This window comes from Gymnogyps californianus, unplaced genomic scaffold, assembly GCF_018139145.2.
Source record: "Gymnogyps californianus isolate 813 unplaced genomic scaffold, ASM1813914v2 HiC_scaffold_128, whole genome shotgun sequence".
Classification (NCBI taxonomy): domain Eukaryota; kingdom Metazoa; phylum Chordata; class Aves; order Accipitriformes; family Cathartidae; genus Gymnogyps; species Gymnogyps californianus.
The window spans coordinates 1-72,089 of record NW_026114009.1 but is presented as its reverse complement, the minus strand read 5'-3'; the positions used below and the strand labels follow the sequence as shown (position 1 = coordinate 72,089).

Sequence of the window (72,089 nt, the reverse complement as noted above, 5' to 3'; positions counted from 1 at the left end):
TGAAATAGGAACCACTGTAAGAAGCATAGTTTACACAATTGTAACATATATTCAGCTCATTTTACAGTACAGTGCTTGGAGAGCACTTGCTCATTAGAACCAACTATTTCATTGTAGGAATACAAATGCAAATATTTTACTTATGTTATTAGGCCTGTTCCTGATATCTGGAAAAAGCAATTACATGTTTATTGAATTCTTCTCAAAGTAGAGGGGCATATTTCCTTGGGGAACAATGGGGAGAAATAGCCTAGGGGCAGAAGTAGCAGGATGTCATCATCTATACTCTAAGATATTTCAACATATGTTGCCCCCCTATTGCACAAAGGCTGCTGATACAGGTTCACACGCACAAAGATTTATTAATGGGGTCCATAGCTGACAGCAGGTGTTGACTGTAATGGTGAAAGTTACTTTTGGGGAAAACAAAAGAGAAGAGAGAGAGGGAAAGGGCAAACTCTCCCCAGAGGGCAGCCAGGAAGAAAAGTGATGGCGGATCCCCAGACAATCATCCTCCCCTGGGCTCCTCTTCAGTGCAACAAGTGGTTCCCTCCATAATACTTTTCCCCTAGTAACTATGTACTTTTCATCAGGAGCCCCTTCAAGCTCCCTATTGGTTGTTCATGCTTATGATGCTCTTAGTGCTGATTGGAGCACGCTTTGATCAGGGGCTGGTGCTGCATGTTGGTTGGTTGTTAAGCTTTCTGCATGCATATCACTGGATCCTCTAATGCAAATCAAAAGCTAAAGCCAAAGGGTACGAAACAGGGGTAAAGAAGGGGTGATTCTCATTCTGGTGGCAGTCACTTCCACTGACAATCTGTCATAACACTATTGGGGCTTGCAGGTGCACAGCCATGAGAACAATAGCATGAGAACAACAAGAGGAAACACTGCTCCAGGAGCTTGTGTGAAAGGGTACAGAGCTGTGAGGTATGGAAGTAAGAGTTAACACTTCATAGGCCTTTGCAGGCCTCACTAGATAAAAAATACTTGTCAGCATGATCTAACGGCCTCACCAAGTCAGCGTGATGTAATTAACAAAGGAGTGAATTATTTGTAAAAAAGAGGTACTGTCTAGAGCTTCCTTATCTGACTGTCCAGAGCCTCCCTATATGAAGTAATCCACATGTTACCACTCTTTGTTGCAATTACTATAGTCCTGCTTATCTGACATGGTTTGGTGAAGAACAAGTCACATAACCTAAAGGTATATAAACTCTGTAACTGCTCCATTTGGGCAGAGTTCATACCAGCAGAGGCTGTCACTCTGCTGTTCTGTGTTCTCTCCTATAGCTGTAGTAATAAACTGCTTCTGTTCCGACCTGATCTAAATTGTATTCTGGTTATTCTGTGACAGAATTTGGTGCCATGACTCATATTCACACTTCCTGCTTCACCTGGGAGGACCGTAGACTGCTCCCTGCCAAAACCCCTTGGCACCACTCGGAAAGGTATGGGACCTTTTGAAATCCCTATTGGAGCTTCAGCAGAGGGTTGCCTGTAGGCTCCCACGATGTACTTGGACTGCTAAATCTGAACTTTTAATACAGGTCAGTCCAGAATCTAATTGCTGGCTAAAAAAAGGTAAAGGTAATTCTGGTCTGGTAAAGGTAATTGCAGTAATTCTGGTTGGGTAAACTGTAATTATGGTATCTGGTAGAATTCTGGTCTGGTCTAGTAAAAATTTAGGAGAGTTCTGGTCTGGTCTGGTAAAGGTAATTCTGGTCATTGTAATTCTGGTATCTGGTCTGGAAAAGAAAATTGTAATTCTAGTATCTGGTCTGGTAAAGAAAACAGTAATTCTGGTTCTGGTAAAGAATCACTGTAATTATGATATTCTAGTAAAATTTAGAAGAGGTAGGAAAAGTCCGGGTTGGTTTCTGCTATTAATATAGTATGAATGTGGAATGAAAGAACTGGGTTCAGGTCAACTCTGAAGCCATACACAGCTGCCCTGAGCTGTTCACAAGTCACACTGGGGGTGACTGGCATAATTCAAATGCAAGGGCATGTGGTGGAGATATAGTCCTTGACTGCCAGTTATCCCCTTCCTTTCCCTGTCTCTGGTTCCAGTATGAGCCTCCTTGGGTCCCAATGTTAACAACCCTGACCTCAACCAACACAGTGGGCTTGGACTAGACATTGTGACCAGGAAGACCCCTTGTGTGTCTTGTCTCTTTTCCTTTAAGTCTCTGGTTATTGTCAGGCTGGAGAGTCACCTTGGTGGCGGAGACCGCGGGCTGATATCCAGGCAGCATGGGTCCCTTCTGACTTTCCTTTGTCTCCCTGAATGAGTGAAAATGGGAACCGGACAATCAGGGGAAGTCCCAATACCCCACAAAAGGGACTCCAGGATATTATATGTATACATATTACTCTCCTAAAACCTGCAGGTATTTAGACCTCCAAAAAAACCCCCCAAAACCCCACAGAAGTTTGAGATACTCTCAGGAAAAATTGAAAGATCAAGTAAAGCATCTTAAAGAACAGTTAGAAAAACACCTGCTGGTGGCCAAAACAGAATGTGGCTTACCTTTTGCCTGAGAAGGTGAAATCTTACAAATGTACACTGAAGCGGAGTATGACTCAAATGTGGAGTGCCTGTGGGACAAGTGCGTGAGTGCCTGTTTGCTAGCAAGCATCAAGCTGCACCAGCCAGCAAGTAGGAAACCCGTGAAGTCGGTAAGAGGGCCCAGGGTCCAGGCAGGGGTACTGAAAGGACAGAGGGGCTGTGCTGGTACTCGAGAGATCTGCAAATGTGCATGTGCTTGTGAATCTAGAGAGTGTCATGTGTGTGTTTTCACTAGTGAACTTCTATGTCTACCAGCCAAAGAGGAGGAAGGGGACTTGGCTGTCTATGTTTATGTTTTATGTCAGTCCTGTATGTGGGTGCTGTTGACGGCAACACCTTGTCTGTGGCAATCTGTGTGACCAGCTGTATTGTCACCGAAATTCGGGAATCATACTCTTTAACACAGACTGTCTTAAAGAGCAGGCATTACTTTATTCGGCACCGGGTGCATGGGGGATCGCTCCACCTAACATGCACACCGCATATTGTATCAGCCGCCCCTTATATGGTTCTTCAATACCCTTTGGTATGTAGGCCTGCTTGTCCTTGGTAAGCAGTTTGTCACAGCTTCTGCCTTTCTTTGTCTGTTCTCACCAGTTTCTGATATTCTTCAAGGATGCAGGTGTAGAAATGGCGTAAATTCTGCATACTTGGTTAATCTATATCTAAAATTCTTTTGCAACTATTTACAACCTACTTACAACAATTTCCCCCCTTTGAGACTTTCAAGATTCTCTTGGAAGTCTCACCCTTCTGATTTCATTCGTAATAGTACATTTTCCATCTAGGATCACACAAACTTGCTAAATTTGGGAGCCAGGAAGTAAGCCAATCCTGTCACCAAACGTGACGAAAAGAACTTATCAACACCAATGAGATGCAGATAAGCAGGCACTCCTTTAATTCAGCGCTGGGAACACAGGGGATAGCTCCGCCAAACCGTGTTCACCTTCACATCAAAATCCATCACTTTTTATACACGAGATGTTAACATATTTAATCATTCAATACATATTCATTGTTATTCTATTAAATGATTGGTTAAAATTTCTTCGCCTAACATGCAAATTACTATGCACGCCCACTATGATTTTTGAGACCTTTACTTCCTTAACCTTTTGGGTCGGTGGGTTTCTTGAGTTGGTGGTCTATGAGTCAGTGGTCGTGATCTCCCCCTGCCGGAATTACCTTTCCTTAAGTTCGCTTAAACTTGGCAACACTAAGCGGTCCTTCATGGACCGTTAACAAAGCAGACTATCATTCACTTTGGTTTCTACTCTGAGACAGCTTCACAATGCCATATGTTGGTAGGGTCACTGATGCTTCAAGTCTTGCATCGTTCCTACCTTAATAGCCTCATTGTTTCTAGTATTTCATTGTTTTAGGCACTTCACAACCCTTTCTCTGATATGTAATATGCTCACTATTAAATTTAACTTTTACTATGATTATTTTATTAGTTATATATATATACACCTTATCAATATTCTTACCCTAAAACAATCATTGGTCAATTTCATTTAACTCTACTGATTGGAATCCTTGATATTTAAATCAAGATGGGAAGGGTAAGGGGATTTCCAAACAGCATAGCTGGTCTCCATGACAATCTCCTTAGTTTCTTAAAACAAAACAAAAAGCCAATTGCTTCAAACTTAACAAACCTATGCTTTATAACTCTTCTATATAGGTAGAATCAAATTTTGATTATTTTATCATTATTTTATCAGATTAATTTGCAACAATCCCACCAAGAATTTTCTTTTGTTTTCTCCCATTCTTGCGTACATACTTTCATGTCCAACTCCATCAATGACGGAGCCTCCTCCTGGCATGGCCCAACCTAAAATACACAGTAGAGAAAACATCATTGTCTTTTTGTTAATCTTATCTGTAGATCTCCTGTTGACTCCACTTTCCACTGAGGCTCCTCCGGCGTTGGGGCTGGTTTTGTCCGGGTAAAATGTATCCACGAATCTACTTTGTCCACCTTCACTGCTGTATGCGTAGTTAGAAGAACTTGGAAGGGTCCTTTCCACCTTTCTTTAAGAGGTTCACTGCTCCAAGTCCGGATGTATACCCAGTCTCCTGGACGGTAGGGGTGTACCTGGACATCTAAAGTTGCTGGAGAAGTCAAAACAATAAATCTATGCAAAGCGGAGAGCACTTTCCCTAAAGATATTACATATTCTTTTAAATTATGATTCCCCATTACGTGGCTTTCCCCAGGAATGATAGCAGCTTGATAAGGCTTTCCATAAAGAATCTCATATGAGCTTACCCGTTCTTTTGAATTTGGTTGTATTCTTATTCTCAATAACGCTAGGGGAAGGGCTTGTGGCCACTTCAGTGAGGTTTCTTGACAAATTTTACTCATTTGCCTCTTTAGACTTTGATTCATCCTTTCGACTTTTCCACTAGATTCTGGCCTCCATGGAGTATATAGGTCCCATTTAATCCCCAATGCTTTAGATAGATTTTGTACAGTCTCTGCTATGAAATGGGGTCCTCTATCTGATGACATTCCGAGTGGAACCCCAAATCTGGGTATAATTTCCTTCAGTAATACTTTAGCAACTTCCCTAGCTTTGTTGGTGCAACAGGGAAAGGCCTCCAGCCATCCAGAAAATGTATCAACCAGAACCAATAAGTACCGATATCCTTCTTGTCCAGGCAACTCCGAAAAATCTACTTGCCAGTAGTCCCCGGGACAATTTCCCTTTTTTATAGTCCCTAAAGGGGGTTTCTTATAAGAATGCGGATTATTCTGTAAGCAGACCTCCCACTTACTAACTACACTTTCGACAATTCCTGTCATTCTCACACTAAGTACTTGATTCTTTAAATCGTTTACAATAGCATCTATACCACAGTGTGTTTCTTTGTGCTTATCTTCTACTAATTGCCTCATTACATTCTGTCGTGGTTTAACCCCAGTCAGCAACTAAGCACCACGCAGCCGCTTCCCCCTCCCCTTCCAGAGGGATGGGGAGGAGGAAAGGAAAAAAAGTAAAACTCATGGGCTGAGATAAGAACAGTTTAATAACTAAAGTAAAAATAAAAATACACTACTAACTAAGAATAATAATAATAGTAATGAAAAGGAATATAACAAAAAAAAAAGAAATAACACCCAAGAAAAGACAAGTGATGCACAATGCAATTGCTCACCACCCGCTGACCAATGCCAGAGCCGCGATCCACCCGTCCTGGCCAACTCCCCCCTGTTTATATACTGAGCATGACATTCCATGGTATGGAATACCCCTTTGGCTAGTTCAGGTCAGCTGCCCCGGCTATGCTCCCTCCCAGCTTCTTGCACACCTGCTTGCTGGCAGAGCATGGGAAACTGAAAAGTCCTTGGCTTAAGATAAGTGCTACTTAGCAACAACTAAAACATCAGAGTGTTATCAACATTATTCTCACACTAAATCCAAAACACAGCACTGTACCAGCTACTGAGAAGAGAGTTAACTCTGTCCCAGCCGAAACCAGGACACATCCTGAGGTATCCACCCCTTATTCTATACCATTTACATCATGCCCAGATCCCACACTTTCTGATGCATTTCCAATTAATCACCATCACCTTTCCTGTCTTTTAATATATAAACACAGCTATCATTCCTGTGGTCTATGGGCCATCTCTACCAAATGTCTCTTGAGATCATTCAGTCCATGACTTTGGGCTCCATCTGTCATAACAGTCTGTCTGGGCAGGAGGGATGGTGCAAAGTTCGCTCACTCGGCAGAACAGGATTGGGCTTCGGTGTGGTGCAAGTAAAGGCTTCTGTGGTGCAAGTAAAGGTGTGGAAGTAAAGGCTTCCTCAAAGGATGGAAGGTAACATTTAAGGGGTTATTCTACATACTGTTTAACAGCTTCTCACAAGATAGAAAAGTTAGGATTTTTAATTTCACTAAATTTTTTATTTTCACTTTCTCTCCTTATTTTCAGTTTTTGCAAGAGCCCTTCTCTTCAGGAAACAACAATAAAATAGACTCAGAAAACATACACACAGTAATAAATTTTACCCTTAAACTTGATACTTGGTCATAAGAATACTGTCTTTGAATATTTCAAATAGCCTAAATATTTTGATAGATGGGAGAAACTCTTACAAGACTGCTTCATGCATCATTTGCGTAAGGGTATGTGGAAGGAGAGTGTCTGCTCCTATAAGGGTATCTGGTCAAAGGAGCCATAAACAAGAACATACAGAGACAAACCTGACCAACTGTCCTGGTTTAACCCCAGCCGGCAACTAAGCACCACGCAGCCGTTCGCTCACTTCCCCCCCACCCAGTGGGATGGGGGAGAGAATCGAAAAAAAAAACCCTCGTGGGTGGAGATAAAGACAGTTTAACAGGACAGAAAGGAAGGAAAAATAATGATAATAATGATAATAGTAATATGACAATAGTAATACTAAAAGAATTAGACTATACAAAGCAAGTGGTGCACAATGCAATTGCTCACCACTCGTTGACCGATGCCCAGTTAGTTCCCGAGCAGCGATCCGCCCCTCCCAGCCAAGTCCCCCCAGTTTAAATACTGGGCATGATGTCATATGGTATGGCATTTTCCTTTGGCCAGCTTGGGTCAGCTGTCCTGGCGGTGTCCCCTCCCAACTTCTTGTGCCCCTCCAGCCTTCTTGCTGGCTGGGCATGAGAAGCTGAAAAATCCTTGACTTAGTATAAACACTACTTAGCAACAACTAAAAACATCAGTGTGTTATCAACATTATTTTCCTACTAAATCCAAAACACAGCACTATACCAGCTACTAGGAAGAAAATTAACTCTATCCTAGCTGAAACCAGGACAGTATCCACCCCTTATTCTATACCATCTACATCATGTCCAGGTCCCACACTTTCCAATGCATTTTCAATTAATCACCACCACTTTTGCTGTCTTTTGATACATATACACACAGATATCATTCCCTTAGTCTATAAGCCTTTAAAATGTCCATTTAAATGTCCATTTAAAATGTTCGTTGAGTTCATTCAGTCCATGACTTTGGACTCCATCTGTCATAACAGTCTGTCTGGGCAGGAGGGATGGCGCAAAGTCTGCTCAGTTGGCAGAGCAGGATCAGGCTTTGGTGCGGTGCAGCGGGTGGGTGACATTGGGCGCAGCAGGAAGAAGGTGTGCAGTTTTGGATTGTTGCATGCTGCAGTCAGTCCTGGTTCCATCACTACTGTGCTTTGGTCGGTTTTGTCAAAGTTCGTTCTTCATTAATCTAAGTAATTCTTACTGTAATACCATTAATATAGCATATAACAATTACAATGATGATGACATACAGTGGCAGGGTTATATAGCAATCAACATCATACAATTTAATCTATTGGCTGTTCTCACCTAAAATCAAATCCCCTTGAGGCACACATCGGACTTCCCCATCCTTCCGCATCACCCACCAAGGGCACCCAGGCCCTTGAGCAAAAGCAGTCCCACGAATGGGTTTGCCTTTGCCTGAGGCAGGAGTGACCCAGACTGTTTTCCCTAGCATATTTTTTATGAAGTGCACCACAGGGACTTTATCCCCTTCTACAGTACATAAAAGTTCTGATTGGGCAGGGCCAGCTCGATTGGCAGATCCTCTAGTGTTGCCTAACCAGGTGGCCTTTGCTAAATGTGTATCCCAATGTTTGAAGGTCCCAGCACCCATTGCTCTCAATGTAGTCTTTAACAACCCATTGTATCGCTCGATTTTCCCAGAGGCTGGTGCATGATAGGGGATGTGATACACCCACTCAATGCCATGAATTCCATGTCACCATAAGACTTGCTTTTCAAGGCCCAGGAGAGCGTTCCGGGCAGTGGCATGGGGCACGGGATATGTTTCCAGCCAGCCGGTGGTTGCTTCCACCATTGTAAGCACATGGCGCTTGCCTTGGCAGGTTTGTGGGAGTGTGATAGAGTCAATCTGCCAGGCCTCCCCATATTTATATTTCAGCCATCGTCCCCCATACCAGAGAGGCTTTAACTGCTTGGCTTGCTTAATTGCAGCGCATGTTTCACATTCATGGATAACCTGTGCGATAGTGTCCATGGTCAGGTCCACCCCTCGATCACGAGCCCATCTATATGTTGCATCTCTTCCTTGATGACCTGAGGTGTCATGGGCCCACCGAGCTAAAAATAATTCACCCTTATGCTGCCAATCCAGATCTACCTGAGCTACTTCAATCCTAGCAGCCTTGTCCACCTGCTAGTTGTTTTGATGTTCTTCAGTGGCCCGACTCTTGGGTATGTGGGCATCTACATGACGTACTTTCACAACCAGGTTCTCTAGCCGGGCAGCAATATCTTGCCACAATGCAGCAGCCCAGATGGGTTTACCTCTGCGTTGCCAGTTGCTCTGCTTCCATTGCTGCAACCACCCCCACAGGGCATTTGCCACCATCCATGAGTCAGTATAGAGATAGAGCACTGGCCATTTTTCTCGTTCAGCAATGTCTAAAGCCAGCTGGATGGCTTTCACCTCTGCAAACTGACTCGATTCACCTTCTCCTTCTGCAGTTTCTGCACCTTGTCGTATAGGACTCCATACAGCCGCCTTCCACCTCCGATGCTTTCCTACAGTGCAACAGGACCCATCAGTGAACAGGGCATATTGCCTCTCCTTTTCTGGCAGTTTATTATACAGTGGGGCCTCTTCAGCACGCATCACCTCCTCCTCTGGCGATATTCCAGAATCTTTGCCTTCTGGCCAGTCCGTGATCACTTCCAGAATTCCTGAGCAACTGGGGTTTCCTATTCAAGTTCGCTGTGTGATCAGTGCAACCCACTTACTCCATGTAGCATCGGTTGCATGATGTGTAGAAGGGACCTTCCCTTTGAACATCCAGCCCAGCACCAGCAGTCGGGGTGCCAACAGGAGCTGTGTTTCAGTACCAACCACTTCTGAAGCAGCTCGAACTCCTTCATATGCTGCTAATATCTCCTTTTCATTTGGAGTATAGCGGGCCTCAGATCCTCGATATCCCCGACTCCAAAACCCTAGAGGTCGACCTCGGGTTTCCCCTGGTGCTTTCTGCCAGAGACTCCAGGTAGGGCCATTCTCCCCGGCTGCGGTGTAGAGCACATTTTTAACATCTGGTCCTGCCCGGACTGGCCCAAGGGCTACTGCATGAACTATCTCCCGTTTAATCTGTTCAAAGGCTTGTTGGTGCTCAGGGCCCCATTTAAAATCATTCTTCTTCCGGGTCACTTGATAGAGAGGGCTTACAATCAGACTGTAATTTGGAATATGCATTCTCCAAAAACCTACAACACCTAAGAAAGCTTGTGTTTCCTGTTTACTAGTTGGTGGAGACATAGCTGCTATTTTGTTGATCACATCCATTGGGATGTGATGAAGTCCATCTTGCCATGTTATTCCTAAAAACTGAATCTCCTGTGTGGGTCCCTTCACCTTACTTTGTTTTATGGCAAAGCCAGCCTTCAGAAGGATTTGGATTATTTTCTCCCCTTTCTCAAAAACTTCTTCTGTTGTGTTGCCCCATACGATGATGTCATCAATGTATTGCAGGTGTGCTGGAGCTTCACCCTGTTCCAGTGCATTTTGGATTAGTCCATGGCAAATGGTGGGGCTGTGTTTCCACCCCTGGGGCAGTCGATTCCAGGTGTACTGGACCCCCCTCCAAGTGAAAGCAAACTGTGGCCGGCACTCTGCTGCCAAAGGGATTGAGAAAAATGCATTGGCAATATCACTTGTGGTGTACCACTTGGCTGCCTTTGACTCCAGTTCATATTGAAGTTCTAGCATGTCTGGCACAGCAGCACTCAGTGGTGGCGTGACTTCATTCAGGCCACGATAGTCTACTGTTAGTCTCCATTCTCCATTAGACTTTCGCACTGGCCAAATGGGGCTGTTAAAGGGTGAGCGAGTCCTGCTGATCACTCCTTGGCTCTCCAGTCGATGAATCAGCCTATGGATGGGAACCAGGGAGTCTCGGTTGGTGCGATATTGCCTCTGGTGCACCCTTGTGGTAGCGATCAGCACCTGTTGCTCTTCGACCCTCAGCAACCCCACAACCAAAAGGTCCTCCGAGAGACCGGGCAAGGTGGACAACTGTTCAATTCCCTCCATCTCCAAGGCAGCTATACCAAAGGCCCACCAGTACCCTTTTGGGTCCTTGAAATATCCTCTCCTGAGATAATCTATGCCAAGGATGCATGGGGCCTCTGGGCCAGTCACAATGGGGTGTTTTTGCCACTCATTCCCAGTTAGGCTCACTTCAGCCTCCAATACAGTTAGCTGTTGGGATCCCCCTGTCACCCCAGAAATACAAATGGGTTCTACCCCTTTATAGCTTGATGGCATTAGAGTACACTGTGCACCGGTGTCTACTAGAGCTTTATACTCATGTGGGTCTGATGTGCCAGGCCATCGGATCCACACAGTCCAGTAAACCCGGTTGTCCCTCTCCTCCGCCTGGCTGGAGGCAGGGCCCCTCTAGTCCTGGTCATAGGATTCTCCACTCACTCTTTGTAAAAATGGATTAGAATTCCTTCTCATAGGATCAGGAGTAAGATCTGCCCTTCCACTCTGTCTGCCACACCACTCACACTGCTCACCGGAGGCTGGAGCAGCAATTTTCCTGGAAGAACCCTCATTGTTTTTCCTCGCAATTCACGTACCCGTGCATCTAGAACCGAGGTAGGTTTTCCATCCCACTTCCTCATATCCTCTCCGTGGTCAAGCAGGTAAAACCACAGGGTACCCCGTGGTGTGTACCTTCTCTCTCCTCTCTCTTGCCCAGAGGAATACCTTCTCCTAATGGCTGAGATATTGGTCCATACAGGTGGGTGGCCAAACTTACTTATCCTCAAATCGCTGGAACTCTTGGGACAGTTTCTCGGCTATTATGTCTGGCAGTTTCTCCACAGCCAAGATGAGGGAGGAAGAGAGACTTTCTTCATATTGCTGAAGTCGGTGAGCCAATTCATCTACTGTTGGTCCCTCTTCATCTTTCCAGTCCATTACTGCCAATGCATTGGCATACGATGATGGTGCACTTCGTACAAACTTCCACCACATGGGTCGTGTGCAGTGGACTTCATCTGGATCTGTGGGTAACTGCACATCGTCCGGGTCATAATAAACCATCTCCCGCATGGCTAATTCCCTCAGGTACTGGATACCTCTCTCCATGGTGGTCCACTTGCCTGGCTGACATACAGCATCTTCCTTGAAGAGGTACCTTTCCCTCACACCCGATAGAAGTCACCTCCAGAGGCTGAGGGCTTGTGTCCCTTTTCCAATCGCCTTGTCAATGCCCCCTTCCCTAGAAAGGGATCCCAACTGCTTGGCCTCCTTACCCTCTAATTCCAAGCTACTTGCCTGTGGTAGGTTGACCCTGGCTGGGTGCCAGGTGCCCACCAAAGCAGCTCTATCACTCCCCCTCCTCAGCTGGACAGGGGAGAGAAAATAAAACGAAAGGTTCATGGGTCGAGATAAGGACAGGGGGATCACTCAGCAATTACCGTCACGGGCAAAACAGACTTGACTTGGGGAAAAATTAATTTAATTTATTACTAGTCAAATCAGAGCAGGATAATGAGAAATAAAACCAAATCTTAAAACACCTTCCCCTCACCCCTCCCTTCTTCCCGGGCTTAACTTTACTCCTGAACTTTCTACCTCCTCCCGCCCCGAGATGCACAGGGGGATGGGGAATGGGGGTTTGGGTCATTTCATCACACATTCTTTCTGCCACTCCTTCCTCCTCAGGGGGAGGACTCCTCACACTCTTCCCCTGCTCCAGCATGGGGTCCCTCCCATGGGAGACAGTCCTCCACGAACTTCTCCAACGTGAGTCCTTCCCACGGGCTACAGTTCTTCACTAAGTGCTCCAGCGTTGGTCCCCCATACGGTCACAAGTCCTGCCAGAAACCTGCTCCAGCATGGGCTCCTCTCTCCACAGGGCCACAGGTCCTGCCAGGAGCCTGCTCCAGCGCGGGCTTCCCACAGGGTCACAGCGTCCTTCGGGCATCCACCTGCTCCGGCGTGGGGTCCTCTACGGGCTGCAGGTGGATATCTGCTCCACCGTGGACCTCCATGGGCTGCAGGGGGACAGCCTGCCTCACCATGGTCTTCACCACGGGCTGCAGGTGGATATCTGCTCCACCGTGGACCTCCATGGGCTGCAGGGGGACAGCCTGCCTCACCATGGTCTTCACCAGGGGCTGCAGGGGAATCTCTGCTCCAGCGCCTGGAGCACCTCCTCCCCCTCCTTCTTCACTGACCTTGGTGTCTGCAGGGTTGTTCCTCTCACATCTTCTCGCTCCTCTCTCTCTGGCTGCAACTGCTACTCCCCTGTAACTTCTTTTCCCTTTCTTAAATATGTTATCACAGAGGCGCTACCACTGTTGCTGATTGGCTCGGCCTTGGCCAGCGGCGGGTCCGTCTTGGAACCCGCTGGCATTAACTTTATCGGACATAGGGGAAGCTTCTAGCAGCTTCTCACAGAAGCCACCCCTGTAGCCCCCCCCGCCACCAAAACCTTGCCATGCAAACCCAATACATTGCCCGATTATCCCAGCATCGGAGCAGCCAGGTGATAATGTGCTTGCCTGGATGATGGCTGAAATCTTTTTGCATATCTCGCAGCTCACTTGGGGATAGGGATCGAGTGATTATCTCCGGTTCTGCCTCTTCCTCCTGTTCTTGTGATGACCCTGGTTCACCTTCATCCTTCGCTAAGCGAACTGATTTTTTTGTATATTTCTTCTCCTGTATAGGGGCGATTGATATTGGCACCGGTTGGTTCTCTAGTTCAGCTGCATCATCCATCGCCAAGGTTTGAGTAGCCACAGTGCCTGTCTCTGGAGTCTGAGTAGCTACAGTGCTTATCGCTGGGGTTTGAGTAGCCACAGTTTGTGGGGATTGGAGCGCCTGTCATCGTGGTTTGAGTAGCCGCAGTGCTTGTTGCGGGAATTAGAGTAGCTGCAGCGCCTGTTGCCGGAGTTTGAGTAGCTGCAGTGCCTGTCGCCAGGGTTTGAGTAGCCGCAGTCGTGGGAGTTGATCTCTGGGTGGTATTTTTCAATAGTTGTTTAACCCTAAACAAGACCTGAATCACATTCAGGAACAGGCTGATTCCTAGCAATAGGACCATGCCGAGTTCAACATCCCAAGGATATTCAAAATTTACAAACTCCTCCAATGCTATTGCAATTAACCTGGCAGAGAAAGGGAAGATGTGGGAAGATGTCTCCCCAGTAGGTTGGCTCCCCGAGGAGAAAAGGTAGAAAGTGCAATTATTAATATTCTCTAGGAGATAGCACCCGAAGTATGGAGATGTCTCCTCCATAGATTGGCTCCCAGAGGAGAAAAGGTAAAAGGTACAATTATTAATAGTCTCCCATAGGTGGCTCCCAAAGTACAGAGGTGACAACAATGCCAAATACAAACACCCGATTAGTTTCACGACCTGCACTTCTATCATATCATAAGCCAGTGTTACAAACAACAACATGATAACTCTAGTCCGGTTCCCGCAGGTGATAAACAGCACAACAGGGAGCATATACTGCAAGTAAGGCATTACATAATGCAACTTCAAGAACCACAACACCAACCCTGAGAGCAAAAGAATCCACATTGTAACCAGTAACTATCAAACCAATACAATGAATACTTATAACAAGTTTGTTTTAACGCACTCTGATCAGATCTATCCCTCCCAGCTTCTTGCACACCTGCTTGCTGGCAGAGCATGGGAAACTGAAAAGTCCTTGGCTTAAGATAAGCGCTACTTAGCAACAACTAAAACATCAGAGTGTTATCAACATCATTCTCACACTAAATCCAAAACACAGCACTGTACCAGCTACTGAGAAGAGAGTTAACTCTGTCCCAGCCGAAACCAGGACACATTCTGAGGTACTATTACCTGACTGTTTGCTGTAACCCACCACCCTTCTGGGTTTAGATGAGCTTTCAACATTTCGGCCAATTGGTTATCTTGACTCTGATACTCTGGAGCCTTTGTTGGAAGGTTCACATATTTTGGCGGTACAACAATTAGGATGCTTTCCTCTGCTACCTCCTTTGCTGTTTTATCTGCTAATCGTTTCCCTACATTAACTGATGTTTGTCCAAATTGATGAGCTTTGCAATGCATTATAGCCACCTCTGCTGGTAGCTGAACACTTTCTAATAGTTGTTTGATGACATTCCCATACTTGATAGGGGATCCTTGTGTGGACAGTAGTCCTCTTTCTTTCCATATGCCTCTGTGAGCATGTACTACCCCAAATGCATATTTCGAATCTGTCCGTATGTTGACTGTTTTTTCTTTGGATAATTCTAAGGCTCGTTGAAGTGCAATTAACTCTGCCTTCTGGGCTGATGTGTTCACAGGTAACGGGCGGGCCTTTATGATTTTAGTCTGGGTTACAACTGCATAGCCGGCCCTTTGTTTTCCCTCCCGTACAAAGCTGCTTCCGTCTGTGAACAAATCCCATTCAGGGTTTTCTATTGGAATGTCTTTCAAGTCTCCCCTACTTGAATAAACTTGTTCAATAGTCTGAAGGCAATCATGCTGCAACTCCTCCTCTCCTTTTACAGAAGGTTCAAGGAACATGGCAGGATTAAGGGCAGTCGTCGTTTTCAATTCCACATCCTCTTGTTCCAAGAGTACCACCTGGTATTTTAACATTCTGCTTGGAGACAGCCAATGGCCTCCTTTTTGCTCCAAAACCAACATGACCATATGGGGCACGTAAACCGTCACTTTCTGTCCCATGGTCAATTTTCGGGCTTCTTGAATTAACAAGACTGCGGCAGCGACTGCTCAGAGATACGCCAGCCATCCCCTGCTTACATTGTCCAGTTGTTTGGAAAAATATCCCACGGCTCTCTTCCAAGAGCCTAGTTTTTGAGTTAGTACTCCTAACGCCAGGCGAAGGCGTTCATGTAGAAAAAGTTCAAAAGGTTTGGTCAGGTCTGGTAAACCCAGGGCAGGGGCCATCATCAAAGCCTGCTTAAGAGTCCGTAAGGCTGCCCTGCATTCAGGAGTCCAATGCAGCACTTCTTTGGATTCCTTCAGAGTTTCATACAAAGGCTTTACAAGCAATCCATAGTTGGGGATCCACAACCGGCACCATCCAGCCATTCCCAGGAAGGCACGCAGCTCTCGGACAGACCGTGGCGCAGGCGTCTGGCAGATTGCTTCTTTCCTTTCAGTTCCCAGGCTCCGCTGTCCCTGAGATATGGTGAATCCTAAGTATAAGACTTGAGTTTTTGCTATTTGTGCTTTCTTTTTAGACACTCAGTAGCTGGCCTGCCCTAGGAAGTTGAGCAAACTGATAGTTGAACAAATACATTCTTCCTGAGTAGATGCAGCGACTAAAATATCATCTACATATTGGAGGAGGGCCAGACCTTCATTTTCTTTTTTCCACACCTCTAGTTCTTTTGCCAATTGATTTCCAAACAAGGTAGGGCTATTTTTGAATCCTTGGGGCAGCACAGTCCACGTAAGCTGTGTCTTCCACCCAGTGCTCGGACTTTCCCATTCAAATGCAAACAATGCTTGACTGTCTGTCTCTAGGGGTATGCAAAAGAAAGCATCCTTTAGATCTAAAACTGTGAACCACTTGTCATCCTCCTTGACTGTAGTCAATAAGGTATATGGATTGGCTACGACAGGATGTATGTCCTGCACTGATTAATAGCCCTGAGGTCTTGTACCAGTCTATACTCATCTGAATGGAGTTTCTTCACCAGCAGAATGGGAGTGTTATATATTGATTGACATTCTACTAACAGTCTGTATTTCATAAAGTTATTAATCAACTTTTCTAATCCTTTCCTTACTTCCAATTTCAAAGGATATTGGTTTTGTCTTACTGGTCAGGCGTTAGGCTTTAACTGTATCTTTACGGGTTCTGCTGCTTGTGACCTTCCTGGGACTTCTGAGGCCCAAACCAGCAGAGTGACTGCATTCTCTACCTTCTCTGGAATTTCTTCCTCTGTCCTTGACGGCTGTAACATAAAAACCTGGGCTTCCAAGGCTTTATCCTCTAGGATATGCACTTGTACTTGCCCATTTTTAAAAGTTATTTGTGCATTTAACTTACTTAGAATCTCTCTCCCTAATAATGGCATTTGGCATTCAGGCATATATAAAAATTGATGCGTCAACCACCGTTTCCCTATTTTAAATTTCAAAGGTTGAAAGAATGGTCGGCTTTCCCCTTTCCCGGTGGCACCAACTACGTCTACAGTATCCTGACTGAAACTCCCTTTACAAGTATTTAGAACAGAATACGTTGCTCCGGTGTCTGTCAAGAAATCCACCTTTTCATTCCCCAGCGTTAGGGCAACCAGGGGCTCAGCTGGGGATGACTCCCCCGGTCCCCTTCATGCCTCATCTAGAGTTAGCAATCTCATAGCTTGATCAGGAGTAGTTCCGTTAGTCCTTCTTTCCTGCGGACAATCTCACTTCCAGTGTCCTTTTTCCCTACAAATAGCACATTGATCCCTGTCCAGAGGTCAGCGTTGGAATCCGTTCCTTCCAACACCTCCTCTGCCTCAGCTTCCATGCCTTGCTCCCCGTAATCCTTATCCAGTCAATGCAGCAATTAATTTCCTTTTCCGACTCCTTTCAACAACCTCTCAGTTATTATACACTTTCCAAGCCATTTCCAACAACTTATTAAGGTTCCTAGAATCTTCCCCTTCCAATCTCTGGAGTTTCTTTCGAATATCTGGTGCAGACTGTCCTACAAATAAAGTTACCAACTGCAAAGTATCTCCCTCCTTCTCAGGGTCCAAATTTGTATATCTCCTCGCTGCAGACATTAATCGCTCATAGAACTCAGAGGGAGATTCTTCCTTTCCTTGTATCACCTGATACAGTTTAGACAAATTAATAGCCTTGGGAATAGCATGCCTCATACCAAACGTCACCAATCTCTGATATCTGGTAAGCAATTCTCGTTGAGCTGGGTTATTAGGATCCCATCGGGGATCCACAGGAGGAAAGTGATCATTCACAGTTCCTGGCTGGGCGCTTTGAGTATGAATCTTTTCAGCCTCCTCCTTTGCCTTAGCCAAAACCATAGTTCTCTCATCCAAAGTTAACAAAGTATCCAATACTATATATACCTGTATATCATTCCAATCCGGATCTTGGGTCCTAACTATAGTTTCAAATATTTTTGCTACCTTCTCCGGGTCCTCCCTATATGTCCCCGCCAATTCCTTCCAGGATCTCAAATCAGTCACTGAAAATGGAACCTTAACTGTAACTGGCCTGTGATTCCCAACTGCTTGCTGGAGAGGGGCTTGGAGTGCCTCCCCCCTTTCCGCATCACAGTGTCCCATTCCCCTCCTAGTTCGTCCTGCAACAGGGCTAAAATTCCCTTCCTCCTCTGAACTTGACTCGTTCTCCCTCATTCCACCTTCTTCTTGCCACGGCAACTCTGACCTCCTTTGCCTTGGGGCCACCAATAATTCCACATCCTCCTCCTCTGGTCTCCCGTATTTGATACGTTTCCCAATGCTACAAGCCGAACAACACCTCTTAAGCTTTTTCCCTTGATCTTTTTCTAAGGCTAAAACCATAGGGTCACTCGGCACTAGAGAGCAATCTTTCTGCCATTCCGGGTGATTTTGCAATGTAAAGAACAGATCAACGTACGGCACTTCGTCCCATTTCCCTTCGCGCCGGCAAAACAACATTAATTGCAAAAGGGTATTATACTTTAAAGTTCCATTCTTTGGCCATTTTTCTTGATCTTCCAAAATATACATTGGCCACCAATGATTACAATATTCAATTAATTGCTTCCTTGTGAGGGGATCGCCCCTCACATCCTTCCAATGTTTCAATAAACATCCCAAAGGTGACTTCCTTAAAATTCCTCCCTCCAATGATTGTCCAGAACCCATGTTACAATAAAATAACTTTTCGGCTGATCGGTTAATACCACACACACACTCACACTCACACCCCTTTTGGCCGCCACTCCAGGCATCCCCGTAATAGTGTGCAAGCAGGCCCTTCCTTACCCCAGGTTGTCCTTTATGTCCCTTTATAACCTAATCCTGTGGGGTTCGACCTCCCCGACTTAAGGATAGGTATACCCTTAGTAATGCCTTTACATAACCCCAGGGGCCTTGCCCTGAACTCACCGGATCAGGGGATCGGAGGATCTCCCCAAAAAATCTTCGGTGGCGCCGGAATCCTCTCGATCCCAAGAATCCATTGAGCGTCAGATGCGGTGTCCCACCTGGGTCACCAAATTGTCACCAAAATTCGGGAATCAAACTCTTTAACACAGACTGTCTTAAAGAGCAGGCATTACTTTATTCAGCGCCGGGTGCATGGGGGATTGCTCCACCTAACATGCACACCGCATATTGTATCAGCTGCCCCTTATATGGTTCTTCAATATACATATGTATTACATTTCCCGGAATGATCATACATATTCACTATATTTCCCAGAACTAATTATAATATCTGCATAGTCTTTAAGCATGGGTCCTAGGTCTCTTAGGGGCGTCCACAGAGGTCTTGGGGGGGTCTCTAGTGGTCTCTGGTGGTTTCTCAAGTGATGAACTCTTGAGTTTTTCTCCTTATATGGCTATGAGTTGGCTCATCATGCAGTTTGTTTTGTAATTCAGTCAGCAGAGCCAGGGGGTACAATACCGATATTGAGGAACATCTTGCCCTTTTAGCACGTATTGTTTCGGTATGTAGACTTGCTAATCTTTGGTATGTAGGCCTGCTTGTCCTTGGTAAGCAGTTTGTCACAGCTTCTGCCTTTCTTTGTCTGTTCTCACCAGTTTCTGATATTCTTCAAGGATGCAGGTGTAGAAATGGCGTAAATTCTGCATACTTGGTTAATCTATATCTAAAATTCTTTTGCAACTATTTACAACCTACTTACAACTGTATCAGTGTCGGGGGGGGGGATATACGTGCTCAGCTTCGCTACTGGTTGAACCTGCAAACGGGAAAGCGGCAGCCATGTCCCTGAGCCTGGGCAGATACCCTGGGTCCCTGAGCGCACTGGGCTGCACTCCAGCAGTTGGGCAGGAGGAGTCCTGGGCAGGAGCTGCTGGAGGAGGTGGCTGCTCCTAACATCCTTTAACGGTTTCGTAGTCGGAAGGATCCAGTCAAGTTGTGAGTATTTCTGAGATTACACAGAGATTACACGTATTTAATCCTTATGTGATGGGGGACTGATCCTTTGCAGGCACCCAAAGGGGACCAGTGCTAGTAAATTCTTGGGTTAATTGGAACAATTGGACTGAAAAAAAAAAATGTTTACAGAACGTTAGAAGAACAATAAGAGGTGTAAAATGGCTCAAACTGCAGGCCTAGTGACCCAAATTGACAGTTTGGGGGATGAAAAGAGCTTACCAGAGTATGTACAAGACCTCCTGTAAGCAATAGATCACTTCCACTTATCAAATCGATAAATGATATAGGCTGTAAAGCAGAAGGAAACTTGAGAGAATCAGGCTAAGGCTGAGCTCTCTACAATTTGAATTTTCAAATTTATGAAGAATCAGGTAGAAAAGGGAAATGCACAGTTGCAAAGGAATAGTCTCAGTTTACAGAAATTTAAACCTGATGGAGCCGAGTAGTAGAACTGAGTATTGCAGAGGAAATCGATGAATTATGGGGGATCAAACATAGAATCATAGAAACATAGAGTCATAGAATCATAGAATGGTTTGGGTTGGATGAGACCTTTAAAGATCATCTAGTTCCACCCCCCCTGCCATGGGCAGGGACATCTTTCACTAGATCAGGTTGCTCAAAGACCTGACCAACCTGACCTTGAACACTTCTAATGATGGGGCATCCACAACTTCTCTGGGCAACCTGTTCCAGGGTCTCACCATCCCCATTGTAAAGAAATTCTTCCTTATATCCAATCTAAATCTACCCTCTTTCAGTTTAAAACCGTTGCCCCTTGTCCTATCATCAACAAGTAAAGTTAACATCACTTAACTCTGCAAACAATGTACCTAGTGGCAAGTAAAGTTAACATCACTTAACTCTGCAAACAATGTACCTAGTGGCAGTGGCTCCTGTCATTAGACAAATGCATACCATCCTGCTTGTAAACAAGAGGTAGCTGGACAGGACAACCCAGTGTCAGCCAGTATGATTGTCAGTGGCACAAGAGGTCCTTGTGTCCAAGGATGCTCGGACAAATCCCTGAACCAAGGAGATATATGATTATTTTTTTTTTTTTTTTACTTTTTCCTCCCCTAAGGAGCTGGAATCCTAGGGATCCTTAAAAGATTCTGCCCTTAAGAACAACAATTCGGCAAAGGGACTGGTCAGGTGACAGTTTCAGTGCCGTCCTGTGCGACACCCCACCCCTTGAATTTAAGCGCTAAAGGCGGCAGCGGCAGCAGCACTCAGTGGCGAAGGGGGGGGGGTCACCGCGGGGGAAGGGGCTGAGATAACGTTCAGACCTTCCCCCTGCCTGAGAGCCAGAGATATATCATTCACCAAAGCAGAAAAAAAATTGTTTTTGCTTTAAATGTCTCACTTCATACTGAATATGCTCTAAATTAACTACTCAACCACCACTGATTGAGATTAGATATTTAAGGATGAAGAAGGTGGGATCAACCAACAAAAACTGAGACGCCCCCCTAATCCTGTACAGCTGCTGGGGAGATGGGGTTTGCTCAGGCTCCTGCGATGTGCCCAGGGGTTTCTCCCTAGGAGATATTCCTGAGAAGATAGTAAAGGAGAAATAGGGAGATTCTCCTATTGCTTGAAAACTTCTCTCCCATCCTGGTTTCAAGCTATAGTTTACTTTACACTAATTGTACTACAGCTACCCAGGAGGCAGGAAGCACCCTGCTGTGAACCTGAACCTGTAATTTACTCAGCTCCCTGCGAATTACAGACAAAATGGCTTTGGGAGTACAGCAAGAAGAATAACCTGCCCTTGCTCATGTGGCCCATTCAGTGGCCCACACCAGCAAAGGGGGGATGATTGCAGCTATATTACAAGATTGGTTTGCTCCAAATTATTCTTGTGTGTGTATTTTTCAGTTATTTGTCTATTCTCAACATTATTTTGGAATGGGATGAGAGCAATGGAATGCTTTAGTGAAGTCACTGAGCTAATGACTACATCATTAAAATGCTGGTATATCTAAAGATACAGCTAATACTGAAAAAGGAAAGTTGAAGCACTTTAATATGTCATTTCCCTTTTTTTAATAGTCCACATAAATTTAGGGTTTGTATAATTGTCGCAGGTGAATTATTAAGAGAAGTCATCGTTATGGGGTTAACTAAAAGGGTTTTATTAATGATCAAACGATGATCAAATGGTAATTAATCAATGACTGAATGAAAATCAAATGGCAATCAAATAGTGATTAAGCAATAATTGAATGTTAGTTAAACAGTGATTTAACAGTGATTTAACAATGATTTGACAATGATTTCACAATGATTTGACAATTATTTAAATGATAATTTAGACAATAATTTAGACAATGATTTAGACAGCAGTCAAACACTCTACTACTTACTACACTTCTAATAATTAAGCTATAGTTGGATATATATAAATGTTGCTAGCATACAATATACTTTTAGGCCTAATGTAAAATGTCGCTTACCTTGTTATAGATATCAGATGCCAGGTAAGGGGCCTCTCAGCCTCGATGAGTAACTTTGAGAGGTGTCCCTGCTCAAGGGGGAGATCACCGCCGTGCAGCCTGCTGCTGTACAGGAGAGCTCAATGGGCTTGGAGGGGCTACAGATTTTTATAGTGTAAAGTGATTGACTTGTAGTCAACCCCCCCACCCCCTTTGGTGTATGTGCAGGTGTGCAGCTGTAGCAGTTTTAGTTTTGTCTAGTCCCAGCTCTGGCTGGTACTGTTAGCTCCTGATAAGTCATGGCCTAGATTCCTTAGTTCCAGAGAAGATGCGGCCTAGCACAGTTCTCACGGTTTGCACAGTAAGGCTGATTTCAGTCAGGCCTGCTTGTCAGTGATGCCTGAACCAAAGTACTGTTCACTCAGTCAGAGTGGGTGCATCCGTCACACTCCACTCCGTGACTACAGTCAATTCACTTTACTTCACAGAGTGGTGGTACGGTCACCTCTTGCCTCTGTGCTATAAATATGAGGCAGTAATGGCATCATGTTATCTACTGGAGAATTAAGCGATAAATTAATGTGCATGTGCTTGTGAATCTAGAGTGTCATGTGTATGCCTTCACTAGCAAACTACCTCTACCAGCCAAAGAGGAGGAAGGGGACTTGGCTGTCTATGTTTATGTTTTATGTCAGTCCTGTATGTGGGTGCTGTTGATGGCAGCACATTGTCTGTGGCAGTCTGTGTGACCAGCTGTATCAGTGTCCTCTGTGTGTGTGTGGGGGGTGGATACGTGCTCAGCTTCGCTACTGGTTGAACCTGCAAACAGGAAAGCAGCAGCCACATCCCTCAGCCTGGGCAGAGACCCTGGGTCCCTGCGCGCACTGGGCTGGGCTCCAGCGGCTGGGCAGGAGGGGTCCTGGGCCGGAATGGCTGGAGGAGGCAGCCCCGCTCTTAACCTCCCTTAATACTTATGATTAATTGGCCATTGGTTGTGTAAAACATAATCAAATAAAATGAAACGCCAAATTTTCCATGCACTTGTCCTTCAACAAACTGGCTTCCACCAGTTTGCATGAGCATTTCTTCCCTGGCTAGGAGTATCTGCATTAGAAAAAGCCATTATAAATATCTTGGCCTCCCTTGAGAAAATTGAAAATGCTACAACAGATGCAATCCAAACCATGCAACTAGAAATCACTTCTTTGTCCCAAGTGACATTACAAAAACATATGGCACTAGATTACTTACTAGCAACACAAGGAGGTGTATGTGCCTTAATTAACAATACCCATTGCTTTTATGTCAACCAAGATAAGAAAATAGAGACAGATATAAATCAAATGCAGACCCAACTAAAATTTTACATGAAGTAGCTGAAGAAAAACCCTTTGACTGGTGGGGTTGGCTGCCAGACATGGGAGAATGGCTAGGTGCCCTATTTAAAACTGCATTGAAATATATCTTAATAGGACTAATATGTTTAGTTATCGTATATATGTTAACTTGTCTTATGTTGTTGTAAACTGACTTGTAACAAAGTTGAATGAGGTCTGACTCATGCAGAAGCTAAAATTATGATGTTGAACTTATTAAAAGACAAAGAAAAGGAATGAGAAGAAACCATCAATTTGATGAATGTCAATTAAGTCTAGAGGCAAGAACGGATGGTGAAACAGCATGGCCTACACAATGATCAGTCCATTTCCTCTGGAGTCTGTGGTTCACCTACTGTACTCTAGACTCTCAATTGTGTGAGACTATAAGTCTCAAAGGATGGAATGTGAAAGTAAAATAGTTTACACTTCATAGGCCTTTGCAGGCCTCACTAGATAAAAAATACTTGTCAGCATGATCTAACGGCCTCACCAAGTCAGCGTGATGTAATTAACAAAGGAGTGAATTATTTGTAAAAAAGAGGTACTGTCTAGAGCTTCCTTATCTGACTGTCCAGAGCCTCCCTATATGAAGTAATCCACATGTTACCACTCTTTGTTGCAATTACTATAGTCCTGCTTATCTGACATGGTTTGGTGAAGAACAAGTCACATAACCTAAAGGTATATAAACTCTGTAACTGCTCCATTTGGGTAGAGTTCATACCAGCAGAGGCTGTCACTCTGCTGTTCTGTGTTCTCTCCTATAGCTGTAGTAATAAACTGCTTCTGTTCCAACCTGATCAAAATTGTAATTTCAGTTATTCTATGACAAAGTGGAAGGCAGGCTACAGAGCTGCAGATAGAAGGCCCTTAGGAATACAAAGGCTAAGGTACTTAAGGTGCTGCGCAGCACCCCTCTATTCCCAAGTATTTGCAGATCCTATTCTTCACTCAGACACTCCTGAATATGAACAAGATTGTAGGATGTATGTCTGTATTCATCTGAAGGAAACAAGTAAGACTATGAATAGATTCAGTAGCCAGGACTTAGAGGATGAAACTTTAATCTCTTTCCAAACCAGCATATTTTTGGATGTTATTTTATTTGTTTATTGGTTAGAATTAAAATAAAAAATAGCAACTCTAATCTTAATCATCTATTTTCACCAAAAGGAAAGCGTGCTGTGGGAGTGGTGCAGTTGTGGTGGTGTTAACTTCCTGCAAATCAAAACCTTCTTGGAAACATGAGTCTGTTTCTCAAGCTCAGTAAAATCAGCTTTTCTACCTAAATTAAATTTATTGAGCTGTATGGGAGAGTTACAGGAAGTATTTTTAGCAAGGCTAAAAACTCCGTGGCATCTTGTCACCTGACACTAAGGGGACAGACAGGTTCTTTTAGGGATCCTTGGCAGAATGATGATGGCACTAATCATAGTTACAATTAAAACTTTATTTTCTTAACAGGATTTTATGATTAGTATAGCACAGAATTTATGATTAGAATGGCACAGGATTTCTACAAGCAGAATCAATGTAGCACAATTTATAAGCAGTGTAATACAGAATTTATAATACAACTTAACTTATGATTTCTAATCACCTGGACCCTCTGCAGATCAGGTCAGATCTTAATACATGGTTTGCTGTATCAAAATAACAATCATAATCTAGACTCGAAAATCATATGAAAGAATACGAGTCACTCAGTCCTCAGAGGAAGCAGACAACAGTGGAGGCATCCCTGGCCACCGGGGGTTCATGGGTCTCACTGTCCAGCAGCAGTTCCAGTCCAAGTTCCCACTTAGGACTTGTAACTGCTTGATTTTATAGACAGTGCTCTGTGTGCTATTACGCTTCCCTGTTCTGTGACGGGGTCATCACCACCACCTAGTTGGCTGGGTGCCTGGGACCTTCAAGGCCGGAAAGGAGGGGAGTAAGTGGCCTGGCACCCAGGAATCTTGAGGTCGGTAGGGAGGGGACGAAGAAATCTGTTTGGTTTGTCTACTTGATTCACAGGACCTTCAGGGCCTGATAATGAGGGAAAGGGAACGAATACGTGACCCACTCGGTCACAGAGACTGTCTGCTTGCCTTATAAAATGGCGTTAGTTATGCTAACCACATTACCAGGAGTCGGGAGCAGGGGGTACCGGTCACACACCTCACTAAGAGCAATGCCTGGTGTCAGCCTAATTGACAACCTAATCTGTCAACCCAGATTAAAGCCTACTACATAGTCCTAAAGGGACTGGGTGAAATCCCAAATGCACTGGATTTAAAGCAGGAAGGGGGAGAAGGAACCAAAATTGACAAGAAGAAAGCCTAGAAGTAGTAACAGACTTCCAGCTAGTCAGGTATAAAGTCTGCTACACCACATCCCCACCAGTTCTAAGCACTCCTCACCCGTCTCACTAGCCCTCTTCCATTCACTAGCCTCCCTCAGTGTCCTGCCCTATCAGCATACTCCATCTCCCTGAGCCTCAGCCCAACTCTCCAACTACGTACTACCTCCTGCTTCCCACCACTCCGTGTCTCTGCAGTTACTAGCATGGAGCTGCAGTCACAGGACACTGGGATGGTCAGTCCAGGCCAAGTAGGCTTCAGCAAAGCACTGAAACAGGCCAGTCTTGTTTCCCAGAAGGAAGGAAGTGAACAAGCTAAATCTCAATGGCCACAGGAGACATTTGCAATGGTTACTTCTGGTAACACCACCATGATCATCTCACTCCATCCCAGTTGCTGTGGAGCGGTGTTTTTGATTGGAAGGGTGGAGCATTGTGACATAGCACATTTGGACTGGATGGAGACAAAGAACAAGCAACCCTAGCTGGGTGTTGGAAGGTGGGGCATGGCACATGCGTAGTAGATGAAGGTGAACAGGGCCTAAAGAAGGTACGCGTGGAGGAAGTGCCACTCTTGCCTTATCTCAGTCAGGTAGGCCAGGAGCTGCTTCTCTTGCAGGCTGTGTCCAGTTTCAGTTAATACTCCAACCTTTTTTGGAAATAAAAGTGCTTTAGACAATTTCAGATGCTCCTTTTTGCAGCCAAGCTCTTCAGCAGTGATGCTATATCCCTGCAGGCAAAAAGCTGTGCGATTTCGTTTTCCCTGTGCAGATGTAAATCACTAAGCAGGACAACTTAAAACCATGGGAGAATGGCTCAGGTTACCATAAGCCTGATGTGCTCTCTTTTTTCCACCCAGAAGTTTTGTCTAGTACAGTTTGAGGATTTCTTATGGTTATCCAAGATTTCTGGATATATGAAAACATCACCAGACCTGTTAGTTGCAACCATATCTGGAAACACTAGCCATATCCTCATCCTGCATACCAATCAACTGTGCAAGAAGGGCATGTGACTGTGCAGCACAGTCTTTTCTAGAAACACTGGACAGATGTATTAACAGAGCATGTGGATCAAACCCAAAGCATCCCCAGAAAAACTCATTTACTGAACACGTACGGGGACCCTGTACAATGTACAAGGTAAATCCATTATTTCCCAGAACTGCTGGAATATATACACATACATGCATATGTTTCTGTCTGCCAAACACCAGGCATGTTTTAGGGATAGCAGTTCTCACTCAGGAAAACACGATACCTAATACCATATTTAAAGTACAACTGGTTGCTTCAGATTCTGAATTGGGTTTAGACAAAAGCATGACATCATAATTACAAAATATTGTTATATCAGGTAAGGTCCCTCGGCACTTTTTATTTCAGGATTAATTCCTGTTGCTTTTAGCTTTACCAAAATGTTACTGTTTGGGTTGCAATTTTCTAAGCTGTGGGGTCAGAGAGAGCCTGATAGCAATGTCCTTCAGGATACAGACTGAAAATGTAAATGGAAGGGGCAAATAGCTCCCTCAACTTTTCACACCCTCCAAAGCAACAGTCACAGTTCTTTATCCTCAGTTTGTGATCTGATCTGCACAAATGTCTTTTATCTGTATTTTTGCTATTTCTGAATCATATAGTATTTTTAAAATTTATTCATTATATGCCAAATGAATAATCTTGTTTGACTTCATCCAGGTGCATGCAGTTGAAAGACATTGTGATGTGGCTCTGAAAAATAAAACAGTACTTTCTTGATGATCAAAAACCCAGTACTGAACAGGGCTTCCTCTCTGTTGCCTGTCTGCAGCCTGAAAATTAGTTTGAAACTGAATCAGTTGGAAAATGGTATTGGCTCTAGGAAACCAGACAAATTATGGGATAGCATGGAAGGACTCATAGAGATTTAAATACCATGTTCCCAAATTCCAATAGGGTTTAGCACTATAATAATTTACCAAGCACTTGACCCTACTAGCATACTAATGTACCTGCCTAAAATACTGTGTATATCTTTTAAAAAAAACCAACAAAGCACAGTAGTACACATATTCACTAATTGACAAGTTACTTCAGACAAAGTAGTGTTGCTGCACTGTTTAGGCAAGTACAGCTGTATTACTATAGCAAGACAGACAAACAAAACCATTTCTTTTCTCCCATATTAAAAAAACATATAATGTGTAAAAGGTCTTACATATTACTGTAAAGCCAAGAAATATTTCAGTCTAAATAAAGACATAATATTTTAGCAAGGTAGAAAGAAATCAAAACCATAATATTAATTGAATTTAAAATTAACTTATTTTTGTGAAAAAGATTCTGTACAGAGATTTATTTATAATGTGCAGTGCTTGAAATTCAGGAGAATAGGAGTGAAAATACAATATTTCAGTATGGTTCTGACCTCAGGAAGAGTAAGGAGCAACTGTTTCATATTCAGACAGGATATCAACTTGCCTCTCTGCAAGGTAATGTAACCCACACCTGCAGGAAATCAGTTGGAACTACTGTTTTAAACACACAAGATCCAGGTAACCAACTGCTTGTGGGGAGGAAGTGGTTCTAAGTTCATATAGGCTCTGTGAAACAGGTGTGGCAACAACAATTTACTGCTTATTAGTGGACTAGTGTCAGGTAATAGCTCTCTATTGGGTTTATGTGGCAAGGTTTTGGTAGCAGGAGCTGCAGGGGTGGCCTCTATGAGAAGAGACCAGGGGCTGCCCCATGCCAGACAGAGGCAGTTCCAGCCAGCTCTATAACAGACCCTCTGTTGACCTAAGCTGAGCCAATCAGCAACATTGGTAGTGCCTCTGTGAAAACATATTTAAGAAAGGGTAAAACACTGCACAGCAGTTGTGAGAGAGGAGTGAGAAAAAAGTGTGAGAAACAACCCTGCAAACACCAAGGTCAGTGAAGAAGGAGGGAGAGTGTAAGGGACAGGCCCGAAGTGACTATACTGTAAGCCTGGGAAACGCCCCGAGAAAGGGTTAAGTCATGGGGAGGGGCCTAGCATCACTTCTCTTGATTTGACTGACGGGTGTCTCAACCACTCCTGGAGCTGGAGTGAGAGAAGGCTCCAGAAGTCCAGGGCCTGGGGCCAATAAATTGGTCGGTCGGTGGGTTGGTCTGTCTGTCCCTCCTTCCCTCCCTCATTCTCTTGAAGTTGTTCACATAAGGCTTACCTTGATTTTGTGCAAAGCTGCATAGCTTAGGTATATGTACATCTTGTGCATGGGCCAATGTTTACAAAATATTTGTTTTATGGAAGTTTCTTAAGTTCTTCATTAAAGTTGATGTTTTTGTATGGCCCTTGAGTATTGTCTCATCTTAGTCCAAACCGAGGGGATTTGTGAATCTGAGTTGCTCCCCCCTTCCCACAGGTGGAATGTGACAGGGAGGAAGTGTTCCAGGTGCTGGAGCAGAGATTCCCCTGCAGCCCATGGAGAGGACCATGGTGAAGCAGGTTGTTCCCCTGCAGCCTGTGGAGAGGACCATGGTGGAGCAGATATCCACCTGCAGCCTGTGGAGGACCCCATGCCACAGCAGCTAGATATGCTCTGAAGGAAGCTGCAGCCTGTGGAGAGCCCATGCTGGAGCAGGCTCCTGGCGGGAACTGTGGCCTGTGGAGAGGAGCCCACACAGGAGCAGGGAAAAAATGTCAGGAGGAAGTAGTAGCAGAGATGAGCTGTTATGAACTGACTGCAACCCCCCATTCCCCATCCCCCCTGCACTGCTCTGCGGTGGTGGAGGTAGAGGAGTTGGGAATGGAGGAGTTAAATTGAGCCTGGGAAGAAGCGGGGAAGGGTGGGGGGAAGGTGTTTTTTAGCTTTGTCTTTTTTTATCACCATCCTACTCTATTTTTAATTGGCAATAAATGAAAATATTTGTCCCCAAGTCAAGTCTGTTTTGCCCGTGATGGTAATTGGTGAGTGATCTCCCTGTCCTTATCTCGACCCACGAGCTTTTCCATCTTATTTTCTCCCCTTGTCCTGCTGAGGAGGGGGAGTGAGAGTGTGACTGGGTGGGGCCTGGCAACCAGCCAAGGTCAAACCACCACAAGCTCTCTACTTGAAGCTTGTATATCTACAGATATTGTCATTCAGAATAAAACCATTTGCTGGAAAAAATGGTGATGTGATCCTACTCAAAATTTAAAAGCAATAATATAGCTTTACTTCACTGTACAGTTTATATCATAAAGACTGCTTGCAGAATATATATGTTTCCATTCCATTAGAGGCTGTACTTGAATGTTTTATTTGACTTCAGTTTTATGTTTACTTAGCAATGCATAAATGAACCTGATATTACAAACAAAATATAAGCCTCTTAAATTTCTTCAGTATTTTTTTTCTCTACTTCTTAAATTGTATTTAATATACTTTCTTTCCCTTTTCTGGAAGCAAGAATACTTTAATCAGTTTTTTTCCTTAAAGAAAATATTTTCACTTAAGGCTTACACAGGGTGCAAGGCTTCTAATTCCTGAGAAAGGTTAATTTTCAAAAAGTCAGCTTCAAAAGACTGAAAAAATGACCATGTCCTCAATAGATTTCAAAAGCATTACTTTAAAACTAAAATATAAACTTATTTAATAAGATGTGGAAGACAAATATAACTGTAGGATTAAACAGAAATTAAACAGAAATTGTGCTGAGTTGTGTCCAGCCATAACCAAGCACCCACACAACTGCTTGCTCACTACCCTCTCCCCCAGGACAGGGGGAAAACAGAAGGAAGGTGAGAAGACTCATAGGTTGAAATAAAGACAGTTTAATAGGTGAAACAAAAGCTGCATGCGCAAGGAAAGCAAAAAGAGGAATTCATTTACTACTTCCCATCAACAGGCAGATGTCCAACCACTTCCTGGAAAGCAAGGCCTCAGCACATGTAATGGTTACTTGGGAAGACAAACGCCATAACCATGAATGTCTCCCCTTCCTCCTCCTTTCCCTGAGCTTTTATTGCTGAGCACGACGTCATAGGGTATGGAGTATCCCTCTGGTAAGTCCGGGTCAGCTGTCCCAGCTGTGTCCCCTCCTAACTTCTTGTGCATCTCCAGCCTATTCGCTGGGGAGGGCAGTGTGAGATACAGAGAAGGCCTTGACACTGTGCAAGCACTGTTCAGCAATAACCAAAACACTGGTGTGTTATCAACACTGTTTTGATCACAAATCCAAAACACAGCACCATAGGGTCCCAAATGGTCAGGCATTTGTGTATAGGAGGTGAGGAAAATACAGGGGTTTTTTTTGTCCCTGTCAAATGTGTTACTGATGTTTCATTTTTTTATAAGCTCTTGTGCTTCCTTTAGGAACTTGGTATTTGTGCTAGGAATAGGAGTTTTTTTCTGCCTCCACAAAAATAAGCTTAAACTTGACCATGCCATTAGTTTTAGCTAAATATCATTATGAGAACATCACAGGAGCTAAGCACCAACAAGATTTGAGAAATTCCGGAGTCAGGATTGAGTATCACATCTCAAGTCTATCTTCACATATTTAAATTACACATATTTCAGTTTTCTCTCTCACTGATTATAAAGAACAGTATTTCAGATGATCTGTAACAATGTCATGCTCTGTGATTCCTGAGCAAGTACATCTTTTGAGAGATAGTGGAACAAACATAGGCATTCCACATTTCTGGACAAACTATGTGCAACCTTTTGAGTAACTTTCTAGCCACACACTTGAAGATCTAAGGTACAAAAATATCATAATTACATCCTGAAGCACACACAAGTAAAAAGTTGATGAAAAGGGTTGAAGACCTAAGTCATGAAACTCTGTAATTACCAGACTGCAGCTAATGAATGTAATACTAGCAGAATTAGTCACACGCAGTTCTGAAAAAATGGTATTGTATACTGCATGTGAGCCATCGCCAAAATAAAATGTTTGGATGAAAAGTAATCGCTTAACTACAGTTGGTCCTTGACTCTCTCTTGCTTTTCATTCTTTGGAAAGCTTGCAATGCAGTTTCATGTTGGTGTTCTGATTATACCCTGCTTTGAGGAGGACGTCTCTTACAAACGGCCCCAGAATCATCTGTTACTTTTTTTTCCTCAGTGCCCCAAAAGTGTACTTGCAAAGTAGAGGTGAATTGCCAACCTGAACTATCACTAGCAATAACCATTGCCCTTCGGAGGTGGCAAACAGGGAACGCAGCTTTGTGTACCTAAGGGAAGAAATGACGCAGACTCCTGAAGCCAAGATGAAGACGCCTCAGCCAGAACAAACCTTTCCCCTGCCCCCGGCAGTCCAGGATCAGTGCTTCTCAGCAGACTTTTCTCTCTGTTTCTGCACAGTTGTCGCCAGGAGCTGCTTGCGGGCTTCTGTCCATGTTGTCCCAAAAATCAGGATTCTTTCACCCGGTGTGCAAAAAAGCCGATTAACACACAGAGTCGAGATATTTGTTTATTTCATGTCTGCACAGAGATGGGTGCTAGGTGGTAACTCCACAAAGCTAGCACACCCGGTTAACACACGGTAAAGCATTTTATACCTTTCGAGCAACAGTTATCAGTATTTTTACAGTTTCGCTTAGTTACTCTCGTTCCTATTGGTTCTCGCAAGCCTCATCTCCACTTAAAGTCGCAGCGTCCTCCTTGTTTACTGCGCATGTTCTGTGAGGAAGGGGTTTCTGTTGGTAGGGGGCTCTCCCTACTCAAGGGTGGGTTTTCTAGTATGTTAATTAGGATAGTTCACTCAAAGTTCAAGTAGCTCTTTGATTGCCCTTGTGCTTATCTTGGTATTTCTTTACTCAGCTGACTTATGGTGTCATCTTGTTTCTCTTCTCAAGGTCACGCCTCGTTAACTAAGTAGCATCCTTTGTTTTTGTTTCTCGCATATGTCCAACATCCGGGGGCAGCTCCCTCCCAGGTAACTGCCTGCGCAAGCAGGTCAAACTTGCTAAGGCCAGTAACCAGTGTCTGGAATGGTGAAGTTACTAGACGAAATTTGCAGTACTTAGTACATGCTGACCGTCTCTTCCCTCCGCTTTGCCTGAACACAGCCGCCACTACCTCTTCTACGGAAGTGCTTCTCTTTCCCCTATTCCCAATTGTGACAGATACCACATCCCCCCCTCCCCCCCTCCCCAAGCAGCAGCCGCGAAAGAAGGAATGAACTATTTCATCTGCTCTATAGGGGGAGAACACAAATTAGGGTCTCTTTCCCTTCTCTAACGCAGGAAGACAATATAACTTCTTTCTTTTCCTCTTTAGCCTTCTACATGCCCACACGGGAAGGGATTAAGCTCCTTTCAGTAGGGCTTGCTTATTTTTTCTTTCTCTTTTTTTCTGTTTTTTTGTTTGTTTGTTTGTTTGTTTTTGTTTTTCTTTTCACTCCGGTTAGTATCAACAAGCTTTCTAGAGGGAGAGAGGGAGCATAGTGGTATTTTCTACCGCAGGCTGAAGTCAACTGTGCAATTGGACATGAATGTGGTAGAGACTAGACTGCAACGGTTGAAGCTATGGGGGAAGGGCAAGCAAAATTTTGTTCCTCCGCCCCTCTTCCCGTTCTGGCGCGTGCGCATACGTGTGGGGTGGGGGCAGATGGTACGGCGGGAGCACTGTTGGCCTCGGGGAAGCTTTAGTGGAGGGGTGTGTATATATATCTCGTATTTATGTATGTATATTATACAAAGTACGTATCATATGCATGTGTGTGGTGTTGATTGCGTGGGGAAGGGGAGTGAGAGAGCACGAGCAAAGGGGGGAAGTTACATGTGTGAATGTAAGCAGGTTGGGATGAGGTTGGGGGGTGCTGCGCATGGGCGGAAAGGGGTCTCTGGGGGTCAGAGATGAGGTTGGGTGGTGTCTGCGCTAGGAGGGGGTGTGTGCACGTGTGTGTAGGTGGAGATGTAGATGTATTTGGCAGTTTGGTTTCAGTATCCCTCTTCTAGCCAGAAGGTGGGCGGGGAGGGTAATGTCATGGAGTGGGGGCTACCCTTGGTGGAGCGCTCTTTTGGCATCCTCTTCCTATCCCCTGGTGTTTTTATCTCTGGCAGTGTGATCTTGAGCGGCTGGAAGCATCTCGGTGGCGGGAAAAGGAGGTGCAGATCCCTCCCCCGACCTTATTCGTCTCGTAGCAACAGGCGTCACATCGCTGTGAAAACATGAGCCGAGATTTCAAACCCGGAGACTTGATCTTTGCTAAGATGAAAGGTTATCCCCATTGGCCAGCCAGGGTAAGACAGTCCCTCCTCTGTGTGCAGGCTGCTGCTACCTCTTTACCTGTCCTTTTTTCCTCCTCATTGCCTTTTCTGCTCTTCCAGTTTTGTGTCAAGAAGAGTGTTTTCAGACACCTATAGAGAAGAAAACGGATAAATTGTGTCGTGCCTCTATCTTGCCAATGTGTGTGGGAGTGCATGTCTGTGTGTGTGGTAGCACTGCTGTTGCTGAAAGTGACTTCTAAATCACACTGCAGATCCCACACTGTGGTTTGTTCTTGACTTATGGTGCTTTATAAGTCTTTCTTTTTTGACATGTAGCACTGTCTAGTAGTCATTAGCTGTCACTAGGTTTTTTAAGTTGTGGAAGGGCTGCTTGAATTCTATATGTGAAGATATGTATTGGGTTTGTGTTGAAGTCAAGCAGTAATTTTTGAGAGTCTTAAAATCTGGAAATGAATTAATAGCATTTTTAGGAGGAAAAAGTCCTACTGAACTTCATATTTATTTATTTAAAGCTTTCTATATTTCTGCAGTGGGTTGACCCTGGCCAGCAACTAAACACCCACCAGCTGTTTGCTCACTCCCCTCACAGCAGGATGGGGGACAAATTAGAAGAGAAAAAGTGAGGAAAAACATGTGGGTTAAGAAAAAGACAGTTTATTAAGTGAAGGAAAGGGAGGGAAAAAAACTCCAGAAGTGATGGAGAAGCAATCACTCACCACCTCCCACCAGCAGACTGACACCCAGGCAGTCTCCAAGCAACAGCTACTTTGGAAAGCCCAAACCCCCATTTTTTTATTGCTGAGCATGACTTTATATGGCATGGAATATCCCTTCAGTCAGTTAGGGTCAGCTGTCCCAGCTGTGTCTCCTCCCAAATACTTGCCCATGCCTAGCCTATTCCCTGGGGGCGGGCAGAGTGGGGAAAAAGAGAAAACCTCCACGCTGTGCAAACACTGTTCAGCAACAGCCAAAATATTGGTGTGTGTCGTGGTTTAACCCCAGCCGACAGCTAAGCACCACGCAGCCGCTTGCTCACTGCCCCCCACCCCTGGGATGGGGGAGAGAATCAGGAAAAAAAAACTCGTGAGTTGAGATAAAGACAGTTTAATAGGACAGAAAGGAATGAAAAACAATGATAATGATAATAATAATAATATGACAATAGCAATACTAAAAGAATTAAACTATACAAAGTAAATGGTGCACAATGCAATTGCTCACCACTCGTTGACCGATGCCCAGTTAGTTCCCGAGCCACGATCCCCCCTCCCAGTTAACTCCCCCCAGTTTATATACTGGGCATGATGTCATATGGTATGGAATAGCTCTTTGGCCAGTTTGGGTCAGCTGTCCTGGCTGTGTCCCCTCCCAGCTTCTTGTGCCCCTCCAGCCTTCTTGCTGGCTGGGCATGAGAAGCTGAAAAATCCTTGACTTAGTATAAACACTACTTAGCAACAACTAAAAACATCAGTGTGTTATCAACATTCTTTTCCTACTAAATCCAAAACACAGCACTATACCAGCTACTAGGAAGAAAATTAACTCTGTCCTAGCCGAAACCAGGACAGTGTGTTATCAAAACTGTTTTAGCCACAGATCTAAAACACAGCACCATATGGGCTGCTATTAAGAAAGTTCCCAGCCAGATCCAGTACGATGTCTTTTTGTGATGTGTAGATATTTTCAAATAGAGAATTTGATACTCTGTTTTTGTGATAAATCAACAAAAGCATTTGAGTTTTCTCATAATGTAAGTTCATTTTTAGAAATGGAGACTACTATACCATTAGCACAACAAATTCTGAGACTGTACAAGAACCAAATGGTACAGAAATGCTACTGCGAAATAGCTGATCCTTTGTGATAAAAAAACCCTCCCAAAATCTTAAGTTTTGGTAGGAGTACTCTTGACTATTAAAGTTAGCTATTCCTATTTCTATAGAGTAGGTTGAGGGAGCAAGTATGTAATAAGTCTTCTAGTCCTATTTCCTGTTCTTCCTGCTCCCTTCAAGACTCACCAAAGTGCAGCTAACAAAGTCTGCCAACAAATGCAGCAGTTTGTGCAGAAGGGCGCAAAGAAAAGGGCCTCAGCTGAATTCATACCAGAGTTAACAGTTTCAAGTATGGTGGTTCTAGCCTAAGGCAATTTATACATGAACAAATCCTGCTTCGCTGCTCCCAGGAAACCAACTGACCCACCTTTGGGGAAATGTGCCACCCAGAAGGTTGTGCTAAGTTCTCACCAGTCATTGTGCCTGTGTCATATCATGCACAAACGCCACCATGTCATTCAGAAAGGTTCATCATATATTTTCCTCTGAAAGTGAATGCAATAGCGCTACTGCAATATAGAGCACACACATTTCACTAGGTTCATAGTGTAGTTTGCAGGGAAAACTTACATTTATTTACTTACAATGTCTATAAAATAATTAAAATATAACAGAGGACAGAGTAGATACTCAATCAAACTGTTTTTGTAAGATACTCTGAAGGTGCTTTCATTCTGATCAAAAGGTCAGCGCTTTGTGTCCTGATCCTGCAGTCACTTAACACTTGCTTATCTGAAGGTCTTGATTATTCCACTGAAGCTCCATACCTGTGCATGCGCATGAGTTTGGAAAATGAAAGGCCTTACCTCCAGATTCATGGAAGCATCTTTATACAAACTTGGAGTAAGTTCAACCCATTTAAATGCTTTCCTGACCTGGGATAGTGGTGACCAGCCGAGTTTACGCATCAAATAGGCAATGCACGGCATCACTGAAGCCAGTGGCAATACCATCGCAAATTCCAAGGGGAACAAGATTTGACACATGGATATAAACATGGATATAGAATACTGTTCTTTTAAGAAAATGGACTACTATATACCTTCTTATGGACAACGCAAGGTAGGAGTCGGTGTTGAGTCGCCAAACTTGCACGTGGTAGGGAACATGAGGTATGGTGGCTTTAAGCCATGATTTTTGCCCTACCAACCCTGGGTTATTCAAGGGGTTGGAAATGCTACCGATATAAACTAAACTGAATGTACGTTGTGCTGGTTTTGGCTGGGATAGAGTTAATTTTCTTCATAGTAGCTAGTATGGGGCTATGTTTTGGATTTGTGCTGAAAACAGTGTTGATAACACACCAATGTTTTAGTTATTGCTGAGCAGTGCTTACACAGAGTCAAGGCCTTTTCTGCTTCTCACCCCACCCCACCAGCAAGTAGGCTGGGGTGCACAAGAAGTTGGGAGGGGACACAGCTGGGACAGCTGACCCCAACTGACCAAAGGGATATTCCAGACCATATGATGTCATGCTCAGCATATAAAGCTGGGGGAAGAAGGAGGAAGGGGGGGGACATGTTCGGAGTGATGGCGTTTTGTCTTCCCAAGTAACCGTTACGTGTGATGGAGCCCTGCTTTCCCGGAGATGGCTGAACACCTGCCTGCCGATGGGAAGTGGTGAATGAATTCCTTGTTTTGCTTTGCTTTGCTTGCGTGCGCGGCTTTTGCTTTACCTATTAAACTGTCTTTATCTCAACCCACAACTTTTACCTTTTTTCCGATTCTCTCCCCCATCCCACTGCGGGGGGAGTGAGCGAGCGGCTGTGTGGTGCTTAGCTGCCGGCTGGGGTTAAACCTCGACATACGTAAAGGGTGTGGAGGTAGAATGGCACCTTGCACGTAGAATCTCTGTTATTCAATTTGATTACTTGTCCTTCCCTAACTTTAAATTAATGCTATTGCCTATTAAATATAAACACTCCTCTCTGTAGCTTGTATTGAAATACAATATTATTAATCAAAGACAGCTTCTCAACAAAGATAGATGGTACAGAAATATTTGCAAATGAACATATAACCCATCTCAGAGAATTAGACATGTATATGCTCATCAAGTAGAGAAGCTTAATATCATTACCATCTATGCAAAAAGTAATAGCACTAATGGGTAGAGAAATGCTAATTTCTGTAAGTAAGCCAACTGATATGCTAGAACTGTCTCTTTGGAAAATTACAACTAATTTATGGAAGGTGCCAGAGTCATTTTACATACTGGATTTGCACCATTTGCGTGCAGCTGCCAACAAACAAATGAAAAAGAAAATAACCAAACACAATTTGTCCCTTTTTTAAAACAAGAAAGAATATTCTGACATAACGCCTTGGTGATGTTCATTAAGAAACTCTTCAAATGTTTCAAGAGAAATATTCAAAGCTAATGCCTTGTGCTGTGTAAATTCCATATAATATTAGGGAAACTCAGTATAATTACAGCAATTATATCTGTAACAGGTACACAGCTCTGGGATAATTTTGCTTGTGTAACAGCATCCCTGATCAAAAATTAAAGAAAATTTAAAAATTAGGCCCTATGTGTCAGCCTTCCAGGGAAGAATGTTTTCTCTTAACAGAGCACTTACTGAGTGAAATTAGTCTGTATCCAGAAATTACTTCTCTGGACCAACTGTTCTAAATAAATGCTAAATTCTTCCATGGAAAGGAAGCATTAATAGCTAACAATTTCACAACAACAAATACATTATGCAACCACCACAGACAGAGAAATAACCCCTTGATATAACAAAAAGAAGCAGCTGTGTAACTAACACACCTGAGAAGCTTCCACAGGCTCTGAGTTACAGAGGCTTCTTTGTGTTAAAATAAAAAAAGAAACTGACCATCAATAGGAGTAAGGTCAGGATTTCAGGCTCAGTGTGTGTATTTCACGACATCACGCTGTAATGACTATAGATAATGTCCAGTGTTCACATGGCGATATCAGCTCTCTCAGTTTACACACAGAAAAAAAAACCCAACATAAATATATTTGGGTTTACCCTAGACTTCTCTTTTGGGAGGATTGTAATCACCTCACTGCCCAATTTTCTGGTTTGTTTTGTTCATTTGAAATGTCTCATTCTTACTTCTCTGGTAGGCTCCTTGGTAAGATCACAGAATCGCAGAATGGATCTTTCCACACTCTGAGAAGGATATTGTCTAGCACATGATTCTGTGCATTAGTCATGGAGGCCTGGTTCCCATTCTCCAAGCTGCCTGTCATTAGTTAGAAGCCTCTGTATTTGTGTAGTTACACTGTAACTGTAACTAGTGACTGTAAATAGACTTCTGCCTTAATCTGTGAGCATTTGCACATACTGGTACACAAGTTGGACAACTATAACATAGTTTATACTTAAAAAGTAGTTTCATAGTTAACATGGTCAAACTAAATGAAACCTAAATCTTCTTAGCTTTGATACCTAAAAAAGCTTCCTGGAGAACAGACGTTCACATAAGTTTATAGTGGGAAAGAAATCCCCAATGACCTTTTCCACACTCTTGTTCATTACCAGTTATCAGCAAATCCTGCAAAAATGCTGTCATCTGCAGTAAACTTAAAACTGAAACAGAAGCAACATGAATTGAAACTTTTCCATGTCTAAATTCAGATACTCAGACACACAAAAGCAACACACTAGAGATGTTTGCAAAATCACGATTTGTCGTGGTTTAACCCCAGCCAACAACTAAGCACCACGCAGCTGCTTCCCCCTCCCAGTGGGGTGGGGAGGAGGAGGGAAAAAAAAAGTAAAACGCGTGGGTTGAGATAAGAATGGTTTAATAACTAAAGTAAAATAAAATACACTACTAACTAAGAATAATAATGATATAATAATAATAATCGTAATGAAAAGGAATATAACAAAAGAAAAGAAATAACACCCAAGAAAAGACAAGTGATGCACAATACAATTGCTCACCACCCGCTGACCGATGCCCGAGCAGCAATCCACCCCTCCCGGCCAACTTCCCCCCCGTTTATATACTGGGCATGATGTTCTATGCTATGGAATACCCCTTTGGCTAGTTCGGGTCAGCTGTCCTGGCTATGCTCCCTCCCAGCTTCTTGCACACTTGCTTGCTGGCAGAGCATGGGAAACTGAAAAGTCCTTGGCTTAAGATAAGCGTTACTTAGCAACAACTAAAACCTCAGCGTGTTATCAACAGTATTCTCACACTAAATCCAAAACACAGCACTATACCAGCTACTAAGAAGAAAATTAACTCTATCCCAGCCGAAATCAGGACACAATTACAGAAGTGAAAAAGACACTTTTGCATATCAGTTTCATTATAAGTATTCCTCCACGTTTAACTAATCTACAATTAGTGCTGTCTAGCAGAAAGTGATTGCTACATCTTTATTATTGGCATTCTTCATTTATTTATTGTCTGTAACAGAATAACTCTAAGTCCAGATTCAGAATCAGGGACTTAAGCTAGGTACTGCAAAACCACATCTTCTCTCAGAGTATTTAAAATCTATGAATTTTTTCTTTTATTCATTAAAAAAAAGAGCAAATGATTAAAAAAAAAAAAGAGAACCGTCACTCTGCAACCTGGAAATTTTAAAAAGATCATTTGCTCGTACAAGTGTATCAAAGGGTACCTGTGTCTGAAGTTAGAAATCACAATCAGCAAGCTAGTACCCACATAAAAACTATGGTTTTCAACACATATATTACTCACAATTCAGTTTAGCAGAAACTGATATGGGTTAGCATCTCTGGAAATCAGAACAGTTAAATAGAGGCATCTCATTATGCCTTGGGATCCTATCTTTGGTGACCCAAATTGGTAAATTATTTCCTAAAATGAATTTATTTCTGTTCAAATAAGCATCACACAGAAAAACACAATAGAGCCACAGTCCACCGACGTCAGCCAATATTAACAGTACTGTATTGGGTCTGGCTGGGATGGAGTTAACTTTCCCCATAGCAACCCTCATAGTGCTGTGCTCTGTATTTGTAGCCAGAAAGGTGTTGATAACACACCAGTGTTTTGGCTACTGCTGAGCAGTGCTCCCACAGCATCAAGGCTGTCTCTCCAACATTCCCCCCCTCACCCCCAAAGGCCAGTAGGCTGGGGATGGGCAAGAGGTTGGGAGGGGACATAGCCAGGACAGCTGACCCAAACTGACCAAAGGGATATTCCATACCATATGACATTGTGCTCAGCAATAAAAGCTAAGAGAAAGGAGGAGGAGAGGGGGGCATTAGTTATTACGGCATTTGTCTTCTGAAGCAACTGCTACCCGTACTGAAGCCCTGCTTCCCAGGAAGTGGCTGGACATGGCCTGCTGATGGGAAGTAGAGAATAAATCTTTTGTTTTCCTTTGCTTCCGCACGCGGCCTTTGCTTTTGCTTTATTAAACTGCCTTTATCTCGACCCACGAGTTCTTCTCCATCTTATTTTCTCCCCCCCTGTCCTGCTGAGGAGGGGAGTGATAGAGCGGCTTGGTGGGTGCCTGGTGCCAGCCAAGGTCAACCCACCACAATTTGGAACTACTTGGATAGATTATTCTGTGCAATCTGTCTTAATGTAATCATTATTCTAGCTTAAAACTGAACAAAGCTTAAAATTCAATAAATTTCCTATTTTTAGAATCATAGGATCATAGAACAGTTGAGTTTGGAAGGGGCCTCTGGAGGTCATCTGGTCCAAACCCCTTACTCAAGCAGGGCCACCTAGAGCACGTTGCCCAGGACCGTGTCCAGATGGCTTTTGAATATCTCCAAGGAGGGAGACTCCACAACCTCTCTGGGCAACCTGTTCCAGTGCTCAGTCACCCTCACAGTGAAAAAGTGTTCCCTTATGTTCAGAGGGAACCTCCTGTGTTTCAGGTTGTGCCCATTGCCTCTGGTCCTGTCACTGGGCACCACTGAAAAGAGCCTGGCTCCGTCTTCTTTGCACCCTCCCTTCAGGTATTTATATACATTGATCCCCCCGAGCCTTCTCCAGGCTAAACAGTCCCAGCTCCCTCAGCCTTTCCTCATAGGAGAGATGCTCCAGTCCCTTAATCATCTTCGTGGCCCTGTGCTGGACTCTCTCCAGTAGCTCTATATCTCTCTTGTACTGGGGACCCCAGAACAGGACACTGTACTCCAGGTGTGGCCTCACCAGTGCTGAGTAGAGGGAAAGGATCACCTCCCTCGACCGGATACTTTGCCTGATGCAGCCCAGGATACCATTCGCTGCCTTTGTGGCAAGGGCACATTGATGGCTCATATTCAACCTGGTGTCCACCAGGACCCCCAGGTCCTTTTCTGCCAAGCTGCTTTCCAGATGGGTGGCCCCCAGCATATATTGGTGCATGGGGTTGTTCCTCCCCAGGTGCAGGACTTGGCACTTCCCCTTGTTGAACTGCATGAGGTTCCTGTCAGCCCATTTCTCCAGCCTGTCAAGGTCCCTCTGGATGGCAGCGTGACCCTCTGGCATATCAGCCACTCTTCCCAGTTTTGGTGCTGTCTGCAAAGTTGCTGAGGGTACACTCTTCCCCATCATCCAGCTCATTAATGAAGGCCTTGATCATGACTGGACCCAGTATTGACCCCTGGGGTACACCGCTAGTCACTGTCCTCCAACTAGACTTTGCACTGCTGATCACCCTCTGGGCCCGACCATTCAGCCAGTTGTCTGCTCATCCAGATATGTTGGGGATCCTGAGTACAGAGGTCACAAGCTTGAGCTGCAAGGAGTCTTGGATACCTGGATAACTCCAGGGTCACCAACCTCTGGCACCCCACGCTGGAGCAAGTGGATATTTCCTGAAGGAACTGCGGCCCGTGAAGAGCCCATGCAGGAGCAGGTTCTCCTGACAGGAACTGTAGCCCGTAGAGAGGACCCACACTGGAACAGGAGAAAAGTGTGAGGAGGTAGGAGTGGCAGAGGAGAACTGTTATGTACTGACCCCAACCCCCCATTCCCCGTTTCCACTGCGCCACTCGGGCAGGAGGGAGGTAGAGGAGTTGGGAATGGAAGAGTGAAGTTGAGCCTGGGAACAAGGGGTGGGGGGAAGGTGTTTTAGGTTTTGTCTTTGTTTCTCACCATCCTGCTCTATTATTTTAATTGGCAATAAATTAAATTAATTTTCCCCAGGTGCCCACCAAGCCGCTCTCTCTCTCACTCCCCCTCCTCAGCAAGACAGGGGAGAAAATAAGATGATAAAGCTTGTGGGTCAAGATAAGGACAGGGAGTTTGCTCACCAATTACCATCATGGGCAAAACACACTCAACTTGGGGAAGATTAATTTAATTTATTGCCATTTAAAAATAGAACTAAAAACACCTTCCCCCCACCCCATCCCTTCTTCCCAGGCTCAACTTCTCTCCTTCATTCCCAACTCTTCTGCCTCCTCCCCGCCCCGTGAGTGGCGCAGTGGAATGGGAAATGGGGGTTGCAGTCGGTTCATAACAGTTCATCTCTGCCGCTCCTTCCTCCTCATACTGTTCCCCTGCTCCAGCGTGGGGTCCCTCCCGTGGGATACAGTCCTTCACGAACTAATCCAACCTGAGGTGGGCCAATAACTCCACACAACACACCGCCTCTCCTGTCCTGAGCAACCACCATAACAGATGGAGTCCAAATCATTGGACTAAATGAACTCGATGGACATTTTATATGGGTGGCTGTCGTGGTTTAACCCCAGCCAGCAACTAAGCACCATGCAGCCACTCCCTCACTCCCCCCCCCCCACTCCCAGTGGGACGGGGAGGAGACTCGGGAAAGAAGGTAAAACTCGTGGGTTGAGATAAGAATGGTTTAATAACTAAAGTAAAATATAATACTATCAATAATAATATTGAAATATAATAATAATAATAATAGTTGTAATGAAAAGGAATATAAGAAAAAAAGAAGAGGGAAAAATAAAAAGGAAAAAACCCCAGTGATGCACAACGCAATTGCTCACCACCCGCTGACCGATGCCCGAGCAGCGATCCGCCCCTCCCGGCCAACTCCCCCCTGTTTATATACTGGGCATGACGTTCTATGGTATGGAATATCCCTTTGGCTAGTTCGGATCAGCTGCCCTGGCTATGCTCCCTCCCAGCTTCTTGCACACCTGCTTGCTGGCAGAGCATGGGAAACTGAAAAGTCCTTGGCTTAAGATAAGCGCTACTTAGCAACAACTAAAACATCAGAGTGTTATCAACAGTATTCTCACACTAAATCCAAAACACAGCACTGTACCAGCTACTACCAAGAAGAGAGTTAAACCTATCCCAGATGAAACCAGGACAGTGGCCCATAGACTAAGGGAATGATGTCTGTGGGTGGGAATGGAGGGATGGTTAATGAGGATGTATCGGATAGTGTGGGTCCTGAGCATGACGTAAATGGTATGGAATAAGGGGCGGAGATTGTTCTTGTTTTGGCTGGGATAGAGATAATTTTCTTCATAGTAGCTTGAATGGTGCTATGTTTTAGATTTGTGATGGAAACAGTGTTGATAACACACCGATGTTTTAGCTATTACTGAACAGTGCTTGCACAGTGTCAAGGCCTTTTCTGTTTCTCACTCTGCCCCGCCAGCGAGTAAGCTGAGGGTGCACAAGAAGTTGGGAGGGGACAGCTGACCCCAAACTGACCAAAGGGATATTCCATACCATATGACATCACGCTCAGCAGTCAGGGAAAAGGAGGAGGAAGGGGAGACACAGCTAACAGAAGCAGAAAACAGATGTAGCAGTTTGTGCAGCAGTCTCTGCATTTTTCTTTGGGAGCTTCTAGATCTTCTGGGGACAGGGTACAGGATCATCAGGGAACTCCTACGAAACCTCTAAGAAACTTGAGGTTTCCTGCTGCTGTCAGGTAAGGACAAGGTAAGGGGAGCTAAAAGGGTGTGGACCTGAGGAAGCTCTAGCAGCTTCTAACAAGCTTGGTCAGCTGCCCTTGACCCAGGGTGCCTGGAGCCTTTGTTGCAGCTACACCCTGATTAGGGAGGGTCAAGCACCTGCTTAGCAACTGCCAGGCAGAGGCCTCTATAAAAGCCATGCCCAGTGCAGCAGCTTATACAAAAAGTTGCAAAGAAGGGGTTCTTCTTTTAATTCAAACCAGCCTAAGTGTTTTCACTTATGGTGATGATACACCACATGGCAGTTTCCCTGGCAGGTTTTGGAGTCACTGCCCCTGCTATGGCAGAGGCTTTGACGCAGGCAGACCTTCAGATAGTGGATGCAGCCCTGCGATTTCCAGGTTGCAGGGAGTGCCTGGAGCCTCTCTCTGAGGCCAGGAGAGATGGCCCTCTGTGCTGCAGGAGGTGTGCTGTCTTGGAGGAGCTGTGTTACCAAGTGGAGGAGTTATGGGAGGAAGTGAGCAGGCTGCGCAGCATCAGAGAAGATGAAAGGGAGATAGACAGGATCTTCTCTGAGACACAACAGCTTGAAGAGCCCCAGACCCCCACAGGCAGTGTCCACCCCTAGTACTAAGGTTAGTGCAACCTCTGGAGAAGGGGAAGAATGGAAGCTGGGGACTTGTGGCACCAAGAGGAAGGCTCCTGCCCCACCTAAGGGCTTACAGCTACAAAATAGGTTCACCGCCCTCAAAGGTGAAGAGAAGCCAGATGTGCTTTCAAGCAAAGGATCTGGGTCACCTCACCCTAAACCATGCAAGACCACCAGGAAGAAGCAGCGAGTGATAGTAGTGGGTGACTCCCTGCTGCAGGGGACAGAGGCACCCATCTGCCTACCTGACCTATTAACAAGAGAGGTTTGCTGCTGGCTGGGAGCCTGGATCTGGGATGTTGTGGAGGGACTGCCCAAGTTTGTCTGGCCCTCTGACTACTACCCCCTGCTGTTCTTCCATGTGGGCACCAATGATACTGCCAGGGGCAACCTGGAGAGTATCAAAAGTGACTACAGAGCTCTGGGGGTGGCAGTTAAGGGCATGAGGGCCCAGGTAGTGTTCTCCTCAATCCTGCCGGTGAGGGGAAAGGGTGTGAGGAGGAGGGCACTGATAATGCATGTCAACAACTGGTTCTGGAACTGGTGTCAGCAACAGGGTTTTGGTTTCTATGACCATGGGACCCAGTTTGCAGATCAGCGTCTGCTTGGGAGAGGTGGGATCCACCTCACTAAGTGGGGCAAAGGTATCTTTGCCAGTAGGATGGCTGACCTGGTAAGGAGGGCTTTAAACTAGGAATGATGGGGGATGGGACCTGGATCCCAGTCTCCTCAGTTGCTGGCTTCTGGACATATGAGCCCCCGAGGCCACAGCCCTACTCCAGTTGCTAGTACAAACCATTATGCATACACAGCTGGCAGCTACTGGGCAGACTGAGTGTCTGAGCCCAGCTTCTGGAGGGATCCACCTTGTACATATGTATATATGTTCTCACCAGTGGACCTCCATCTTGCTCAGCCAGAGAGGAGAGCAGGATGAGGCCGTTGGTGCTATCTGTGTTTGTGTGAGTGCTCTGAGTGTCTGTCTGTGTTGCTCTGTGTGGCTGGCCATGTATATATGTATATACATGGTGTATATGTGTGCTCTGTGTGGGTGTGCCTGCTGGGAATATACCTTCAGTCTTGCTACTGGTTGGACCTGGGAACATGGAGCAGCAGCAGCCTCACCTCTCTCAGGCTGTTGGATCCAGCATGATATATTTTCCTCTAACACACATCATCTTAAGGATTTGACTTTACTGGTAGCCAATTACTTTTCTGAATCATAAAGCAAATCACAGAACAAGAATTTCATATCTGGCTTTAAAAAAACCCCCTCACACACATGCACACTATTTAATACTTCAGAAGACAACATTTAAAAACCAGCGACCAAATAAACACTAAAATGAATAGGCACCAAAAGAAAGATAGCTTTCCTCTAAATAAGAAAGTAGCAACTAAAGTTTTCAGCTTGCAGTGGTAAGACAGTTTCCAAAAGAAAAAATTCTCTTTTACGTTGCCCAGTGTATAAGAGGGTTTACTTTGCTTTTAACTTTTCCAAAGGAGTTAAAAGTTCACTTTCTAATTATGAGAGATACCTCATACTTTAAGTATTTCCAAGTTGGCAAGCGCTCCTTCCTAGAATAAAATCTGTATTTCCTGTATTAAATTTTAAAAATACTACACTTGTTTAAAGAATAAAAAAATGCATATCACATCCTTAAATAACCAGGAATCTGCCCATCCTCTGTTGAGGAAAATCTGAACTTCTAAATACAAAATTAATAGGAAAAAACCCCTCCCCTTCCACGTACTACTGTTAAGTTTCCCTCCACAGAACAAAATAATCCCACCACATATATGGGAGGAAAAATGAGGGGTAAGGAAAGGAGAAGGATATTGTTCATTTTTTCAAGTTTTGTTGGGGAGGGGTAAATTCTAGTGATAAATAAGACTCCTTATATGGAGAGTACACAATGCCAGCAAACAAATGAAGAGTTTCTGTGATGTAAACACAAAACACCTGTAGTGATCCTAAATGGGTCAGGAATAAAGAGAAGACAGATAAAGGTGACATTCTAGTCAATGTCTGCTACAGGCCACCTGACTGGGAAGAACAAGTGGATCAGGCCCTCTACAGACAGCTAGGAGCAGCTGCATGTTCAGAGGCCCTGGTCCTTATGGGGGTCTTCAACCACCCTGATATCTGCTGGAGGGACAACACAGCAGGGCATAAGCAATCCAGGGAGGTTCCTGGACTGCATAGACAACAACTTCCTGACCCAAGTGATAGAGGAGCCAACGAGGAGAGGTGCTCTGCTGGACCTCATACTCACCAACAAGGAGGGGCTCATTGGGGATCTGAAGGTCGAAGGCAGCCTTGGCTGCAGTGATCATGAGATGGTAGAGTTTAGGATCCCGAGAGGAGGGAGGAGGACAAAAAGCAGAATCACAACCCTGGATTTCAGGAGAACAGACTTTGGCATCTTCAGCGATCTGCTTGGAAGAGTCCTGTGGGAAAAGGCCCTGGAGGGAAGAGGGACCCATGAAATCTGGTTAATATTCAAGGATCACCTCCAAGCTCAAGAGTGGTCCATCTCAAGGAGTAGGAAGTCAGGCAAAAATGCCTGGAGGCCTGCATGGATGAACAAGGAGCTCCAGGCCAAACCCAAACACAAAAAGGAAGCATACAGATGGTAGAAGCAAGGATGGGTAACCTGGGAGGAATACAGAAACATTCTCTGAGCATGCAGGGATGAGGTTAGGAAAGATAAAGCCCAAATGGGATTGAATCTGGCCAGGGATGTCAATGGCAACAAGAAGGGCTTCTGTAAGTACGTAGGCTACAAAAGGAAGATGAGGGAAAACGTGGGCCATTGTTGAATGGGGCAGGGGCCCTGGTGACACAGGACATGGAAAAGGCTGAGGTACTGAATGCCGCCTTTGCCTCAGTCTTTACTGGCAAAACCGGCCTTCAGGAATCCCAGGCCCCAGAGACCAGGGGGAAAATGTGAAGCAAGGCAGGCTTACCCTTGGTGGAAGAGGATCAGGTCAGGGACTACTTAAGCAAACTGGACATACATAAGTCCATGGGCCCTGATGGGATGCACCCACGAGTGCTGAGGGAGCTGGCTGATGTCATTGCGAGGCCACTCTCGATAATCTTTGCTTGATCATCGTGATTGGGAGAGGTGGCCGAGGACTGGAGGAAAGCAGTTGTCACTCCTGTCTTCAAGAAGGGCTAGAAGGAGGACCCAGGGAACTACAGACTGGTGAGCCTCACCTCGATCCCTGGGAAAGTGATGGAGCAGCTAATCCTGGGAACCATTTCCAGGCACATGAAGGACAAGAAAGTCATCAGGATTAGTCATCATGGCTTCACCAAGGGGAAGTCATGCTTGACCAACTTGATAAACTTCTGTGATGAAATGACTGGCCTGGTAGACGAGGGGAGAGCAGTCACTGTTGTCTACCTGGACTTCAGGAAGGCCTTTGACACTGTCTTCCATAAGATCCTCATAGAGAAGCTGTTGATGCATGGGCTGGATGAGCAGACAGGGAGGTGGATTGAAAACTGGCTGAACAGCCGGGCCCAGAGCATGGTAATCAGTGGCACAAAGTCCAGTTGGAGGCCAGTAACTAGCGGCGTACCCCGGGGGTCAATACTGGGTCTGATCCTGTTCAACACCTTCATTAATGACCTGGACGATGTGACAGAATGTACCCTCAGCAAGTTTGCAGATGACACAAAACTGGGAGGAGTGGCTGATATGTCACAGGGTTGTGCTGCTGTCCAGAGGGACCTCAACAGGCTGGAGAAATGGGCTGACAGGAACCTCATGAAGTTCAACAAGGGGAAGTGCCAAGTCCTGCCCCTGGGGAGGAACAACCCATGCACCAATATATGCTGGGGGCCACCCATCTGGAAAGCAGCTTGGCAGAAAGGGACCTGGGGGTCCTGGTGGACACCAAGTTGAACATGAGCCAGCAGTGTGCATTTGTGGCAAAGAAGGCTAATGGTATCCTGGGCTGCATCAGAAGGAGTGTTGCCAGCAGGTCGAGGGAGGTGATCCAAACCCCTCTACTCAGCACTGGTGAGGCCACACCTGGAGTCCTGTGTCCAGTTCCGGGCTCCCCAGTACAAGAGAGATATAGAGCTACTGGAGAGAGTCCAGCAAAGGGCCACAAAGATGATGATGTTTAGCCTAGAGAAGGCCCATGGGGGGATCTCATCAATGTATATAAATACCTGAAGGGAGGGTGCAAAGGGGATGGAGCCAGGCTCTTTTCAGTGGTGCCCAGTGACAGGACCAGAGGCAATGGGCACAACCTGAAACACAGGAGGTTCCGTCTGAACATCAGGAAACACCTTTTTTTCACTGTGAGGGTGACTGAGCACTGGAGCAGGTTGCCCAGAGAGGTTGTGGAGTCTCCCTCCTTGGAGATATTCAAAAGTCATCTGGACATGGTCATGGGTGAACTGCTCTATGTGACCCTGCTTGAGCAGGGGGTTTGGACCAGATGACCTCCAGAGGTCCCTTCCAACCTCAACCATTCTGTGAGTCTGACATTCTGTGATGAGAAGCTCAGTGAGCGCTTTAGTTGAGTTCATGGTTGCGGGCTTGTAGACAAAATATTCAGAGGTTAGAATTATTAAAAAAAAAACCAAAACAGCCTGTATATTTTTCATAACATATGACATTTGGGCTTGGGTAAGTCATCACTTAGGTATGGGAAAAGGAAGTTTTGCTATAGATTATGGTGAGGAGGAGGTGATATTTGGGAGGAACTGAATACTGCTTTTTACCTATACTCCATCCTTTCTTTAAGCAAATGCTAATTTGGAAATTGTTGTTGCTATTTTCTTTTTTAACAGTTATTAGTATTGTTAAAGGATGTTATGAGTGCAGCCACCTTCTCCAGCCCAAGACTCCCTCTTGCTGGAGCCCAGTCCGGTGAACTCAGGGTTACTGCCCAGGCTGAGGGATGAGGCTGCTGCTTTCCCATTTGCAAGTTCAACCAGTAGTGAAGCTGAGCACATATCCCAGAGACACACACATACAGACACACACAGGACACTGACACAGCTGGCTACACAGACTGCCACAGACAAGGTGCTGCCTTCAACAGCACCTACGTATAGGACTCGCATAAAATAGAGACAGCCAAGTCCCTTTCCTTCTTTACGGCTGGTAGAGATAGAAATTCAACTAGCGAAGGCACACACACGACACTCTCTAGATTCACAAGCACACACACATTTGCTGATTCCCTGTATTGGGTTTGCGTGGCAAGGTTTTTGGTAGCAGGGGGGGCTACAGGGGTGGCTTCTGTGAGAAGCTGCTAGAAGCTTCCCCTATGTCCGATAAAGTTAATGCCAGCGGGTTCCAAGACGGACCCGCCGCTGGCCAAGGCCGAGCCAATCAGCAACAGTGGTAGTGCCTCTGTGATAACATATTTAAGAAAGGGAAAAGAAGTTACAGGGGAGTTGCAGTTGCAGCGAGAGAGAGGAGCGAGAAGATGTGAGAGAAACAACTCTGCAGACACCAAGGTCAGTGAAGAAGGAGGGGGAGGAGGTGCTCCAGGTGCCAGAGCAGAGATTCCCCTGCAGCCCATGGAGAAGACCATGGTGAGGCAGGCTGTCCCCCTGCAGCCCATGGAGGTCCACGGTAGAGCAGATATCCACCTGCAGCCCATGGAAGACCCCACACCAGAGCAGGTGGATGCCCAAAGGAGGCTGTGACCCCATGGGAAGCCCATGCTGGAGCAGGCTCCTGGCAGGACCAGCGGACCCGTGGCCCTGTGGAGAGAGGAGCCCACGCTGAAGCAGGTTTGCTGGCAGGACTTGTGGCCCTGCGGGGGACCAACGTTGGAGCAGTGTGTTCCTGAAGGACTGCACCCTGTGGATGGGACCCATGCTGGAGCAGTTCATGAAGAACTGCAGCCCATGGGAAGGACTCATGTTGGAGAAGTTCGTGGAGGACTGTCTCCCGTGGGAGGGACCCCATGCTGGAGCAGGGGAAGAGTGTGAGTCCTCCTCCCCCTGAGGAGGAAGGAGCAGCAGAACCAACGTGTGATGAACTGACCGCAACCCCCATTCCCTGTCCCCCTGCGCCGCTCGGGGGGGAGGAGGTAGAGAAAATCAGGAGTAAAGTTAAGCCTGGGAAGAAGGGAGGGGTGGGGGGAAGGTGTTTTAAGATTTGGTTTTATTTCTCATTATCCTGCTCTGATTTGACTAGTAATAAATTAAACTAATTTTTCCCCAAGTCGAGTCTGTTTTGCCCGTGATGGTAATTGGTGAGTGATCTCTCCCCGTCCTTATTTCGACCCATGAGCCTTTCATTTTATTTTCTCTCCCTGTCCAGTTGAGGAGGGGGAGTGATAGAGCGGCTTTGGTGGGCACCTGGCATTCAGCCAGGGTCAACCCACCACATTCCCATAGTACTGGCATTCCTGCCCTGATCATAGGCCCTCTTACCTGCTTCATGGGTTCCCTACTCACCGGCTAGTCCAGGTTGATGCTTGCTAGTAAACACAAAGAGGCACGCACTCACATGCTCATCCCACAGGCACTCCACATTTGCAAGTCCCCCTGGGCATACCAACACAGACCCTCCACCCATGTGATACCCCTGACTGGACTCAGGACTTCCTACTCACCAGCTAGTCCAGCTTGAAGCTTGCTAGTGAATTACACCCCCCCCACACACACACCCAGTTTCGGGAAGATACAGACACTCTGCCCCCCCTCGGCAGCTGGCAGCAGGCACACGGGCTGTGACCTGCAGTCCTGCTCCAGCCGCCGGTTTTGAGCCCCTTACTTGCCTCACACACGCCAATCCCTCCCAGTAGCTGGTTTTCAGTATTCACTCTGATGTTGCCCCAATGGCTGGTGGGCAAGACACCCACCCACTCTAGTAGCTGACTAGTGGTGGGTTAACGTTGGCTGGCTGCCAGGTGCTTACCAAGCTGCTCTTTCACTCACCCTCTTCAGCAGTACAGGGGAGAAAATAAGATGGAAAAGCTCATGGGTCGAGATAAGGACAGGGAGATCACTCACCAATTACCATGATGGGCAAAACAGACTCGACTTGGGGAAAAATAATTTAATTTGTTGCCAATTAAAAATAGAGTAGGATGGTGAGAAACAAAGACAAAACTAAAAACACCTTCCCCCCACCCCACCCCTTCTTCCCAGACTCAACTTCACTCCTTTGTTCCTGACTCTTCTACCTCCTGCCCCCACGAGTGGTGCGGGGGGGTGGGGTGGGGAATGGGGGGTTGCGGTCAGTTCATAACAGTTCGTCTCTGCCGCTCCTTCCTCACACTTTTCCCTTGCTCCAGCATGGATCCTTTCCATGGGGTACAGTCCTTCAGGAACAGACTGCTCCATCGTGGGTTCCCCACGGGCCGGTCGTCCTGCTCTGGCATTGTTTTCTCAGCATTTACCACTTAGTCCTTGCAGGAAACATACACATGGGATAGAGAGCGAGATTATACAGAGAGACAGTTGAGAAAAAGATTTAATAAAAGGTAGGACAGACTGCAGTGATCAGGCACAGGGCTCAGCTAGACAAGCATACTTACCAGCCCTGTTTTTAACCCTTTCTTTCTACCCCCACTTTGTTTCTCCCTGCTTTCTGTTTGCCCAACATGTCCATGGTTTTGCATAGTTCTATCGATTCCCTTACCCCTCCCAGTCTGGTGTCCGGGATCTCCCCTGGTTTATAATCTTAGTTGCAAAGTCCAGGTTGATCTTCCTGGAAGTGGTGCCTGTAGTTTCTTGATAGCCCATCAATTAGTGTGAGTGGCAAGGTTTGTTTCTTCTCACTCTCTCTGTGTTTGTTTTGTCAGGTTTGTGTCTCTGCATATTTTGTTTCTGGCTTCCCCCTTTTCCTTAGTTTCCCAACTGACAAGGTCCCTGATCTGATAACCTTGCTGAAATAAACATTCTCACACTCCACATATCCTTAACAATTAGAGTGAACAGGTTTGGTTCTGGTCACTGCATCTCTTATTTGTTGGTCAGGTTTGTGTCCCTGTATATTCTTGTTTATGGTTTCCTCCTTTTCTTATTATACCTTTTTTGCATTGAAAAGGTCCTTGACCAGATACCCTTAAAGGAGCAAACACTCTCCTTCTACATACCCTTACAAATATCACTCATTTCTTTGGGTTATTTTTATATATAATCCTTGAGTCTTGTTTTGTTTAAATCTCTTTCACATTTTTCGATAGTATTTTGTTTCTTCAGGTTAATACTTAACACTTAAGTGTTTTCCCCTAGAGTGTTTTTATTTGTTACTAAACTTTAATTCTAGTCTCTCTTTCTCTTAGGTGGATGAAATTCCAGATGGAGCAGTAAAACCTCCTATGAATAAAATGCCTATATTCTTTTTTGGCACTCATGAGACGTAAGTCCTTTAGATTAAAGGGCATATTGTTTTCATTGCAGGATGTCTTAACAGTAGCTTAACAGTTTGCATCATGTGTTTGAAAATTGTGTGATTCAGTGGCAGACTATATTTTCTTAAATTAATCTCTAGTGGCAAGATAGGCAGCTTTCTTTCCACATTTGCTGTGAAATGGTGTGGTTATAGTCTACTACTCCCTGCAACATGCACTTTTTCCTGCTGTGGTGGGTTGACCCTGGCTGTATGCCAGGTGCCCACCAAAGCCACTCTATCACTCCCCCTCCTCAATTGGACAGGGGGAGAAAATAAAACGAAAGGCTCGTGGGTCGAGATAAGGACAGTTTAATAAAGCAAAAGCAAAGGTCACGTGCAAAAGCAAAGGAAAACAAAAGATTTTATTCTCTACTTCCCATCAGCAGGCCATGTCCAGCCACTTCCTGGGAAGCAGGGCTTCACTATGGGTAGTGGTTGCTCTGGAAGACAAACATAAATAACGAATGCCCCTCCTTCCTCCTCCTTCTCCTAGCTTTTATTGCTGAGCAGACGTCATATGGTATGGAATATCCCTTTGGTCAGTTTGGGTCAGCTGTCCTGGCTATGTCCCCTCCCAAGATCTTGCCCACCCCCAGCCTACTGGTGAGGGGGGGAATGTTGGAGAGACAGCCTTGATGCTGTGGGAGCACTGCTCAGCAGTAGCCAAGACACTGGTGTGTTATCAACACCTTTCTAGCTACCAATACAGAGCACAGCACTATGAGGATTGCTATGGGGAAAATTAACTCCATCTCAGCTAAACCTGCTCAGTAAAAAAGCAAGAGCCTACCCAAAGTGGCATGATTGACATATCTTTCTTTCTTTTGTAAGGGATTTTAATTATAGTCCCGTGTATCCTCAAAACTGTGTTCTAAAGGAAAATGAAATAAAGCTGAAAACTATGGAATAAGTAGCATTTGAGTCCTTTGAGGGGGAGAGGGGGAAGGTTTGAGAAAAAGTGAAGAGGTGCATTTGAAGCCCAAGGTCTCACCCCAGTTAGTTTCATGCCTGCTATTATGTGAAGTATCCAAGAAAGACGAATATTTTTGGTAACACTAACATTTTGCAATGGAACGTATCATTTCCTTTGAAAGGACTTGATTTTTCCCACTTCTAAATATGTTTTTATGCTATTCTCTGACTATTGTAGTGAAATTTGTTATGCTACTTCATAATGTTGTTCTACTGTAGATTACAGAGATCTTTAATTCAGTATTAATTTCCTGTTTGACTTGTGGGGGAAATACTGTTTTTATTCCCTTTTTTTAATAAGCTGCAAATAGTATTGTAAAGCAGGTCACAGAGCTAGTTGTTTGTATAATTGTTTCATTTCTTGTACAGCTTGCAGAAAGCTTTTTTTGTCCTCCTTCAGACCATTAAGAAATCTATAAAAATCACTCTAAGGTGGTACTTCCTACCTATCTTTAAAAATAAATGTGGTAGAGAAAATACAGTATTCTGATGAATTAAAAAGAAAGAACTATCAGCTCTCACTGACACTACTTTCTATTTGACTCTTTTTAAGAAGTGACTTCTCTGTCAATGAGCTTTGTGCATGTTTGGCTCCTATAACCATGCATTTCATTGACTGTTCACATCACTCCATATAGTTCTATATAGGCTCAATTATTTTTTGTGGTTTTGTGGGGAGAGGAAGCAAGGTTTGAATTCTGTTCTCCCCCCTTTTTTGTCCTTGCTTTATACTGTTCGGTAGGTTTGTACCCTTTTCAGGATGTTTTGACAATTAAAATAAAGCACCCTTTTACTTCTCTCCTTTTTAACGTATGCCATTCTGGATTGCACTACTTGTTTTTACTGTCATTCCTGAAGATGTATTCAGGAACACAGATCAAGTGTAGGGTAAAAAGAAATGAATTTATATGTAATCTTAAAAGTTTCTGTAGAATTTTGAGAAGCACAATGACCTTTTTTCAAATGTGACAGGTTCTGAAATCATGTTTGATTGCATGTAGGTTATTGGCAAATTTGAAACCTTATACCCACTCTTTGATACTCATACAAAGCAGTTTTACTGAAATCTGGTTTTGGTAATGTGGTAGACTCAGGGCTACTGCATTTCAAAGTTCTCAAATGTTTTCTTTAGAATAAAACTTTGAAAAATGTTTTTGAATCTGTGCCTCTCATATCTTACAGTGTTGCAAAGTACTTCCTTTCTTCTGGAACAGGTGGCCCAGAGAGGTTGTGGGATCTCCATCCTCGGAGATGCTCAAAACTTGACTGGGCATGGCCTTGAGCAACCTGCTCTAGTTGACTGTGCTTTGAGCACGGAGGGCTGGACTAGACAACCTCCAGAGGTGTTGCCTTCCAACCTCAATGATTCTATGTTTCTAAAGTATAAGCTTGTACTTTGATTTTCATTGTTGCTTTCTTCTGAGCTTCACCAAAAACTAAATTTGTAGCTTCTTGATATTCTTGAAAAAAAACCCCAACAAAACCCTAAGAGCCTATTTCTTCTTTTCAAGATATTTGCCAGCTGTCATCTTGTTTTAGAAATATTACCCTTTTCTAAAGGAAAACTAGATATAAACTAGATATTTGTATTTTAACAAAGCTTTATGTGAATTTCTTGTGTGACTAAATCACATAAGCACAAATTTTAGCTAGTCATAGGCAGGCAGAAGGTCATACTCTAGACTCAAGACCCTGGACCCTATACGTCAGGGTGATATCTGTCCTGTTTAGGTTTCCTTGACCTTTTCTCCTTCTTGTGTATGGGGATTTAACTGCAAAACCCCAGTAAGCTACATGACCTTAGCAAGGTAGCTAATTCCTAGTATTTCTCCAAGTCTGAATAGTGTGGGTACAGACTTGCAACTGTGGAAAAATGCTTCCTTTCAGAGCAAAGGAAAGAAAAGAAGCAATGTTTTCTCTTTCCTCTGGTCTGTCTTTCTCTCTTCCCCCAATCCCCCCTTTTGCTCTAATTAAGTAGGCTTTGCGAGTGTGGATCCCTGGCTGGATGCTCTCTAACAATCTTCTGCAAAGAGATAGATGATAGCCACTGTGAAAGATTAGATTGTTTTACACTACTGGAGTAGGAAATGCTTAAGCTTCCTAGATGACTTGCAACTTCTCTTTATCTTATCTAAATGAATAGGGAGTAAGTCTCAAATACTTCATTACAGAGATGATAAAAAAAATGGGGAAATGAAACTTAGGGTTTTTTTTGTTTGTTTGAACTTTACCATAAACTATCTCATAAAAACAGTAGCAGCATCTTCAATTCAAGCAGTTGGGTCTTAGAGTTATACTTTGTGTGGTGGGTTGACCCTGGCTGGATGCCAGGTGCCCACCAAGCCGCTCTATCACTCCCCCTCCTCAACTGGACAGGGAGAGAGAAAATAAAATGAAAGGCTCGTAGGTCGAGATAAGGACAGGGAGATCACTCAGCAATTACCGTCACGGGCAAAACAGACTCGACTTGGGGAAAAAATTAATTTAATTTATTGCTAGTCAAATCAGAGCAGGATAATGAGAAATAAAACCAAATCTTAAAACACCTTCCCCCCACCCCTCCCTTCTTCCCAGGCTTAACTTTACTCCTGATTTTCTCTACCTCCTCCCCCCCCGAGCGGCACAGGGGGACGGGAAAGGGGGTTTGGGTCAGTTCATCACACGTTGGTTCTGCCGCTCCTTCCTCCTCAGGGGGAGGAGGACTCACACTCTTCCCCTGCTCCAGCGTGGGATCCCTCCCACGGGAGACAGTCCTTCACGAACTTCTCCAATGTGAGTCCTTCCCACGGGCTACAGTTCTTCACAAACTGCTCCAGCATGGGTCCCATCCATGGGGTGCAGTCCTTCAGGAACAGACTGCTCCAGCATGGGTCCCCCGCAGGGCCACAAGTCCTGCCAGCAAACCTGCTTCAGCGTGGGCTCCTCTCTCCACGGGGCCACGGGTCCACAGGTCCTGCCAGGAGCCTGCTCCAGCATGGGCTTCCCATGGGGTCACAGCCTCCTTTGGGCATCCACCTGCTCCGGCATGGGGTCCTCCATGGGCTGCAGGTGGATATCTGCTCCACTGTGGACCTCCATGGGCTGCAGGGGGACAGCCTGCCTCACCATGGTCTTCACCACAGGCTGCAGGGGAATCTCTGCTCTGGCACCTGGAGCATCTCCTCCCCCTCCTTCTTCACTGACCTTGGTGTCTGCAAAGTTGTTCCTCTCACATCTTCTCACTCCTCTCTCTGGCTGCAACTGCTACTCCCCTGTAACTTCTTTTCCCTTTCTTAAATATGTTATCACAGAGGCGCTACCACTGTTGCTGATTGGCTCGGCCTTGGCCAGCGGCGGGTCCGTCTTGGAACCCGCTGGCATTAACTTTATCGGACATAGTGGAAGCTTCTAGCAGCTTCTCACAGAAGCCACCCCTGTAGCCCCCCCCGCCACCAATACCTTGCCACGTAAACCCAATACACTTTGTCAGACAGAGCTGGATATAGGCACAGGGGTGAAAATGAGAACGTTGGTCACTGAGGTTTTCTGTTTTGCTATTAACAGCAGTTAGATTGCTACTATGAAATCCTAACTCTAGAGGACATGGTACTACAACAGAAACTTCATGTGCCTTGATGTTCTGCAGTACAAAGTAGAATATCGGTGTTTAGTACTTTATTACCTTCTTTTCCCAGGTCTGGCTTAGAAAAAATTACAGTGTAGATACTGCAATTTGTGGGAAAAGGTGCCAGTCTAATAGCCATAGTTGTGCAACTTGCATTACGGATAATAATGTATGCGTTTTAGGGGGAGGATTTTTTGCTTGCCTTAGGGGAGGCCAGTTTCTGTAGATGAAAACAAAGATAAAAAGAAGCAGTTTTAAGCCCCAGATACTGAGAGTAGATTAAATTTTTTTTTTCCGCATTTCTTTTTATGAGTAGGTGTTGTGGTTTAACCCCAGCCAGCAACTAAGCACCACGCAGACGCTTCCCCCTCCCCCCTCTCAGTGGGATGGGGAGGAGGAAAAAAAAAAAGGTAAAACTCATGGGTTGAGATAAGAACAGTTTAATAACAAAAGTAAAATAAAATATAATATTAACTAATAATAATATAATAATAATTGTAATAAAAAGGAATATAACAAATAAAAAAGAAATAAAACCCAAGAAAAGACAAGTGATGCACAATGCAATTGCTCACCACCCACTGACCGATGCCAGAGCAGCGATCCGCCCCCCCATGACCAACTCCCCCCAGTTTATATACTGGGCATGACATTCTATGGTATGGAATATCCCTTTGGCTAGTTCGGGTCAGCTGTCCTGGCTATGCTCCCTCCCAGCTTCTTGCATACCTGCTTGCTGGCAGAGCATGGGAGACTGAAAAGTCCTTGGCTTAAGATAAGCGCTACTTACTTAGCAACAACTAAAACCTCAGAGTGTTATCAACATCATTCTCACACTAAATCCAAAACATAGCACTGTACCAGCTACTAAGAAGAAAATTATCTTTATCCCAGCTGAAACCAGGACAGTAAGGATGGAACAGAAATTTAAAATAAGGAGCAATTTAACACTCCTACTAGCCAAAGTATTGAGTATCTCTCTCTTCACACTTAAACTAAAAAAATCTAGTTAATTAAAAAACAGAATATACAAAAATTGTAAGTTTGTTTCCAACTCTGTGCCACCTCATTTGAAAACACTATTAACTTAAGCAAAGGTTTTAGGCCTTTTTAAGTATCTTTGAACAGCAAAAATATCTTTATCATTTTCTTGATAAGCTGCTTTTCATTCAGATATACAAGATACTTAAAGACAGAAATGTTGAGCATTTAATGTAAAACATTTAATGAAGTTGTATATTTTTGTGGTTAGATTTCCATGTCTTTCAGGATACACGATATAGCATTCTTACAAAGATCTAGGCAATCATTCTATCCCAACTTTGTTTTGTCATCCCAGACATATTGGTTTTAATTTAATAATTTTGAAAGATTTTTCTTTGGCTTGAAGCCATATCTTCTTATACTCATGCTCATTATCTTGCATTATGTTTCCAGGATTTAAGGAATCTTTATTTCTTCACATTTTAGCTTGGTTTGCTAAGGAAGCAATGGCTCTTTCTGTACATCAGTCAACTGCTCAGTTTTTAATCATTGTTTGACAGTGGTGGGTGGCTCTGTCAACTGCGATCTTAACAAGACATAACATTCAAGACATAGCATTGACTGTTTCTTGCCGGGTGTCCTGGTTTCGGCTAGGATAGAGTTAATTTTCTTCCTAGTAGCTGGTACAGTGCTGGGTTTTGGATTTAGTGTGAGAATACTGTTGATAACACTCTGATGTTTTAGTTGTTGCTAAGTAGCGCTTATCTTAAGCCAAGGACTTTTCAGTTTCCCATGCTCTGCCAGCAAGCAGGTGTGCAAGAAGCTGGGAGGGAGCATAGCCAGGGCAGCTGACCTGAACTAGCCAAAGGGGTATTCCATACCATGGAACGTCATGCCCAGTATATAAACAGGGGGGAGTTGGCTGGGAGGCGCAGATCGCGGCTCGGGAACTAACTGGGCATCGGTCAGCGGGTGGTGAGCAATTGCATTGTGCATCACTGGTTTTTTTTCTCTTCCCCCCTCCTTTTTTTTTGTTGCATTCCTTTTCATTACTATTATTATTATATTTCATTATTACTATTGTTAGTATTATATTTTACTTTAGTTATTAAACTGTTCTTATCTCAACCCACGAGTTTTACTTTTTTTCCTTTGCTTTCCTCCTCCTCACCCCACTGGGAGGGGGAGGGGGAAACGGCTGCGTGGTGCTGAGTTGCTGACTGGGGTTAAACCACAACACCGGGACACTCAACACCTAGGAGACAGCAGTGAGTGTGGTAGTACTAATGGAAAACTGGGTTTGTTGAAAGCAAAAGTTTAGAAGACTAAAGATGCTTCAGTAGCAGCACTTTGCTGATTACAGAATATCACTTCAGATGCCTCATCAATGAATATTATTTTTTTTTATAATATCTGGTACTAAAGTTAATTTGAAGAGTAGCAATTTAAAAATGTGATGTTTCTGGTAACTAATGTTTTCATCTCTTGAAGGGCATTCTTGGGACCAAAGGATATATTCCCTTATTATGAAAATAAAGAAAAATATGGCAAACCAAATAAAAGAAAAGGCTTTAATGAAGGATTATGGGAAATTGACAACAATCCCAAAGTGAAATTCTCTCATCAGCAGGTAAGTGATTCGGAGTCTGTGAATACTTTAATCTGTTTTGTCATATTGTTGTAAAAAAGCAATGATGACTTAGCTGCTATAGGGGAATAATTTACTGATCTGCATCACTGAGTTGCAAGTTGGACTAATGTTGCTATTGTTATTTACAATTTGCCTCAATTTTTCAGCAAAATAAGAGAAAATTGCTCTTCTGTATAATTGGGGATGCCATTTTATTATAGTAAAGTTAAGGAGGGATCATGTTAATAGTTTCAGGACACAAGGATAAAGTTATGTTAGTTACTGGGGAGGTCCCAGTTGACTGGAGGTTAGCAAATGTGAAGCCCATCTACAAGAAGGGCCGGAAGGAGGATCCGGGGAACTACAGGCCTGTCAGTCTGACCTCGGTGCCGGGGAAGGTTATGGAGCAGATCTTCTTGAGTGCCATCACACGGCATGTACAGGACAAGCAGGTGATCAGGCCCAGTCAGCATGGGTTTATGAAAGGCAGGTCCTGCTTGACTAACCTGATGTCCTTCTATGACAAGGTGACCCGCTTAGTGGATGAGGGAAAGGCTGTGGATGTTGTTTACCTGGACTTTAGTAAAGCCTTTGACACTGTTTCCCACAGCATTCTCCTGGAGAAACTGGCTGCTCATGGCTTGGATGGGCATACTCTTCTCTGGGTAAAAACCTGGCTGGATGACTGGGCCCAAAGAGTCGTGGTGAATGGAGTTAAATCCGGTTGGCGGCCGGTCACAAGTGGCGTTCCCCAGGGCTCAGTATTGGGGCCAGTTCTGTTTAATATCTTTATCAATGATCTGGACGAGGGGATGGAGTGCACCCTCAGGAAGTTTGCAGATGACACCAAGTTGGGTGGGAGTGTTGATCTGCTTGAGGGTAGGAAGGCTCTACAGAGGGATCTGGACAGGCTGGATCAATGGGCCGAGGCCAATTGTATGAGATTCAACAAGGCTAAGTGCCGGGTCCTGCACTTGGGTCACAACAACCCCATGCAATGTTACAGGCTTGGGGAAGAGTGGCTGGAAAGCTGCCTGGTGGAAAAGGACCTGGGGGTGTTGGTCGACAGCCAGCTGAATATGAGCCGGCAGTGTGCCCAGGTGGCCAAGAAGGCCAATAGCATCCTGGCTTGTATCAGAAATAGTGCGGCCAGCAGGACTAGGGAAGCGATCGTCCCCCTGTACTCGGCACTGGTGAGGCCACACCTCGAATACTGTGTTCAGTTTTGGACCCCTCACTACAAGAAAGGCATTGAGGTGCTGGAGAGTGTCCAAAGAAGAGCAATGAAGCTGGTGAAGGGTCTAGAGAACAAGTCTTATGAGGAGCAGCTGAGGGAACTGGGGTTGTTTAGTCTGGAGAAAAGGAGGCTGAGGGGAGACCTTATTGCTCTCTACAACTACCTGAAAGGAGGTTGTAGCGAGGTGGGTGTCGGTCTCTTCTCCCAAGTAACAAGTGATAGGACGAGAGGAAACGGCCTCAAGTTGCGCCAGGGGAGGTTTAGATTGGATATTAGGAAAAATGTCTTCACCGAAAGGGTTGTCAAGCATTGGAACAGGCTGCCCAGGGAAGTGGTTGAGTCACCATCCCTGGAGGTATTTAAAAGATGTGTAGATGTGGCACTTAGGGACATGGTTTAGTGGTGGACTTGGCAGTGTTAGGTTAATGGTTGGACTTTATGATCTTAAAGGTCTTTTCCAATCTAAATGATTCTATGATTCTATGATTCTATGAATGCTTATAGCCCTGAGGAAGTCTGTTAAAAGTAAATTGTATCCCATCCCAGGTAAAAGCAAATTTTCTTTTATCCTCCTCCTGCAGTGGCACCATAAAGAACATATCTTTTTGTAGTGGGTTGACCCTGGCTAGCCACCAGGTGCCCACCAAGCCGCTCTATCATTCCCCTCCTCAAAAGGACAGGGAGAGAGAAAATAAAACGAAAGGCTCGTGGGTCGAGATAAGGACAGGGAGATCACTTCACCAATTACCATCACAGGCAAAACAGACTCAACTTGGGGAAAAAATTAATTTAATTTATTGCTAGTCAAATCAGAGCAGGATAATGAGAAATAAAACCAAATCTTAAAACACCTTCCCCCCACCCCTCCCTTCTTCCCAGGCTTAACTTTACTCCTTATTTTCTCTACCTCCTCCCCCCCCGAGCGGCACAGGGGGACGGGGAATGGGGGTTTGGGTCAGTTCATCACACGTTGTTTCTGCCGCTCCTTCCTCCTCAGGGGGAGGACTCCTCACACTCTTCCCCTGCTCCAGCGTGGGATCCCTCCCACGGGAGACAGTCCTTCACGAACTTCTCCAATGTGAGTCCTTCCCACGGGCTACAGTTCTTCACGAACTGCTCCAGCATGGGTCCCATCCATGGGGTGCAGTCCTTCAGGAACAGACTGCTCCAGCATGGGTCCCCCGCAGGGCCACAAGTCCTGCCAGCAAACCTGCTTCAGCGTGGGCTCCTCTCTCCACAGGGCCACGGGTCTGCAGGTCCTGCCAGGAGCCTGCTCCAGCGTGGGCTTCCCATGGGGTCACAGCGTACTTCGGGCATCCACCTGCTCCGGCATGGGGTCCTCCATGGGCTGCAGGTGGATATCTGCTCCACCGTGGACCTCCATGGGCTGCAGGGGGACAGCCTGCCTCACCATGGTCTTCACCACGGGCTGCAGGGGAATCTCTGCTCTGGCGCCTGGAGCACCTCCTCCCCCTCCTTCTTCACTGACCTTGGTGTCTGCGGAGTTGTTTCTCTCACATCTTCTCACTCCGCTCTCTCTGGCTGCAACTCCAACTCCCCTGTAACTTCTTTTCCCTTTCTTAAATATGTTATCACAGAGGTGCTACCACTGTTGCTGATTGGCTCAGCCTTGGCCAGCGGCAGGTCCGTCCTCAAACCCGCTGGCATTAACTTTATCGGACATAGTGGAAGCTTCTAGCAGCTTCTCACAGAAGCCACCCCTGTAGCCCCCCCTCACTACCAAAACCTTGCCACGCAAACCCAATACACTTTTACATCTAGTATCGCCATCCAGGGGTGAGCGGCAGCTTGGAGAGTGGCAGTTAATGTACCAGTGTTCGGGACGGCGGCCGTAAGAGGAGCGGTGTTTGCATTTAACTTTCTGTAGTATATGGTTAAGCACCATCTCCCGTCTGTTTTTTTAACTGGCCACACTGGGGAATTATATGAGGACTACGTTTGGGAGATAATGTGTCTTTTTCTAGGTCAGCTATGACCTCCGCAATACCCGTCTGGTCAGCTGCAGAGATAGGATACTGAGGGACTTTAGTTATTTTTGAGTCAGGCAGCATGGATGCAGCTTGCAGCAAGCGAACTATGCCAATTCACTGACGCCCACAGGTAGCTGCTAATTTTCGCTCAGCTAACCATGTACACTCCAGGCAGCCAAAAGACCAAACACTACCATCCGGCACTTTCCAAACTCGTCCTTGTAATATATCAAAGCCTAAAACATTTTCCTTCCCTGAAACTACTGCTAATTGGTGTCTTGATATTCTTTTCTCCCCTTGCAATAACAAGTTTACTTCAGCTACGGGGCATATTTAACTTTTGCTGATAAATCCTATTATTTTAACCCTTTGTCGGCCGGGCTTAATGTTAATTCTTTGAGCATCCAAATTTGAAAGTATTGAAATTTGAGCTCCTGTCTCAATTAAAAATTTCACTAGTTGTCTTTGGGGGCCAATTGGAACATAAATATGAGGACTATCTGTGTTATCTCATTGATAAGCTTCCATCACGAGGTTTATGAGATCGGGGAAAGTGTCAGGGGTTCTGGGGAGTCTGTTTTACTTGCTGGATCCGTCTGCTGTCTGTGTCAGCTCGGGATTGCCCTGCTGGTGTCGGTTCGTCCCACCCCATTTCTCGACTATGATTTACAAGGCCATGCATCAAATCTGCCCAGGTTGGGATGGGTCAGAGGCAGGGTTGGCTGTCTTGACCCTCCTGAGCATTATGTTCTATGTTTTGTCTTATTTCATCCCTTTTTGCAATGAGGTAGGATTTTAAAACAGCAGGGGCTCCCCTTATCAGTGGTCTCATGGCTTGGGGGTCTACAGGGGCAGAGATAGGGTAATTACCATATGCACCCCTGTAATTCATAGCCTGAAGGCAGGCCGCTTTTGTAACAGCAGTAGAAAGTTTGCTTAATGATCTTATTGGTATAGCAGTAGGCTCCCCTCTACCCCAAGGGTCTATGCCCCCTGCCCAATATGCTACTCGCCGTGTAATAGAGTGTGGTTCAGTGTTAGGGGCTGGTCCCTCTTCAAGAACACTCCTGGTCCCCAAAAGCCATCTGCTTCACTTTGATCTAACATAATATCATCACCTCCAGTGAAGGAGACATGCCACAGATATTCAGTCTCACTTTCGCCAGGCTTCCGCCCATATTTTTTGTGTAGATTGGTCAGTTGAAGGGGGTCCCATGGTCTTTATGGCTGCCCCTTGAGGTCCAACAGATATCTCAGTTTTAATAATAGGGGCTACCTTAAATTCTGATTCATCTGATTCACCCTCATCACTAAGTTCTTGGTGGGGGTCCTCCCAAATATCTCCGTCCCAATCTTCCGGGGAAATGATTAGCTTACAAATTTTCACAGGATCTAGGGGGTTGGAGGCCCAAATTCTCATGAGTTCTAGTTTATCCTCTAAACTCCTGTGTTTTTCTTTTTCCTCCCCCAGTTGTTTCTGCAATTGCTCAACAGTGAGTGAGAACAATGGGTGAAGGGAGCATAAAAAACCATGGAAGGATGTTCATCATCCTGATAGGCCATAATCTCTGCATCTGGCATAATTAACAGTTAACCTGTTTATTTGTTTTGTTTTCTTCTTAGTGGGGGAAGGTAAATAGGTTCAAATAATAAGAATTTGATGCAAGGTAGTTGTTGTGTGGTTTTATGGATATTTATGAGGAAGCTTTTGCTCATTTTGGGAGCAGCATATGAGAAAACAAAATTGGTTGAAAGTGGCAGAGGCAGAAGCTGAGACCTCAGTAGCTGATGAGGAGGGGTCCAAAACAGGGTGAAAGTGTTGGAGATATGGGAGAAACAAAAACAAAGGATGCTATTTAGTTAATGAGGCGCGACCTTGAGAAGAGAAACAAGATGACACCATAAGTCAGTGGGTAAAGAAATACCAAGATAAGCACAAGGGCAACCAAAGAGCTACTTGAACTTTGAGTGAACTATCCTAATTAACATACTAGAAAACCTGCCCTCGGGTAGGGAGAGCCCCCTACCAACAGAAGCCCCTTCCTCACAGAACATGCACAGTAAAAAAGGAGGACACTGCGACTTTAAGTGGAGATGAGACTTGCGAGAACCAATAGGAACGAGGGTAACTCAGCGAAACTGTAAAAGCACTGATAACTTGCTCGAAAGGTATAAAATGCTTTACTGGGTGTTAACCAGGTGTGCTAGCTTTGTGGAGTTACCACCTAGCACCCATCTCTGCGCAGACATGAAATAAACAAATATCTCAACTCTGTGTGTTAATTGGCTTTTTTGCACACCGGGTGAAAGAATTCTAGTTTTTGGGACAACTAAAGTAGGCCGTGAAATGTTTTGAAAGCTAAAGGCATGCAGTTTCTCATGGAGAATGAAGAGTCAGTGGAAAAGTGATGTGGACAATATGACAAGCTAGGAAAATGGATTTTTCCAGCAGTATTCAAAGTGGGACTGTATACAGCCAGTACATTACAGTAGTCACTGCACATGGTTATGAGTAGACTGGCAAGGGTTTTAGCTGTGTTGTTGGAGAGGAAAAGATGCATATTAAAGATGTTGTTTGATCTACATATACATTTTTTTTTTTTTTTTAAAAATTGTACCTGCTTAGAGGAGGCACAGGTTTTGGGACAGTAGCAGGGCAGACAATGTAGCTGTCCCCAGTATCTGGAAAATGAAGGATGAATAGAGAACTCTGGCCACATGCAGAATAAGTTAATAGTGGGATATTCAGACTGAGATGTTAGAATAATTGAATTTTGAATTTGGATGTGAGATGGGCTTAGAGTAAAGGGATAAGACATTAGTCATTACTAGGGGATGATTAATTTTTATTTCACAGATTTTTTATTGTTATTATTGTTATTTTTAACTCCCTTCCCTAAGCATACTTTATCTTGATAAGTCTTTGAGAGCTTCATTTTATGTTCAGCTGACAGAAGTAGCTAGAATGTTCCAAAGGCATTATTTATACTTTGCAGAGGTAATTGTAATTGTTAGGGAGGTGGAGGGTAAAAGGGAGCTTGTGGCTTGGGTTTTAAGCTAGAGCCACTTTCTCAATGGGAGGAAAAAATTAAGAGTTGAGGGAGTTCTGCCAGTTTTGTGCAAAAGAGCTAAGATTTAATAATGAGAACATTATTCATTAAATAATCTAATTAAAAATAGTAATTTTGCCTTCTCCTCCTCTACTTCTATGTCTTTTACTTTAATTCTTCAGGCTTTTGAAATATTAATCTACTAATGTTTTCAGGAAAAGAATAATTGCTTTCTGTGCTCACTTAGTATTGACAGCTAATTAAAAAGATGGATTTCTTGGCCAGGAAGAAGGTTAACCATGCTTTTTGGTATTATTTAAAATAAAAACTATACAAAAGTTTTAAATAGTGGATTTTGGTTTCTTACATTTGTTGATGATGAATTGCTGATTGACTTTATTACATTTATAGGTATATACAAGAATGCACTTGTGGAGTTTGCCATATGTTTGGAAAAGGTACCCCATGGTGGCATTTATTTCTGGTGTAACTTCATCTCTTGGCCAAAGATCCTGACAAGTCATGTTTGACTCAGAACTCTTCCATTTATTAAATTGCACTTCAGAAAATGTTCCCCTGCAGTATTTATAACCTAAATATAAGCTGCTGTTAGTGCATGAGAGCTTGAAAGGTGGATAATGAAAATACTGTCACTTCTCAATTTAAATTGAGAATTAATAAATTAGATAAGATGTTTTAACATTCTTGCAGCTTTAACCAGAGGTTACTTAGATCTTCAGATACAGTGCAACTTTTAATATCATTATTCTGTAGTTTAGGAAGGTATTTAGATTTCAAGTGTGATGTTTTTGTATTTTAGTCCCATTCAGCTGTTAACAGTGCTGTCAAAGAAACTATTTGCGAAAGTTGTCAAGAGCCTACTGAGGGCAATGAAGAAAAAAGAGAAGCCAAAAGGAGGAAGTCTGTTATTTCCAAAGTGAGTGGCTAAATTAATTAGGTTTGTTTTATCAGAAAATCTTTCAAGTTTAAAAATGTGTTGCTAAAGTCATAATTACTTTAAATTAACAGTGTCAGTGTTGTGACTGTTTTTTCTTGTTTTCAGGCTTGAACATTATAACATTTTTGTCCTTCTGTAGTGCTTTTCAGGTGCTGTAAATATTTGTGAAACTGAATTACTTTACAGATCTAGTTTTCTAAATCAGAATACACTTAATGAAAACTTATACAGCATTTTTAGCCAAGTGAAAGGGGAAATGACTGTCAAGATTTAGTATTGTTTCACAATTTCTTTCTGAAGGCTGTTTAATAGCTTGAACAGGTACAGCTCTGACAACTTTGGCTGAAAAATCTACAACAACATTAGATTCTGTCTAGGCTAAAAGAGTACTCTCACTAAATAGATTTTTTTTTCAAGAGTCAATTTAAATTACTACAAATCTTCATATGAATGCATGTAAGGGTTTTCATACTCTTATCAAATTTTTGTGTCAGGAAGTCTATCAGTAACTGGTATATGCTAGTTTATGTAGACAAAGTTTTTCTTTTTGGCTTGCATAAGCATGTATTGTTTTAAAATCCTACTGAAACTAGATTGTGTCCTTTTAAAATATATTGTACTTGAACTTAAACTGCATTTATCTGAAATGTCTGCTGTTTATTGCTGCTGTATGTAGTCTCTACTACAAGGGAGAGAGGGAAAACCTTTCTACTTCACTATGCATTTGGTATTAGTGTAACAAACATCTTTAGATTTACATCCTTAATTTTTTTAGCTCTGTTCACGTGATGTACACATGCACTCACACACACACACATACATACATACACAGAGTATGGAAGAGAGGTGTGTGGTCTCTGTTCATGAAGGTGTTGGTGGTATGTGTGGTCTAAATAATCCTAAAAGCACAAAACTAGGTGAGGATGGTAGTGATACATATGTAGTATCTCAGTTATTTCTGACTCATTTGTGGAAACTACTATATTACAGGATATCAGTGTCCTTTTATTTTAGGTGTTAAATTCTCAACAGTTTTAGATACTACATTGATGGATGTTGTCAAGAGCAACAATCTCTCTTTCTCAGTCTCGCTCACACTCTCGATCTCAGTCTGTGTCTCTCCCCCCCCCCCTTATCTCTCTCGGTCTCTCTGCCTCTTTCTATCCGTGTATCTTGGTTTCACTCTCTCTCGATCTCTCTGTCTCTCTGCCTTTCTCTCTATCGGTACATCTCTCTCAGTGTCTCTTGGTCTACCCTACCGCTTGGTTTCTCTCTTGGTCTCTCTCCCAGAGCCTCCCTCAGCGCCTCTCCCTTGTTCAGCCTCTCCCTCGCTCGCTTTATCTCTCCCCATCTTGCTCTCTTGGGGTCGCTCTCCCCGTCTCAATTTCTCTCTTTCATTCTCAGTCTCAGGACCCCCCCTCCCATCATTTTCTCAGTTTCTCTCACATGCTCTTGGTCTCTCTCCCTCTCTCCCTCTCAGTGTCGCCTGGTCTGTCTCGGTGCCCCCCCTCCCCATCTCAGTCTCTTTTTCTCTCTCCTCTCTCTTCATCTCCATCTCTCTGTCTCTCATTCATTCATTCTCCTTCTCCCGGTCTCAGACTCTCTCTCCCTGACTCTGTGCTACCTCACCTATCTCTCTCCCCACCATCTCTGTTTCCCTCCCACCTCCCCCCACCCCGCTTTTTTTGGTCTCAATAACTCTCTTTGCCTACCTGCTTCTCTCTCCCTCTCCTCTGTCTCTCCCTTCCCCCTCCCCTCTCCCTTTCCCCCTCTCTCCTTCTCTTTTCTATCTATCTTTCCTTCCCTCTTTCTCTCTCCCACTCTTTTATTCTCTTTTTCCTCTCTCTTTCTCCCTCCTTTCCCCTTATCTTTTTTCACTCTCATCCTATCTTTCTCCTCTGCTATTTAATCCTCGCTCTCTCTTTTCCCTGCCCTTTTCTCTCTCTCCCGCTCTTTTGCTGCCTCTTTCTCCTTCTCTCTTCCTCCATATCTATATCTCACTCGCTCTCTCGCTCTCTGTCCGCCTCCCCCCCTCGGTTTCTCTCTTCTTCTCTCGTTTTCTCTCTCTTTCTCCCTTTCTCCCCCATCTCCTGTATCCCTCTCACCCTCCCCATCTCCCTCCCCTTGTCTCCCCCTTCCCTCTATTCCTCTCTCCCTCTCCCCCTTCCCCCCATTACTTATATTATCTCCCACTTCTCCTCTCTTTCTCTCTCTCTTTCTCCTGCTCTCTTTCTCTCCCCCTCTCTACCTTTCCCTCTCACGTCTTCCTTACCTACCTCCCCCCCAGCTCTCTCTGACTATTTTATCTCTTTCTCTCTCGCTATCTTTCGCGTCCTCTTTCTCCCTATCTTTTTATCTCTTTTTCTCTCTCACTTTTGCGCGCGCCCTCTTTCGCTCTCTTTTCTTTTTCTCACAGGGCTAAGGTGATTATTTCCAAGTATTACAAACTCTTGATCGTCAAACTTAGATATATCTCTAAAATAGATCTAAATATATATCTCTAAACCCCAGCTCTTCTAAAGGTTTTTTGTTTTGTTGTTTTTAAAGCATAGCATTGTCAAAATCCAGTTACTGATGATCAGTGTTACCAAATTTTAGCTCATAAACCATTAAATGCCTTGTTTGTAGTCTACTGCATTTTGTTTGTACACCTTTACATTCATATTGCTTGGTCGTTCTGATCCATTACTCTTATCCATATACATAGATAAGCAGTTGTCCAGATGAATTTTTTAGTATTGGTATGAACATTTAGAAGTACTGATATGGAGAAATGTAATGATGTTACCACGAACATAAAATGGAATAAAATAAGTGCTGGTGTAATTTTTTATTTTTTAAATTTTTTTAGTTCTGTCATCGTGTGTTGCAATATTTTTGACCTGTTCTGACAACTGTCTGTAAATATGAAAGAAATGTAGAGAGCAAGAGGTACACATATGAAAATGTTTGATTTGGGGATATTGATGTCTGTCTAAAGAAGCAATGTGCATATATAGCCATAAACTATTTAAACCGAAAGTGCAAAGCAGTCTGATAGTTGAGTTCCTCTTTTTCACTTCTGTTTTTCTATAAATGAACTAACTCCATGTTAATTTTTCCATTTTCAGTCATCAAGTAAGCAGGATAATAATTTACCTACAGAAGACAGAGAGATGGATACTGTCAAAGAAGATGATGTCCCGTTTGAAAAACTCAGTAGCAAAGTACGTGGAATGTTACTCTTTTTAACCTAAAGAAGTCAACTTTAATACTGCGTACTTTGACTTGCAACTGCATCTTCAAATACTTAGAAGCTACAGTTGCTAGCACTGTGACTGTCTCAGGAGTGGTTTAAAATGTAAAGTTTCATATGTATTCAGATATATTTATACCGCTCATTGAAGCTAATGGGAATTAGAGATATCATCAGAGAGCAAACTTTAATGTAATGATATTTACTAACAGAAAGCGTCTTGATGTGATGAAATTTTTTGCCTAAGTCTCATATCAGAAGCTTCAGTTATGTGATTTCCCTGAGAAATTCTTGATCATTTAAACTGTATTTTAAGTTTGCTAAGACACTTTATTTTTTCTTATCTTCATAGGATGTGATGAAAACAAATGATATATGCATTCCTAAAGTTGTTAGAAGAGGAAGGAAGAGAAAGGTAACAATATATTTAACTAACTTGTTAGAATCTGGATTGGAAGGCATTTTCTTATGGGATAGTCCGATTTCTTTAATAATAGATTGCATCAGTTTATAGTGCTTTTACCTTCCCCTGTGCACACCACCACCCCCGATTTGAAAGGGTTGTAGTAACTTCTGTTTTCCCAGAGGCCATTTTGCCACTCACAATTCTGTGTTTGAACTTGATGCAAAGTAGGGAGCTCCCATCTTTTCCTGGTTTAGCGTAA

General features: G+C 44.4%; 1 protein-coding gene across 1 annotated transcript; it reads left to right on the top strand.

Annotated features, from left to right (window-relative positions):
• Positions 1-33,984: 33,984 nt before the first annotated feature.
• On the top strand, positions 33,985-71,839 carry LOC127027999 (lens epithelium-derived growth factor-like; the record flags this gene model as incomplete). The annotated part of the gene is made up of 6 exons (XM_050913831.1): positions 33,985-34,103; positions 53,654-53,730; positions 60,815-60,953; positions 68,052-68,168; positions 71,300-71,395; positions 71,777-71,839. Coding segments are annotated over exons 1-6 (564 nt in total), but the record flags the coding sequence as incomplete, so codon positions are not given.
• Positions 71,840-72,089: the final 250 nt, after the last annotated feature.